Below are 70261 nucleotides of genomic sequence, written 5' to 3'. Positions count from 1 at the left end.
CACCGAGGTGAGACAGATTATAGAGAGTTTATGGCAGTCTCCTCATCATTTCAAAACAGAGAGCGGCCAAAACAGGTTTGAGGCAGTGTTAGAAGATTGCAAAAGATTGAGACAAAAGGCATAAATACACTCTTTTTTCTTTTAAAAAAAAAAAAAAAAAGGAAAAGAGTTGTTGATGGTGCTGTTATAAAAATTCCCACCATTTCCCCCTCATCAAAATTTCACCCCCCATGCTGGGGATAGCTCCTTTCAGCAGCAGCCCGTGCTCCTCCCTGCAGTGCAGATGGTGGCTTCCAGCAGTTCCATGTCTGAAGTAGCCTGTTACGAAATGCTGAGCACCACCAAGACCCACTTACAGGGAGAAGCATGACCTTGAATGGGGTCTATGTCCACTCAGTTCCTCCTTCAGGCTTCCAAGCAGCAGTTGCTGGGCTCAACTCTTGTTCCATCCAGTCAATGAGTTCTGGTAAACAATGAAGGATGCTCTGGATAAACTGTTGCAGCAGCATAGAACAGCTAAATATTTCTCTGCCTGTAAAATAAGCAAGCAAACAAACAACTGTTTAAGTTGATCAGTAGAAAAGTGGTACATGGCAGAATAAACTCCGAGGCATTAAGAAACCACACAGAGAAACTACTCAGCACAAAATGCTACATGCAGGATTTGATGCTTTGCAATATATAGCCATCATGTGAGCAGGACAGCTGGGTGTAGTGGCAGTGGAGAAGATTTGCATAGTGTAGTATAATATTTGCAGCTGGGTGTGTAGCAAGAGAGATGTTTTAATCTTCATCTCAAAATGACAGGCCAAATCACTTTCTGCCACTTCATTATGGTCACATTGTCTCTGCTGTTGCTGTTGTTGGTCCAGCAGTCAGCATTTCTACCAGCAACATGGGTCTAGTTGTCTTGATTTTTGGAAGTGCTTTGTCCCACTTACCTTGCTGAACAGACTTGGACACCTCGAGCAGATTTATAATGGCAGAAATATTCCAACCAGTCAGGCAGTGAGGGCAAACACCCTGCATGCCACTGGGCAGCCAGCAGCTAAGGAGCCAGCGAAGAACTGCCCAGTGAGCCTCAAGTGCCTCCTCTGCTCAGTCAAGGATCACAGCCAGGCTTGCAGGCAGGGAAATGGCTCTCGAGCCACTGGCAGCTCCCTGGTTCCTTCCTGACGGTGCTGGGCAGAATCCAAACATGCAGTTTCATGGGTCAGATTCTTTCCTTTATTTTTAGCTCTAAGTTTCATTTTGTGCCCATTCTGGAGCACAGTAGGCTGTGCTTTTGCAGGGGATTACTGCACAGCTCAGATGCTCAAAGTCACCTCCTTCAGCCTGGTGCTTCTGAACACCCTTGCGGCAGGGCAAAGCCCCTGGCAGCAATGCGTGGCTTGTCAGGTCGCGTTGCTCGCACAAAGCAGCCAGTGCTTCCATCCACCACCACCAGACTTCCCCTGGTGAGAGCTGTGCTGCTCCAACACTGCACACAGGCACAGCATCCTTCCTCATGCCAGAGCCAGCAGTGCCTGCCCATTGTTTGTGTAGCCTTACTCTTGCCATCCTCACCCTCTTTTTGCAGGGTTCTGGGTTTTGAAATAGGCCAATTGCAATGCAGAAATATTTCTTGCTGAGTAGATCGGTTCATTTTCAGGCTAAGATGTTGGTCTTCATTGAGGAAAGCAGCTATAATGCCCAGAAGAGAGATCAAGAAGGCAGGCAGTTGCCATGCTGCAACCCCCAACTCCTTGGGTGGTCACAGCAGGGAACAGAAGCATTTGTGCAAGTCCTGATAGTGCTGCCCAAGGGCATACACAGAGGGAAACGGCAAGACTCAGACTCCTCTGTAGCCACGTGTGACAATGCAACAGAGGCAGGGCCTACAACATGGGATCTGCTTTTCTGCCAGGCAATGCCAGGGGAGGTACATTACATACATGAAGTGTGTGCATTCATCCATTTGCATATTTACATGGGTCTCAGGGGTAGATGTTTTCTGAGAGGAGAAGCTGTCAATGTCGTGAGGTTTTTCAGGTTGCTCCCTCCACCCTTGGAAGGAGCATAGGTCTCCTCTGGGTTCCATCCCATAGGAGGAGGCTTTAATCCTCAGCTGGGCAAGTCAGATCTATGCTTTTGAGCTGCCATACTGCATCTTCTTCAGGAATCTCCATGCTAGTGCCAGAATGGGGTGAGAGAGGTGCCTACTACAAGGCTCCCCACAATCGGGCAAGCAAGCAAAGTAGCAATAGCTGCAATAGCACCTTCCTTTTGAAAACAGAAAAAAAGCCAGTGAGTAACTTCAACTAATCCTTCCCTTGACGCGTATGTTGTTTGTGTACATGCATGCATGGCTGGCTCTCCACGTGCACACCCCAGAATGTTAAACAACCTCGAAAATGAAGAAAACAGGATAGAAAACCAGTCCCTTAAGGAGCAATGGAAACTGGTAGATGGGTTTTAGATGAGAATGTTTTTACTCAAGAAAGGCAGCTCTGCAAAGGACTTTCTAACTCATCATTGGGGCCAAGGACTTCCTTGTAAAAGGCTGCTGGGCTTGTTACAACATATTCCAGGTGTGTAAGCGATGCCCTGCCTTGTGCCTTTTGCAGTGCAGAGCCCCAGGCCTCGAAGCAAGCAGGGAGGAGGAGAAGGGAGGGAGAGGTGCATGTGTTCAGATTAAATGAAGCAGAAAGAGAAAGCTGGAACCTGCTGTGCCTGGGGCACCACTAATTGAACAGGTTGAACCTGATAGCAGCACAAGGGAGTCAGCAGGAGTGATCTTCCCGCTCCGGCCAGTGGTGCAGAGCTGGGCATGGGTCAAGGAGCGGCACTTGAAAAGCTCAGGTGATGGGAGAAGGGGTACAGGGCAAGGAGGTAGCTTATTTGGGACTGGAAGAGGGAGACATCAAAAGAAAAAAATAAGTCTTCATTAGCATGACAAAGGGAGGCAAAGAAGACAGAGAGCAAGCATATTCTTACTCCACTTGCTCCTGAGATCCCTAGCTATTACCCAGGACTCGGTGAGTGACCCCCTTGCTGGGATCAGTTTTGCCTCAATAGGGACCTGGGGCTGTAGAGATACACAATAAATAAGTGCAGAGACACCCAGCTGTCCTATTCTTAGGGGCCCTGAGGGCTCCTCCCTGGCCCCATCCTCCACAGATCCCAGCTAACGCAGTATCTACACCCCTTTCTGCTCCAGCAGTGCCCCAATTGCAAGGAAGTTGTTCAGAAGCTGGGGCAGAGGGAATGCCGTATTCTTCTTCCTAGTATTAAATTAAATAAATGCCACCAGAAATCAAAAATACCTATTTTCAGGTTTTTTGGGTTTTTTTTTTTCAGGGTGGCCTCACTAGACAGCTGCCGGGGGCTTGCCAGCTATTTGTTCTAGAGAAACTTCAGGTACAGGCTGATAACATTTTCCTCTCAGCTCTGATCTGAAGTCAGCCAAAGGGGTTGGCAAGACCCCTGTGGGACAGAGGGCTCCTGGAGGGGTAGGCCTCTTGGCAGAGGAGAGGGAAGGTGAGGAGCATCCAGGCAGCCCCCCAGGGAGGGCGGCAGCAGCAGGACTTTCAAATGCCTGCATAGCTCCAGTGCTCTCAGCTGTCCTGGGCACACCATGAAGGCCTGCACCTGCTTTTTGAATAGCAGCAACTCATTGGGAAGCTGGAAGACATGAGAAGAAGTGGTCAGAAATGCAGGAGCTTTGCAATTCAACAGCAATTCTCCATCACTGCTTGAGGGTGCCAGACAAGGGCTTGTCTTCCTTTGCAGAGGTGGTGGATGGCAAATGGAGGAAACATTCCCAGTTTCATTAGTGATGTCCAGAAAATTAGAGCAGCAGTAGCTCTGACCTCTGCCATCTCCCAATCTCTGGGATTGCTATTTCAACCCTCAGAGGCTGCAGGAGCTGTCACCCATTGCAATTGCCCACAGCTACTAGCCTGTGGTGCTTCACTTGCTCATCATTTTGCTACCTCCTGCCCTGCAAGAGAGCAACATCCCCACTCTCTCATCTGCAAGGTGCTCCCTGTCATCCTGACCTGTATTAAAACCAGTGGTGATGCAGCACTGCAGAGGACTGTGCTTGCACTGCTGTGATGACCTTGCATCCACTCCTACTTTCTGCTCCTGTCTCAGCCTCATTAGGAAAGAGAAAAGGTGGGAGTAAGAAATAGCTCCCAAACTTTACAGTGCTTGCAGGGCCTTGAAGGTAACGCCTCTTTGATTTTTCCTTTTTCTTTCTCATTTTTTCCCTGCTTCTCCCTCTCTGTGATCTCTGCATCATAACCAAGTGAAAAATAGCCTGAGGGGAGAAAACATTGCATTCAAGAGACAAACCTTTGCTACTAATGACTCTGGCAAAAATAGGGGACGTGGTAACTCAGTGTCCTTTCTGGACCTTGTTCCCAGCCACTTGGTTAGCTCTGCATGTCTCCACCACCTTGGGTTTCCACTGGTGGCCCCATGGCAGAAGTGATCCAGCGTGGTCCTCAGGACAAGATCCATGAACACTCCTCCGTCCCCTGCTGCTTAAAGTAGGGCTGTTTGGGTGCCTCCTGAGGTACAAAGAACAGTTTGTGGGTGATTTGTCAAGATCTGGGCTGAAAAGCTGCATTGAGCTTGTGGTGTTTTCATGAGTAAGCTCTTAAGGGCAGGAACTCTGCCTGCCTGGGTGTTTGCTCACTGGACAGAACTGTGACTCCACGGTGCTAATTCAGACCTGTAGTCATTACTGCAAAATAAATTGCAAATAGTCATCAACATGCCAAAACAAAAACATTCTCATCATTTAATTATCACCAGTCTTCAGCAGCTTTATCTTGGAGTGAGTGGCTGCTTTGTTGGTGCTCTGCTTTTGCACTATGCCTTGCCTTCCGTGACTGGAGTGGGCAAGTCTTTGCTGTGCAAATGTGAAAGTCTGTTTTTCACTCAAGGTCCTACTGAGTAACTTTGAACCAGCATCTTGCAGGCTCCCCATCCCCGGAGATAAAGGCTACAGCAAGACAAATAGCATCTAGAAAGGCCCGGTAGCCATCATTACCTTGCAAGGAAAAAAGGCTCAGTACATATAGCTACAAGCATTAGATCCAAAGAAAAACAAGAATTGGGAACCTTTAGGACAAGCAGGCTTAGAAAGAGTGCCATAACTCAATGCAAGGCTTGAAGTGAGATGCTGGCATCTCCCTGGAACAAGGGACGCAGTTTTGTACACCGTACATGGTTCCCCCAAGAAGCACAGTACTGCAGGGAGGCCTTGCAGGTTTAGGAGCAGGGTGGTTACCTGCAGGCTGCAGAGCCTCCCTAGCACAAACCAGGCACCAGCTTGTGACGTCGGAAAAGTCTTCAGGTATAACTGGGGAGCCACAAGTGCAAGATGTTGGAGTCCTCACCCCATACCCTGTGGTCACAGCTGGGTTTCTGAGGGGCTCTGAGCAACATTTGGATAAAGTCCCCAGAGCAGGAGACCTGCCACTCTGTGCAAATGTATTTCCAGCTGGGAACGTTGCACAGTCCTCACCAAACACCAAGATAAGACAGCTGGGAGCACACAAGGAGGTCCAGCTTTGCTCACAAATCCCTCCCACTACACCCCACTTATCGGGGCAGCTGAAGGCTCAGCCCTTGACCTCTTGCAAGCAGATGGGTGGAAAGGCATCCCTGTGGGCTTGCATGGCCCCAGCAGGAGCAGGGTGGGCATTCGCCTGGCCCATACTCCAATCTCTGCCGCTTTGAAGAAGCACGTGTAATCTTTATGAGGTCTTGGAGATAGAAGCACTCTGGGTACATGCTGAACCACACTGGCCAGCTGCTTCCCTCTCCCTCTGCTTTCCTCCAAATCCCTCCCCACTGACTCACCCTGAGCTACAGTTGTTGCCATTGCAGTGAAAGTTCCCTGGACCATTACCTGCCAACAGAGAGCCACATAATCACAAGGTCCTGGAGTCCTTTCTGAGGCAATTGGGAAGGAGGAGACAAAGGGAGGAGAGTGGAGGGACAGCATCAGCAGCTGAAAGGGTGGCAGGACAAACAGGCAAGAAAAGCCAATGCTCGAGTGTCTCATGCTTGGCTTTATCCTGCCACCACCCTAATGCTTTGGGCCTCTAAGAAATGCCCTGCTCTGCTGCAGGGCTTGTTGGGGAAATATGGACCAGAGGGGCCATCAGAGCTGGTGCCAAAGTCCAGGTGAGCGTGTAATTACCAAAGTCCTGTCGCTGCCTGTTCAAAAAGAGATGTAAAACATACACAGAGTGCATTGTGGAGGGCAAAATGAAGACTGTAAGGGAAAATGGAGGGCTCTTGACACTTGAGCTACCTGACCATGTTGGGCTTTCAGTCTAAGATAGATACTGCAGTGACTCCAAAGGCATTTCCCAGCAGAATTCACTTTGGGCAGCACAAAAGGTTTGGGCTTGCCAAAATCAGGCCAAGACAGGGGTGCTAGGGATTGGTGTGGTGCAGGCGGGCTCCACCGATCTGCCAGCCATGCCCTCTGCCTCCATTGAGATGGAAGAGATAGGGCTGTGGCTCGTCCGAACGCCTGAGTACACCAGGGATGCAGATGTACATGCAGGCTCTTGCAGGCTCAGGCTTCCTGATGGGGATCTGCTCTCCTCTTCGATTTTTAATGAGAACTTCTTGTAATCACCTCTGTGAAATACAGGGTGGGGAGATGTTACTTATTAACATTCATTGTCTCCAGGGAAAGTGGAACAGAGGATCAGATGGGCTGCAGCATGCCATAGTGGCAGAGGTACACGCACCCACACATGTATGTACACACACACACGCACATGCTCACCCTCTGGCTTCTGGTGTGAGACATCATCACCAAATCGCATCTGCCACCATGTCCTTGGGTGTCTGCTGATGCTAGAGGATCTTTGCAGCAGTCTACAAAGCAGGAATGATAGCAGAGGTGCAAAAGTCCTTTCTGGTGATTAATACATCATGTGTACAAAGAAGGTTTGTGGTGAACAGAGGCTGGAGCCGGGATTAATTGCATACCTTGAAGTGGAGAGATTTATGTAAGGAAACAGACTTGGCGGGCTGCCCTGCTCCAGGCTGTATTTACCTGCCTGGCCTCCACACCTGTCGTGCTGCAGCAGCAAAATATTATTTAATAACATTTGAAGGGAGATCTTAATACCTGTGCACCCTCCTCGCCTCACCCCACTTCCCCGGGTGCCGTGGTGAAGCTTTGCCTTGCTTTTCCGGCCTCTTTGGCAGATGAGTCAGCCCACTCCTCCCCAGCACTCACTTGCAAGGAGCAGCTCTATGGCCCCCTTGAAGCACCCACAGTCTAGGGAAGAATGGGTTGGCCAGAGAAGATGAAACAGGATAATGTTGGAGGCTGTCCCCTGAACTGATGCTGACTTAAGTCACTCCCACAAAATCCACAAGCAAAGTGAGCCTTCTGCCCTCCTGAGCATAAAAATACTGAGTGGATGCATAAGCATTGCATGCATGCAGGACTGCATGTATAAATAAAAGTATATATGAACAAAACAGTTCAAAATATTCATAATGTCCATTCAAATATGAGACAAATACTTGGTGAAACCCTGTTCAGAAATGCTCAAGCATAAGGCTGTTTCTTGAAAGGGATTTGGCTATTAATTGCAGTTTGTTTGGTAATTTGCATACTTATCAGCAAGGGAAAGACCAAAAAAAGGCCCCATGGACCTCTAATGAGAGCATGTACAGCCTTATTTCTTACCAACAAAGCCTCTTGCTGATTATAAGCAAATGAGGGACTGCTAAGAACTGTTGGAAAGAAGTGCATCCCACCTGCCAGAGCATGATCTTTCCCACCAGAGCTTCCCTCCTGGGATTATAAGCTCTGGGTTGGTCCCTACTGGAAGTTCTGGCTGTTTTCCACACTTCCCCAGCCAACTTGTTACCCACTGAGTGCTTGCTCTGAACCAACAGTCCTGCCTGCCTGAGAAATGCAAACCCCAGCAATGAGCCACTACCACGCAGGCAGGCAGGTGAGCAAACCCTCTCACTCAGAGGTGTAAATTTTGGCCTTGAACAACTTCAAATAGAAAATGTCCTACATTAACATGGAACACAGCACCAAAACAATGAGTGTTCAGTGCAGGTGTAGTTCAAACAGTCTCGTCAGATTTCCCTCCTCATCCTGCTGCAGCAGGCCAAGCTGCAGCACCTGGGAGCCCTGTGCACACTGCTGAGGCAGGGCAGTGGCCCCATTTTAGCCAGAAACCTGAAAAAAATCATGAGAGGCTTGCTTTCAGAAAGATACTTTACGTCTGTCCCAACAGCACACAAAGTGTGCCGTGCTGCACTGGGGCAAGCTGCGCTGACATTTGCAAGGACATCAGTCTGGGTTCAGCTGCGCAACCCCAAGCGCTTGGCACAGGCAGAAATGGGAGCACATTCTCTTTCCATTCCTCTTCAGTGGCAGAGATGAATGATGCCAGCTGAAGCCACTAAATGGCATTATAATAAACCATGTAAGAAACCATTGCCATAATTTCCTTAAAAGCAAGGACTATCATCCTGCATTGGTACAGCACTAGCAGAGACAGAATCGCCTGATAGTACTCAGACAGGAGGAAAAACAGTGAGAGGTCGAGTGAAACTCTGTCCCCTATGATAATTGCCTCATAGTTTTACACTTCCTCATCTTCAAACAAATCTTATGTCCTGCACAAGGCAGAAGAGCTGAAGGCTTTTGGCAACACCATTGCCACTAACCCCGACTGTCCCAATTCTGGTTTCCTCCTGCATTATTGAAGAAAACACTGGGGTTTGGGATTTTTTTTTAACCCCTGCAGAACAAACTTCAAAGGAGCAATTGAGAACTCGCCATTTCAATATGAAAAGATGAGGAGACCTGTTCTCCAGGGCCCCTACATACAAAATCTGCCTCATTTCACCAGATAATCTCAGCAGGGGGTTCCAGAGGGGGGTGGACAGCCGGAGGAGGGAGTGGAGGGGACAAGGTTCCCCAAGGTTAATCGCAAATTCCCTGCCGTGTTCATCGCAGCAGTGCCTGATTGATGGGCACTATTAATCACTGCCCAGAGAGGCTGGAGGTAAGGGAGGGGCACTGGGGGTGGAGGGGGTTGTGTGCTGTGGGGAGGATGCCAGGACAGGAGCACTGACACCCAGCCACCATGGACGGGATACATACAGTTTCCACATCTGTTCGGCCACAGAGAATGTGTATGATAGAGCTTCTTTGAATGCAGAGAAGTGTATCTGTCCCTACACTCACTGTGTGGATATACATGCCCTCCTGCAATGCAAAGGACAGAAGCCCAAGCAGAGAGAAGGTCTCTCCAGCCCTTTGAAATTCCCTGTGGCTTTTGGTGCAGTATCAGAATTTGGTATTCTGGCAAGGAGGAGTGCTCAGGGCAATAATGGAGATTTCATCTTCTTTATGGACAAAAATCTATCTGAGGTTCTTACAGGAACAATGAAGGCAGTAAAAGCCACCCAAGTGAGGACAGATGAGGAGCTTTTGTGGGCGAGTGAGTCCATTTAGAGACAGGATACATTTAGATAGAGTGAATTTTCTATCATTCCTGACAATTTATTATACTTTTTCTTTAATTCTGGTCCTAACTGATGCTCACGTTTCTGAGCGGGCTGAGGCTCTGCCTAATGTAATGAAATTTCCACCAGTGCTAACCACCTAACAGCAAATAATATCGAGGGCTTGCAGCAGGGCTTGACGCACTGCAATGTAACGCGTTATATCACAAAAGCAAGCTGTGAGGTGTGCAGAGGTATGAACCATGCTCAGGTAGCTGTGCCAGGAGGCTTGGGATGATTTAATTGTCCCACAGCAATTGCTTCTGACATGGGCTACAAGACAGTTTATGTTGCTAAATGATCTGACATTTTTCAATTGTCTTTGGCATTCCACTTCCTGATGTTTCCCTGGCCTTGGCCACAGAAGTTATAGACTCAAGAATGCTTGCAGTCCTTCTCTTAAGCCTCTTGTCCAAAGCAACAAGAATGAAAATGTAGTTTCTAACAGAAATATCCTGCAAGTTCACTTTTTTATATTGTTTCACATGAGACGGCTGTGTGACATTTTCAGGTTTTGTTCTTTCAGTGACAAAGGCAGTAGTATTTGAATCCCATATGACTACTAGGACATGAAAAACATGTTTTCCAGCTTTTGCTGGACACATTTAGTGCCACCTAAAGATGAAGGCCTGATGGCCGGTGCATGAGGTTTGCAGGCTTTTTTGGTCTGATCTGTGTAGTAGATCAGGTACAGTGACCATCAGCAATAAAGCATGGTCCATTTCTGATCCTACCTCAGATGCGTTACTACAGAAGCGATGCAAAGGTCATGGAAAGCTACAGCAACCTGGACTTCAGTGAACTTTGGGCTGAATATGTGTCATTTCAGAGATGATTTCTTGGATGGGGGAAGTGCATCAGCCTCCATGAGTGCTCAGATATATAGAGCATGAAGCAATTCATCTGTGGTGATCACCTAAATCTGGCTACGACTGGATGTGTCTACTCACCACAGACCCACCTTCAGCCATCAGGAGAGCTGAGCATCACCCAGGGGCAGTTGATCTCATGTCAAATAGTCATCCTTCAGCAAGCAGAATGAATTGCTCTCAGAAAATACCTCTGTCTTTGTGGATTATTAAAGTAGATGACTAGTCAAATGACTAATTTGAAGTAGAGACCACACTCTTCAGTGGCTAAAGGGAGCTATTTGGGCTGGATCTTTATCCTCCCCCCTTGCACCTAAGACTGCCTCTTTCACCGGAGGCTGTGGACTTTCAAATGGAGTTTCTGCAACATTCACTGACAGAGAATTCACCAGTAAATGTGGTTTTCTTTGATTTTACAATATTCCTTCCATAATTAAGGCTGTAAGGATTGTGGACATGGTTGTTTTGTAAGAATAGCCATCTCTGATCCCCAGGTAGGTCTCTAGTTCAGGAATTATGCTGGATTAATTTAACCAATGACAGTTATCTCCTCCCAGCAGCACATCTTCCTTTCTCTATGCTCTTGTCCAGGACCGCATTGAGTTCTTTCACAAAGAGGATGTTTTAGCATAACAGATTTTTCCCAGAGAGTTAATCATAAATAGCTCCCTTACTTCAAGGCACTATTTTAATCTGAATTACATCCTCTGTGTAGGACAGCATTAAAAAAAGATAAGCAATATAGGTCCTTGTTAAACTGCCCACTTGCAGTGTGTCTGAGCACTTCCAGCCTGATCCACAGCTCACAAGGCTCTATGGAAAAACTCAGGTCTCCATTGGGAAACTGCGTTTAGGCTGGCTCACCAGCTTGAGCAGCCTGGGTGAACCAATGCCTTTTACCATCACTGCCTTGCTTTTATTTCTGAATCTTACTCCTGCCTTACGAAATCTGCCTGTTGAACTGCATCATCTGGGATGAGGGTGGGCTGGGCGTCTTGGAGTGGGCGGCTTCTTTGTGTGATGGGAGGCATGGTCCTTGAGCCTGGAAACATCTCTAAGTCGGAGTTGTTTTGCCATCCTGGGTGCATGTTTCAACGGCAACATTATTGTAAAATAGCTTTGTGTTTACTTTGTGTACAGAAAAGATAAAATCAGCATTTATATGCAAACATGAACCAACAAGGAATTTCAAAATATTACCATTTCACTCCTCTGAGAAGGAGAGCCAGGATTATTGTGTAACCAGAAACATCTGAAAGCAGGGGATTTTCTGGGCCTAAATTAAATTTAGGTTATAAGAGGCTAATTTAGGATCTGACAGTATCACCATGGGCAGCGAACACAGGTTCTAAAACACACAGAGACGAGGACTTTGGGGTAGAGAGTTCTTCTCCAGTTTGGACAACCTGAGGCGCTACATGGATCTAAGCTCTCCCTTTACAAATAAAGATGGTGAAGAGAAATGAGCCAGATGATCAGCTGGGATGAGCCAGTCAACCCCACTCAGATGTCCCCGTTTGCCCTCTGGGGACAGGTCATGTGCCCAGCTCTGTCTTTCCAGGGCAGCCAGCATACGCAGCTGGAGCACAGCTCAGCAGAGGCATGGCCACTTGAATGTCAAGGCCTGAGAGCATCAAATATGCAGAATAAGGGCTTTTACTGGGATTTCATAGCTGGAACACTGTATCTTGCCACTGCGCATTTGTGATTGTTCAAGGACACATGCAGGGCTTAGAGGGCTTGGAAATACAGGGTTCAAAGCAGACAGCTGCTTGTAGTTTTCTAAAATAAAATACCCACCATAAAAACTCTAGGGCACAGATGTTATACATCTCTTTGAGATCTTGATGTCTCTTAAGTACCCTGGAGAAAAAGGCTGACTGTTTAATGCAGAGCTTTAAGCCTAAGAGTGCAGCCAGAACAGCAGTGAGTGTGGCCCTGCCTTTGGCTGATTAAACCCATGTGCCTTTCACTCCTCCAGCAGAGCTAAACCAGACCCAGAGTATCATTTCTAAATACCTTCACTAGCTTTAAAAATTATGTGCAAGGAGAGCCCAACATGATGTTTGCTTAAACTCTGTTCCAGGAGAAAAATAACCCCATGAGAAACACTTGTGAACAAGACAACCTCCTTTGCCACGTCTAGTGTTATGCTATTACTGCTGAGGGTAGGTTCAGCTTTCCATAGGCAAACTCACCCTTGCCTGGTAAGTGGGAAAGCAAGGCACCCTGCTGTGCCTCACTGTCTGCCTGCAGGGCAGCAAGGGGTTGGCAGGATAGGGTGTGTTTCTCAGGTGACCTGAGAAGGAAAAAGGAGTGTTGCCACTGTTTGTGGTGCTCACTGAAGGGACTCATTGCACTGCCAGCCCTTATAGCCAGCAAAGGTGAAGCCTCTATGCAGAGCCAAAGCCTCAGCAGGTGAATGAGGTCCTCCAAAGCGAGAAGAGACTAATAACAGGAACCAGAGAGAGACAAATGCTGGAGGAGAAAAGCCAGAAGGGAAGAGAGCAGCCCACAGGCATAGCATGACAAGCTGTTGGTAGGCTCTTGCTGTGCTCAGACCAGAAAATGTGTGTGTGTGGGGGGGGGGGGATTCCCCCAGCAAACATCCTCGTCACAGGCTGTGGTTTGAAAAACGAAGTGTGGCCAGCAGGCTGAAGGAGGTGATTCTGCCTCTCTGTTCCTCTCTTGTGAAACCCCACCTGGAGTATTATGTCCAGTTCTGGAATTTCCAACATAAGAAGGATATGGAGCTGTTGGAAGGGGTCCAGAGAAGGGCTACAAGGATGATCAGAGGGCTGGAACACCCCCCACATGAGGACAGGCTGAGAAGTTTAGGGTTGTTCAGCCTGGAGAAGAGAAGACTCCGAGGAGACTTTATAGGGACCTTCCAGTACCTGAATGGGGCTACAGGAAAGCCGGGGAGGGACTGTTTACAAAGGTTTGTAGTGATAGGACCAGGGGCAATGAGTATAAACTGGAGAGGGGCAGATTTAGACTAGACATAAGGAGGAATTTCTTCACCATGAGAGTTGTGAGGCACTGGAACAAGTTGCCCAGGGAAGTTGTGGATGTCCTATCCCTGGAGGTGTTCAAGACCAGGTGGGATGGGGCCTTTGGGAAGCCTGGTCTGGTGGGAGGTGTCCCTGCCCATTGCAGGGGAGTTGGAACTGGATGGTCTTTAAGGTGTCTTCCAACCCAAGCTAATCTATGATTCTATGATTCTATTATTTGCTCCTTAAAGGCCTACACACCCACGCCTGTGTGCCTTCAGCCACCCAAACCTGAACCTGGTTCTGTCTCCACATGCAGAGCCATCTGCTATGGGCATTTATATAAGGTGGAAAAGGGGATGTGCTCTCTTTTGTAGCCAAATCTGCAAAAGCTCTTTGCATCCCTTGGCTCATTGCAAGAGGCTGAGCAGGTTGATCAGCCCCCTGGCACATGTCACCCCATAATAACATCCCCAATGCTTATGTCCCCTGTGCCACCCATGCCTCACCAGGGCAAGTGGAGGTGCCAAAGTGTGAATCTGCCCCAGGGCCATCCCTTCCTCGCAGGCACATTCCTTCCTACCTGCCACCTTCCCTTCCCTCCAGGGTTTATTTACCCTGGGGTGCAAAAGTAAATGGGGATAAGGAGGTAGAAAAGGTCACCTGGGTGCTGGCTGCAAAATGGGACATCGTGCCTCCAGGGTAGGGGTGGAAATGCTCAGAGAAACAGGGGCAATTTGGTGCAGTCTGGATGAAGGGGGGGAAAGAGGAGGAGGAGGAACAAACAGGGGGAGGGAATGACATCAAAACCCAAAAGGCAACAAAGCCGCTCCCAGCTGGGGCCCAGGTCAGGACTGTCCCTTTATTTAGATAGATAGAACCAGGCACAATGCAGGGTGGCTGGGGGCCAGCCTGCCCCTGTCCCTCCAGCCCTTCAAAGCCCTTCTTCCCCTCTCTTTCACCCCCCAGCCTCTCACTTTCTTCCTTTTTTTTTCATTTTCTTTCTTTCCTTCACTCTCCTGCTCCACCTCCCACTTCCAGCTCTTTCTGCAGTGGTGAATGCACTGAGAAAGAAAGTGGGGTGATATATGAGGCAAAGTTAAGTTTAAGTGGTGGTGGGGAGGGGAATACCAAAAGCAGCAGCAGAGAAAAACAGGGTCAGAGGAGACCTAAGAGGAGACCCCATCCATACACATAAGCCATGACATCTGTGTTTAGGCATGTTTTTTAGGTCCCTGGTTCAAGCTGCACGCTGCAAAACCTAAGGCAGGGCTGTATCCTGGGCAGATCCCTGCCCTCTGAGACACTTTAGGAGCATAAAGCTGGAGGATTAAGGCTACCTCCATGGCTGGTGGAGTTTGGGAACAAGCTCTCCCATGCATCCACACCTCTACAGATGTTCCCAGCTGCTCTCACAGGGTTTGCTGGGGGCTATTTCTTGCTGCGGGGGCAGCTGCAGACTGGCGCATTGCCCCTTACATGCCCATGCTCATTCCTGGTGTCAATCTCCTTGACATTTCTAGCCCATCAGTAGAGAAGGAGGTCTAAAGTCGTACTTCCTCAAGTCAAGACACAATGCCAGCAAACAAAACCAAAACCCTACCACACATGTTATTTCTTCCAGTTTGCCCTTTTTCAGCTGGCTGCACAACTTTTTCCAAGATGGACTTACTAGCACTTTGTTAAGATAAAGGCAGAGCCAGGATTTCTCTGTTAGCCCAGGTGTCATCACTGTACTTTGATGCTATAATTCATAGGTGCTTACAAATTTCCAGAAAACTGTAATTTAAAAACAAGTTGACCCAAAGTAGAGTCTTTGCTTCAGCAAATGGTCTGTTGTACATTTGCCCATGCAGAACTTTGGACATTTCAATAAAAAGTTTAACATTTTGGAATTAAAAGTCATTCCATCAAACAGCTCCCCAAATGGATCATTTTTTAATCCAAATGCTGCACTTCTAAAATGCTTCTTTCGTGGCATCTGCTTTTTTACTGAAGAAGAAAAGCTATATGAAAAAAAAAAAGTTCAATTCAGACAAGAAATTATCAGGGGAAAGAAAGCAGCAACAAATTCTCCACTTAGTTTATTTTCAACAAATAACTTAATCAGCTCTGGCAAACTAACAGCCTCCATAATGCTCAGCTCAGAACTTAGTTGGAAGTACATTACTTGCTTTGTTGCGCTTTAACAAGCAATGTGAATTATTATAATTCTCCAACAGAAGTCTCAGCTCACTTATTTTATTTAAATAGAATGAAACAAATCTAAATGGGCAAAATTATTACCACAAATAAATTAACAAAAGAAATTTACTTTGCACTTATCTTAACTTTTCTAGCTTATAGCAATTTGCTAGAAAAGAGCTATTCAGCTGTTTAGATTTCCTGTGTTCAAGCGGGCGTGCATTGTGACCCACTACCCAGCTATGCAGAAGCTCACTCCAGAGCCAAGGCTAATCCAGCCATGCAGCGTGGCTTTTCATTGGGATTGAGTAGCCTATGCTAAGCTCTACAGTGGCTGAAGAGAGCACCCGCAAGACCTTGTTATCAAATCCTGTACAAGGATGCAGGGTTGCAATGATGCATCGACACTGTGATGATGATGCTTCATTGGGTCAGGGTCGACGGTGGTGAGAAGTTGGGATGGGAAGGTGGTAGCATAGTACAGGTGGCTATTTGGTTCACTTGCAAGGAATGGTCCCCAGTTCTGTGTCCCCAAACGCAGCAGAAGCAAACAACTTGCAGGCAGCCTGCTCCACCTCCCACCTCAGCCTGTGCCCTCAGCAGCCTCAGAAGTCCTCATCCTCTGCTCTTTGTCCAGCTCCAGGTGATTTCTGCCACACACACACCAAGTGCAGCCCCTGATCTATACCCTAGATCCCACCAGATGTCCTGTCCATGTAGCTCAGCCCCAATAGGCTGTGGGATGTGCCTTGCTTTCTCCAGTGGGTTTTGCTGCACAGAGGGAGTTGGTTATGATTTCTGTTGGACCTGAAAGAGTGCTCAGAGGTCCCTTTAACAAGTCGTGTACCTCTCTTTCATGGCAAGACTTGCCTGCCGGCAACAATTAACTCTCTTCAGCATCATAAATGAAGTCAAATTCAGCTTATACCACGTCTAAAACTTGGCTTAGGTACTAGTTTTTCTGCCAGTACATTGCTGTTTTCAACTCCAGTCAACACTGGTTTGAAGTTATTACTGTCTGGTGGTTGGGGTTTTTCTGGTGGTGTATGCGTCCTAAATGAGCTTTGTGATCTCCTCACTTCAAAAGCCTCTCTGCTTTTACCTCTTTTTACTGGCTGTCCTCTAGCAAGACCAAAGAGCATAAACTATCTCAGTAACATCCCAGGTTCATGCAGCATGCCAGGATGCAGCCTGCAGTACAATCATCTGGGCTGCAGGAGATGGGATTTGGGGGAATCAGGCAAGAAGACAGAGCAAAATCATGGCAAGGCACACAGGGACCTGGTCCCCATCCTTGCCTCCATTCAAATAAAACCCAAATACAGTGCACTCTGCAAACTCCAAGCTCTTAAAGCACATTTCACCCTCTCCATTGCCCAGTGTGCTCTGGTGCCAGGTGTCTCTTTGGTGAGGAAAAGCAGTGACAGAGACTGGCTGGCTGATGCAGAACCCCCATTGCCAGGTCAGCGCATGCAGGTACTTCAACAAGAGGGGTAACCACTTCCATTAACACCAATTGGCTTCCCCTTGATATGAGCTAGTCCATGCTAAAGGCAGGCTGGTACCAGCTATGTGAGATCCAGTAGTCTGTGAGGAGGTCTTTGCAGATATTGTGCTGGTAAGAGGATGATGCTATTTACTAATATATCTAACGTAGATTTTTATTTACCTAGTGGTTTTCACCTGGTCTTTCATTGCATAGCTCTGCTAAATTGACTCTGGCTCCTTTGTGGCGCCTTAAAGGAATTGCATGTGTGAAATTCGGAAACAGAGAAAGGGAAAACATGTTACAGTATTTCAACACTTCCCTCTAGTATTTAATATCCTCACAAAATTCATCTTTAAAAAAAAGATAATCTTGAAGTGCTTCACTCAAAGGAAAGGTATTTGCTGTGTTATAAAAACGTCAACATTTCACTTACAAATTGGTCATTCTTTTGGCAGTGACTTTAACAGAAAACTCCCCTTGGGGCTATCATGCCTCTGTTGGTTTTTCTTTCCCTTTAAAAAAAACAAACACAAACAACTTAAAAAGCAAGCACAATTTACTGGGTCTGGTGACTAACTATTGTACTGCAGGCTTTAAGTGGTAGGGCTGAGGCCAGGAGATGAAAGGAGATCAAGAGTGGAGAGAACTGAGGCTTCTCCAGCAGCAAGGTGGATGCTTGTAGGTCAAACTTGAAGTATTGCCCTGGTCCTGGCAGCCAAATAATTGTCTTACCAGAAGTTTCTCTTGTTCTGCTGTTTATACCTCTGATCTTACTAACATCTACCCATAAACAGAAGCATTTATAGCGTTGGGGGGGTCAAACCCTAATACGTACAGTTGTCTCTCTGTGTTTATTGCTCTAATTTAATGCACTATGCCTTCTACTGCTGACCGCTTTCTTGCACGTTTCTTCTTTTCATTTCCATGTTCCTCTTCATGTCTGTTTATTTCTCCTCCTTTGTAAAACAACAATGTAGTAAGTAAGTAGTAAGTAGGCAGGTAATAAATGATTGTCTTGTCTTGGGTTTTTTCTGCTTATTGTGTGTGGATGCTGGTGTTGGAGTCTACCAGCTGGTTGGGGTTTCTCTGAGGTTCTTCCTCCTGCCTCACCCGTATGCAGCACAGCCATACTAGGACTTGTGGGGGTCACTTCACTTATTCTTTTGCCACCTTCCTGTGCCCTGGGACAGAAGAGAGGAGACAGCAGGAGGAAGTGGGCAGGGAACACGCTGATGAAAATGAAAATTTATTCATCCTGATCTGAACAATGATCTCTGGCTGATTGTAGGCTCTCAAAAACAGAGGAGAAACTCCACTTAAAATACAGTGGAAATTCCACTCTCTGTTGGTTTTGCCACACTTTCCCTAAACTAAGGATGCTGACACTCCCCTTCGATTTTCCCCTTTTGATGATGGTGACAGCAGAGGTGCAAAGCAGCCTCTCTCACTGGGAAGTGCCTTAGCTATGCCACTTCTCCTTTTCTTGTACTAGCTTTAGCCTCTTCCTCAGTAGGTCTTTATTATGGGAAAATAATAGGTAGAAAAAATTCCTTGGGTATAATAAAAAGACTGATCATTGGTAAGTGTAAAACTTCTCCATGTCCTTAGACTGAGCTACAGGAGCATCTGCTCCTGTGTTCCAAACAGCAAGCCCCAGAGACCGTCTTGAAAAGACCTGTGGTGAGGTCCCAAGGGATGCTCTGAAAGCACCTGGCAGAGCTCCTCTGTTCATGTGTGCCAGGGTGTACACAGAGCTCAAAAGGAGCCAGGGGTTCATAGGCTCCCCAGGATTTTAAGTCATTTGTTACACTGCCTGATAGCCTCTTAAGGATTAATCACAACATTAACTTGTGATAACAGCTGATGCTGCTTTAATATTGTTAGTACCGTTACTCCCAGATACACCTTTGGATAATGCTTCATTGATGGTAGTTTCTGGGAAGAAAACTGAACACTTGCTGGCTGATGCCCAAACTGAGGAAAGCGAGGCCAGCTCTACTTGCTGTTGACTATGCAAAGGGCTGCCCTTCTCTCTTAACTATGCACACTCCCAGGCTCCTGGCCCATATCCAATCCAGATAAGAAATGACTGAAAATTGTTACTGTTAGCCTGCTGTTCTGTGACCTGCATGAAAAGAGTGAAATGACCTCACGACTAGTCTTAGCAAACAGCCGTCTGCCCACAAACCATGGCAGGCAAAAAGCCTTCGTATGCACACCAAAGGCTGGTAAGACAAGTATGTTCCTGGCAGCTTCTCCCTGTGGACAGGATAGGGGTGCAGAAGCACGCTAATACACAGAAACTCATCTCACTGCCTGCTGTACCTGGTCTGTAACAAGACCTTTACGAGGTATTAATGTAAAAGTGAGTTGTAAACTGAAACCGACCGTTGGCCATTCTCTGCAGGAGGATCTGTGGTAAAGCTGGTAGTTGCTGGTGATACTATGTGGTGGTAGGAACAGGAGAAAGTCCTCCTCTGTTGGACTCTTATCTCTTAGTGTGCTTTGAGGCAGGGATCTCCTGGAGACCTTGCAGTGCGGGGGCTCTGCTGCAGCCACCTTCCTTGCAAAGAAGGACCAGCAATGCCACTCTGCTGTGGAGATGCTGCAGGGTACCCTCATGTCTGCTTCCTAGTGCTTCTTCCTCATGCTGCGGGAGCCTTCAAGCAGGATGTATAGCCGCTTCCTACAAAATTACTTTTTTGGTAACATGAAAAGAAATTTGGAAGCAGTGTAGCCTGGGAGCTGACCCTGGGGTTGCCCATGGGGGGTGACAGTATCATTTAAATGCTGCAGTGCAATAACCCTGGAATCACAGAATGATAGAATGGTTTGGGTCGCATGGACCATAAATATCATCCAGTTCCAATCCCGCTGCCATGGGCAGGGACACCTCCCACTAAATCAGGCTGCTTAAGGCTCCATCCAACCTAGCCTTGAACAATTCCAGGGATGGGGCAGCCACAACTTCCCTGGGCAGCCTCATGCATGGCTCACTGTTTCCACCATATGATAGGTTTTATGTGCTTTGGGTAAGAAGAAAAGCTTCAGCCTGAGCAACTTAAAATGCCAAAGGATGAGAATATGGCTGAAAACTGAAGGGTTCTTTCAGTCCAGGGAGAGGGGCAGCTAATCCTAACACCATCCTGCTACTAACGTTTCTGCTTCCTTAGACGTGTCTGTAACTTGTGAAATGCTGCACAGGAAAATGAAAACTCATCAGTGGATGTAGATACAAGAGATTTACAGAGGTCTGCTTTGTAGCTGCACATTGACAAGCTTGTTCCTCCTGGCACCCTTGCCTTGCTGCGGCTTTTTTTTTTTCTTTTTTTTTTCTTTTTTTTTTTTTCTTTTTTTTTTCCTTTTTGTTTTTTAATACTCAGAATTCCTTAGCATATTTCTTCTACCTGAATGTGACTCTCTGGCAGCCCCGTACTCAGGGCTGGGTTTGTGTCTTCCTGAGAACCTGAAGTTTCCATTCTAGGCACTGAATTTCTACCTATACATCTAAAGAGAAATGATGTGCTCATCGGAGGCATTCCCCATGCCTGCCAGAAGCAGTTTGGGTAGCAGTTTAGGCAGGCATCCAGGTTTCTTGGAAGCTCCTACAGCAGCCCCTGGCTGGTGGCAGCTAACGTGGACACTGAAAGACCCACTGTCATGTGAAGTGGCTACTCCAGGCAGTAGAAGCACCTGCCTGAGAAGGCAGACCTGGTGTTACCCTCTGACTCTCATGGTCAGAGGGCTTTCATTTCCAAGTCAGCACTCTGGCACTGTTTTGCATAAGTGGAGTAGAGAGGTCTAGGTGTGAGCTTTTATAGTCAGGAATCTTCTCAGCTTGGGCCAAGCAGTCTTCAGGTTGCTGCATTTGAAGAGAAAATGAGTGAGCTGGGCTAGCTGAAGGTACCTGCTGTTTATGCAGCTGCCACAAAGAACCTGCCTTGCAGCCTCCCTAATGCTAGCTTAAAAGGGCAGAATGATTCAATATCATTCTCTCCAGCGTAGCTTCCTTAGCAGCGTGATCTGAGAACCTGCTAGTCACTTGTGGTCACCAAGGTTGGGAAAAGAAGTCCCTCTGTCCATCTTGCATTTCTAAACCAGGCATCCTTCTCCCTGTACATCCTTTCCTTTCAAGTGTTTGAAGACTCATGACCACCTTGGTTTTTTTCTAAGTAAATTGTACATTCCTGATTTCTACCGTAACACTGGCTGACAGCATTAAGGTAACTTGTGATGCTGACTAAGCTCTTCCCCCCTTCCCCTGAATATTAATATTGCTTAAGTGAAAACTGTTCACAACTAATTTCTTGCCAATACAGGTGTAGTTGATGCCGCTTTGATGTTGCTGCAGTGGTATCTTGGGTGATCTGGTGAACCTAGTAATGATGATGGGAGTTACTTGACTGAGAGCTAAATATTGCTTTTAGAAAAACAAAAATGATCAGTGCTCCTAAGGAAGGAAAACACCCAGCCAAGCAGCAGTAAAACTCTCTAAACAAATGCATTCTGCCATAACTGGACACTTACACAGATAAAAGGAGCAGTCCTAGTTTTTCTAAATTGCCTGGAAAAGATTGAACTGCTAGTTTAGGCCAAGAATAGTATGTGTGAATCTGCAAGGATTTATGCCTGATGGAATTTTTGGAGGTTATCTGTGAAGATGAAGATCCTAAGCCCCCATGGGGAAAAGGTACCGTGTCATACCATGTCATTCCCCCACACCACCAGCCATATCTGCTGCAGTGAAGCGTAGCAGATCACTTGACACCCAGGTCAGCTCACAGCTCTCACTCCTACATGTGGGGCTGTCAAAGAGCCATATAGGGCAAAACCTTTGCAAGGAATTTACCGAGCAGTTCAATTCCCAGGGCCTTTCAAAGGCCATGTTTATTAGACCAACTTTGATTAGGGAATGAACCTGAAGCATGATAGCTATTGCTCTTGTTTGCAGGCTCCTAAATGCTACTTGCTGCTAGAACCTGCATTTTCCCATGGTTTTTTTTTTGGTCTTCAAATGGAATTATGTATGTGGAATACTCTTACAGATATACATTTCAGAGCACCCACTGCAATTACTGAATTGGAGACTGCTGAATGATCATACACCTGAAAACTTCTGCCTTCCCATTACTAACACAGCAAACAGATTATACACATAGTCCCTGCAAAGGTCAATTTTAATAACCCTTTCTGCTTTATGTTCACTCAGCATATTCCATAGGCCAGCTGATTCTGCTCCATTTGACTAGTAACAATCACTACAGCTATGTAAGGGGACTAACAGCCTCCTCTGTGGCTTTTCATGCCTTTACTGTGTTTTGTCTCATAGCAATCTGCCTTACCTCTGGCTCACCTCCACTGAAGCAGGTCTTCAACGTTAGCCCAAAAGTAGTAGATGGAGCTCAGGAGTCTCTGACAAGAGTTTCTAAGAAGCAATTCATGTTTGCTTATTACATTTAGATAATGTATACATACACTCCGCTGAAGTTAAGAGTAGGACACTTGGTTATGTGTGAGTTCTAAATGTCAACACTATTCTTGGAGATGCAGCTCCCCTGCATGAAGGCACCCCAATCTAACTCCTGAGAGTAGCTGCCAGGACAAACAAACTTCAGATACTTGTTCCTCTCCTTACCTTCTCGTGAATCTCCCACCACTGTGAGCAATGGCAGCACAGCCTGCAGCAGCTTTTCAGCTTTTTGCATGCCCTGGATAGGACAGCACTGAACCTGCCTTGCTTCCTACACACATCTGCATGTCCCCATATGTCGTTTCTGTGGTACTTGCAGCTGAGTTCATAAAAACTTCAATGAGGTTAAAAAAACAAGAGTGCAGTGTGCTGCTCCTTCTCCCCTTCTGCACATATAAACCTGGTCCAGAACTCCTGCTCTGCTGTAACCCTCATTACTCCCCCTCTCCTACTCTCTCAGGCAGAAGTTACCTTAAGCATTTCTGTCAAATACATGCATCTTACAGGCCTGAGGCCATTTATAAATAGATTTTTATTTATAAAGTAAATTTACATAAAATATGATACTCTTAAAAACTGCATATGTACAACTTAAGAAATCCTAGCAAGTGCATACAAAAATGCCTTCAATACCTCTTTTTTTCCTTTTTTTTTTTAAAAAAAAAAAACTTCAGTTTTCAGAGAAGTGGACCTTCACACCAGGCAAACTTGGACACCACGTTAAGACACAACATAGATGTACAGTCTTTTACTAAAGTGTTCAGAGAGACAAAAACAACCCACTTTTTAATCTAAACTGTGTACGTTCCCAAAACATTCTAGCCGGCAGTGTTCAAGAACAAGGGAATAGGACTTGCTAAAAATAGACCCATCTCCTCACCCCTTTTCTCTAAGGTTTCTCATACAAAAATAAGTCTTCATACACCAGTGTTCCCACAGGCAGTTCAAGTTACATATAAAATAGATTCTGACACGATAAAAAACCCCCGCTCTCCAGAAACAAGGAAGCATCAAGTGGTTTTAATTTCCCTTTTTTTCCCCCCCACCCCTCCAAAGCAACACCAGGAGGCAGCGGTGGGGAAGCTGGGTCGCTCGGGCCTCCTCTTCGTCGGCGGTTGCAGGTGGATAAGCTTCTCCGGAGCGGGTAGGGGAGCCCCGACAGTCATTTACACCCTCGCACTTTCCACAGCCCAAATCCGACGGGCGTACCCGGCGAAGTGCAGCCGGGGGGAGCGTCTGCCGGCGATGAAGGAGCCGAGGCACCGCGGGCTGCGGAGAACGAACGAGGGAGCCGAGGCACCGCGGGCTGCGGAGAACGAACGAGGGAGCCGAGGCACCGCGGGCTGCGGGGAGACGCGCCAAGAGCCGCCCCGGGGGAAGGGGGAGGCGGCACCCGGTCCCGTCCCCTCCGGCCGCCCCTCACCTCCCGCCGGGTCAGTAGGTCCCGAGCCAGCTCGTGAAGTCCAGCAGCTCCCGCTCCTCGGGGCTGAGCGCCGCGTCGTAGCCGCTCTCCTCGGAGGAGCAAGGCGAGCCGGGCGCCGAGGAGCCCAAGGAGGGCGAAGCGGAGCAGTAGCCGCCGCCTCCCTCCCCGCAGCCGTCGGGGAAGGCGGCGGCCGCGTCGTGCTCGTCCAGCAGCCGCTGCAGGGCGCGGATGTACTCGACGGCGGAGCGCAACGTCTCCACTTTGCTCATCTTCTTGCTGGCGGCGCCGTGCGGGACGTGCTGCCGGAGCGCGGCGAAGCCCAGGTTCACCAGCCGCACGCGGTTGCGCTCCCGCTCGTTGCGGCGCGCCACGGCGGCCGCCGCCCCGCTGCCCGCCAGGGCCGACAGGGACAGGCGGCGCTTGCAGCGCAGCAGCTCGGGGGAGGCGGGACGACGGCGGCCGCGGGGGGCGGCGGGGGGCGGCGGCGCGGCCCCCGCGTTCATCGCCGGGCGGAAAAACTTGAAATATAAAAAAACCCCAAACCCAGTTGGAATAAGAAATGAAGACCCTCGACGTACGGGGGAGAAAAAGGAGGCAGCGCGCGGCGGGGGGGGGAAGGGGGATGCCGGTGTTTATTCCCCCTCCCCTCCTTTCCCGCCGCCGCTCCGCGCCTCTACGGCAGCCGCCGCCGACGGGCGGCCCTTATCAACGCGCCGCGAGCCCCCGCCGCCCGCACGCGCCGCGCCACGCGCGCACACACGCCCCCGCCCCCGCGCACTCCCCGCCACGCGCGCCCGCCGCACCCCCCTCCCCCCCGCCCCTCCCGCGAGCGCGCCCCCGCCCCCCCGCGCGCGCCCGGCGCGTGGCTCCGCCGGACCCGTCCAGGGCTCCCCTCGCGCCCTCCTTTCCCTCGCTTTTGCAGCTTTTCCGTTTAATTCCGCTTCTATTGTTATATTTTTAATATTTTTGTTTACTACTTCTTCCTATTATTATTATTATTATTATTATTATTATTATTATTATTATTCAGGAGGGCTCCCCTCGCACCCCGCCTTCCCCCACACACCGCCCCGCGCACGCACCCGCAGCCAGGACTCCCTGCTGCCCTTGGTGCAGTGCCAGCCCCAGCTCCTGTCCCAAATGCAACATTTCCCCCCCCAAACCGGGCACCTCGTGGGTGCCGTGGTCCCAGGATCGCAGGGTGTGGAGAATGAGTCTTACGAGGAGCGGCTGAAGGAGCTGGGGTTGTTCAGCCTGGAGGAAAAAGAGACCTTATCACTGTCCCCAACTGCCTGAAAGGAGGTTGTAGAGAGGGGGGTGCTGGTCTCTTGGCCCAAGTGACAGGACAAGAAGGAATAGCCTTAAGCTGCACCAGGGAAGGTTCAGACTAGACATTAGGAAAAATTTCTTCACCAAAAGGGTTACCAGGCACGGGCACAGACTGCCCAGGGAGGTGATTGAGTCACCATCCCTGGAGGTATTTAAAAGGCAGGTAGATGAAGTGCTTAGGGATATGATTTAGTAGCGAACGGGTAGGGGTAGGGTTAGGCTTGATGATCTCAAAGGTCTTTGTCAGCCTAGGGGTTCTACGATTCTAGGTCAGCTGGATGCTGGCTGGTGTTCGTTTTGCAAAGCCAAGGGATGCACTGGGACCCCGCTTTGTTAAGACATGCAAATAAAAAGAAATAAAAATTCGTAGCAGATACGTGAGTCACTCTACAAAGGCCATTTTCTGCAGGCCAGCTTTGCAGGCTTAAATGAGGCATGGAGAGAAGAGAAATGCAAAGTTTTTGCAGCTTGGGGGTTGCTCCCAGGCTTCTCTTTGCCATGGCAAGCAGTCCTGTTTGGCTGTTCATCAAGCAAGCCTTGCTTCCAGCTCCGGGGAGGAAGAGCAGCAGGGTAAGGTGTTTTTGCATAGCTGAATTTAATGGGTAGACAAAGGAGATGCTTCTTGGTATCCGGGGAACTTGTGAAAAATAACTTGCACGGTGTTTTGCTAAATAAGCAGGGTGGATGGAGGAGGTGTTACGTTAACCCACTGCCCAGGGGCTGCAGTCTGCTCTTCACTTCAGCACAGCTTGCAGGATGTGCTGTCCTCGGGGCTTTGCTCCTGGCCAGGCTTTAAAAAACCAACAACTGCCGACCGAAAAAACTGCGTGCTGCTAAAATATCTCTGACAGACCCTTTCACTGGCTTCAGTGGGGTCGGCTCAGGCCCTTTCTGGCTTGTCCCTTGTGCCAGCCACTGAGCTGGTGCTCTTGCAGCCGCTGGGTGTGACTGTCTGCTGGAGGTAGGAGGATGCTCATCCACCCCAGCAGCAGCTCTTAACTGGGGTAAGAGGAGTGCTAATTGTCTTCTACAGGGTCTCTCTCTACCCAGAGTGTGCAGGCAGGAGGGCATGGGGTAGTTCAGTTATGGACCCACTTTTTTTTGGCAGGGAACATAACCCCTTCCCAGGAAGATGTTCAAAGCCCAGCTCTCTAGCAGCAGCCTGGTGACATGGATGTGTGTGTACCCACAGCAGAGCTGTCACCACACAGGCAGGTGCCAACGAGGCTCTGCAGCAAGGTATGAGTTTTATAGCGAGAATCTATATCCCCCTAGACACCCTAGATTGCTCTGGTGCTGCTCCTAAGGTGTGTCTAAGCTAAAAACAGTAATAAAAAGAGCCATCCAAGATTTCTAGATGTGACACAGAGGGGACTTTTTTCAATATGTGAGGGGTATTTAGAGTGTGGCAAAGCTCCAACACATTGGAAGGGGAAGGTTTTTCACAGGAATCTGTTGCAGTGGCAGTGGGTTAAAGGAGCGAGCCCTGCTGCAGTGTCACAGGCAGCCAGGTTGGAATTCCTGGAAGTGACAAGAAGGAGCCTGTGAGTGCTTCGTATGTCTGGAACTCCTGATCATGAACACATCGGGCTTAGTACCCAAATTTGGTAGCTTTTGAGATGTTCTTGACTGTGCCATAGACCTGCCACGCAGCTCGTCTGAAGGGTTTGGCTCAAGAGGAGCAGCATATGGTGTGCAGTGCAGGCAGGAACGTATTGCCTGGTGGGTTCCTGCAAAGTGCAGGAGAGCTGCTTGCATGTATAAACATGCTTGTGTGTGAGTGGTCACAGGATAGCTTGCTCAGCTCAAGCCACTTAATGTTGGCACTTGTCTTTAGAATCTACAAAGCTTGCTTGGATAGCACAGGGGTTTTACCTTGCCCTTACTAGCAGTAGTGGCTTAGACAGAAAGGCCATTACTGCAGTGGAGTAATATCAGTGTTCTTTTATAACTCCGTCTTTAATTTCTGACGCAAGCCTTTCTTGCAGGAAAGAGGAAGCTGCTGTCTTTGAAGCTGTTCAGGAGAAAACCTTATGTATCAAAGAGCCACGGTCAAGAGTAATAACTGGATTTTTATTTTACAAAAATAACTACCGGGATTTTTTTTTCATTAATGCACTGTTCAAACACCCGTAAATCCAGTCTCAAGGGACAACATGCAGATTCTAGCCCCAGTGGGCCCATGTGCTGCTCGGCAACAAACTTGACTTGCCAAATTGGCTTCAGGGCTGCCGATGGCAATGTGCATTTCCAGCCAGATGTGGCTGTTGGGTCTGGGCACAGCACAAAGCAATTGCTTTCTTAAAATACAGCTGCTTTTCCAATTGTCTGAAGGTAGGTACACCTCATACTCTCAGAATTGTAATCTTATTTGAAATCTCTTTATAAAGTTAATGACTATTTAAGACCCAGTAGAACAAGACATCATTAAACACTGTCTGTGTTCACAATCAACTTCCTGATTATAATCAGGGGAGAGAAAGCATCCAGCAGTGTGCTACCCATCCCCAGAGGGTGGGGAGAAGAAATTCTCCTCTCCTGGCACAGATAAGGCAAAAGTGATGTACACACGGTTGGTGTGGACACCTCGCAGTCCTGTGTGTCTTCAGCCAGTGTGGTGTAAGGTGGGTGAACTCTGCTCAGAGAGAGAGGGTGACACTGTGGTGAAGGGCCTCCAAGCCCTGATGCTGCATGTTATTTCTTGTGTCTGCCAGAGGTGAGGGCAAAATGCTGTCACCTGATCTGGCGTGTGTGTCGGTGGAAGCACAGCAGTCAAAGTGCTGGGTCAGTCCCGACGTGACCTATGCATTACCGGCAGCTGATATGAGCTTCTGGGTTTTTTTGTGTCGAAACTTTCTGGACCTCAGTAAAAAGAATAGAAGTCCCATTGTGATAAGGCTCGAGAAAGCAAATGCTATAAATAAATGGTAAGGGGCAGTCAAGTAGCCCCATTCTCCCAGTAGAGTAGGTGAACCCCTCCTTGCCAGGCTGGGCTCCACTTGTGCTGGTTTTGTGGGACCAGGGCTAGAGTGGTATCGTTAGGTCTATCACTAGCACAGCTGGCTTCAGGCCCTTTATGGTCTGCAGTTAGATATCATGTGGAAAATAGTTTAAGTATGGGGGTGTACTTTAGAGGTATGAGTACTATTGTTTCACTTTTGGGGCAGGGACAAAGTTTATTTGAGTTTATTCTTTCAGGGGAACTCCCCGTCTTCAGCTTATGCTCTTTCCACATGTAATCTTTCTTGTACTTGATGAACTTCTTTTAATAACTCTTCTGACGTGTTTTTGCTCACCTACAGTTCATTTCAAAATGCTTGGAAATCACAGGAGGGTTTCTGAGACACATTTTAGAACTAATAATAAATAAAAAAGTCCTTTGGTAATTTTATGATTTGCTTCCATTTTTTTTTCTTCCAAAAGCAGCCTCCCACCAGCCTTGTTTCCATTCACTGTGCGGTTGTATGGTGCACCTGAAGCTTGGCAAAACCCAGCACCTCCCCCTTTTGTCCTCCCCTTCCTTTCTTGAAAAGAGACAGCCCTGGGTTTAAAAGCTGAGTTCTAGCTTTGTGCGTATGTGCTATATGAGTGCTATGCAGTGCATCCTTGTGATACACCCAGGAAGGCAGGCTCGGGCTGTGAGGTCTCCCTGGCTTCCTGTCGTTCATATGGCTTCAGTGTGGTTTGATATGGGCATGTTTTATTTACAAGCAAGCTCTGTGGGGAAACCAGCGATGTTATGGGCTGTAGGTGAGGGACAAAATGGGCTGAGCCACTAATGATTGTAAATCTTGCACATTTGGAGCTATTTTCTACCATGGAGGAGAAGTATTTTCTCTAATGATGGTGCAAAGATAGCAGGGAGCTGGCACGGATGCATTTTGCCTAGGTGATGGGTATAATTTTGCCTTCTGGGGCAACCTCCTCTCCCCTGCATCCAGCCTATCTGTTCATGGGAGCCCAAGTAGTAGCACCCCAAAGCCAAAGGGGAGGTTTCCCTTACCTGCCTCTTGGCTGGGGTTCAAGCAGCTGGGGCTATGGTGCCACTGTTGTGTCTTTGGTAGCTGGACTGATAGAGCAAGAGCCAGAAAAGTGGATGGTGAGAAAGCACTAGCATGCATTCAGCCTCTTCTCTTCTGTTTATGGTTAGTCTCCCAAGTTCATCAACACATCAAATCCCCTAGTTCTTTTAGGACCACCATCTGAAAGTGTGGGCAGCATTTCCCTCCAGCTCAGAAGAGGGTTGGAGACTTTAACCTCTGCAAAAAAATATGATCTGGCTTTGTTCCCTTTTTTAAAACAATCTTTTCCTTCTGGATAAGGTGGCACATCATTTTGACACCTATGCAGCTGGCAGTATGTATTTTCACAGCCTAACAGAAGGCTGCAAGCTGCCACAAGGCTAGAGGAAGTGGGCACCTGGGCTTCCAGGAGTATTTTCAGCCTCATTACACTCTTTCTGTGCTCCAGTCAATAACCAGAGATAAGGGAGGAAGCCACAGATGGGAGCTGTGGTCACCTGTGGATTTCGTACTGTGTTTGAGAGTGATAAGTTGTACTTTTGCAAAGGCAACCAATTGATAAAACCTGGCAGGAGGCTGAGTCTTGCCGGAAAAGGCATGCTGCCGTCCAGGCCATGCACCAGCTGTGAGTGCCTCCAGCACTGCCTCTCTTCCCGCTGGGAATGGGCTGAGGGGACACTACTTCTTACCAGGACTACCTGGGCAGAGACATGTTGAGGCAGGTGTATAACAATGACAGGGCACCCAGAGGCCATTTAATCCTGGAGAAAATGAAGTGTTGTGAAGACCCCCTTTTGATGGTGATAGGTACAGTGAGCATGGGTACTCCACTGGTGCTTACTTCAGTAATCCTCTTGCACGTGCTGAATGTGCCTCCCTCAGAGCCCTCTTAATGCCCGAAGTCTACTAATGCTCCTACTATTTATTTTAGAAATTCACGTATGTTCTGCCCCAAACAAAACCTTCCAAGCCATACCAATATAGGATAGAGGATAAAACGAAGGAAAGAGGAACAGCAGAAAATGCCTCCACCCCCAAATCCAGCACAGCGACAGAGCAGGTAATTGTCAAGGGAGAAGGCATGAATGCATAGCACTGAGTACAGGAGGTGGGAGAAGCATCTGAGGACATGGACAAACTACCCAGGAACAGGAATTCACAGACAAACCAAAGGAAACATCTGTTTAAACCCAGGTGTTTAAAGTTACAGACCTGCTTTGAGAGCTTGATAAGGCAGGGAAGGTGCCTGTGTTTATGGCTGGAGACATAAGGTGGTAAAGCATCTTTTATGGAGACACTGGGAGCACTTACAAGGGGTGTAGATGATGATTTTGTGATGTCTCAGGTGGTCCTGCAGTGAGACAGAAGAGACATTTAGGGAACCTGGAAGGGAGCTGCCTGTTTCCTTCAAAATGCTTACTCGAATCATCCAGGTCTTTGGGAAGGTTTTCTGCTGGCCTGTGGGGACCTCTAGTGTGAGATCTGCCTTTGCACAGGTCTTCGGTAGCGAGTTTAGAGTTGGGGAAGGAAACTGGAGTCTAGGTGAAAATGAATCATAGAATCACTAGGTTGGAAAGGACCCACTGGGTCATCGAGTCCAACCATTCCTAACAATCCCTAAACCATGCCCCTCAGCACCTCATCTATACGTCCCTTAACCACCTCCAGAGAAGGTGACTCAGCCACCTTCCGGGGCAGCCTGTTCCAGTGAAATGAAAGTGAAAATGAAGTGAAAATGAAGAGGGGCTACATATTTTTTTTCATGTCCCTTGTTGTGAAACGAATTCCAGGAGTCCTCAGGGCGTGCACTATGGCTGCACCGTGGCTTTTAATTCACCATTGCTCTTGATTGGGCTTCTGTAGCTGGTTTTACACACAGAGCAGTGCTTCACACCTTCTTGCAACCCTACCATATTTAACCTGTAACTCCACCTGTGGACCAATCCTGCTGCCTTTATACCCATTCCCCCTTGGTGACCACTGACGTTGAAAATGCGGGTGGAAACACAACTGTCTGTCATGTGGCACCAGAAGAAATGACAGATGCTAACAACAGCATTTAGATACAGTCCTAACTCTACTGCAGTGTTTTACAAAGCACTTTACCCACCTGGCACATGATCAGGACCATGCAGGCATGGTCACCTTGCAGCTGAACTCCTCTCCCTAGGGTCTTGGTGCTGCTGCGGGTTGTGTCCGGCTCCTGCTGCTGGACATGTGGGGCTGAGCATTGGCTGCTTCCCTGGCCTGTTGCGCTCGCTCTCTCTCTCTCTCTCTAGTCCTCTCCCTCCTGCTCTGCTTCCCTGCTGTCTGTTGGTCTTCCTCAGGTGGATTCCAGCTGGTAGCTGCAGTAGGAAGCTCTCTGTGTGCACATGGGTACATGAGTGTCTCCCACTGGGCACAAGAGAAGGGACCTATGAGCCGTGGGGGACACCTTTTTTAGGAAATGGCTGTTGCAGCACTCATTTGTGTCCCTAGAGTTTGCAACCATGATGTTTTGCAGGAAAACCTGCAAGAATGCTCTTGACGTAATCAGAAAATCATGACATGCTTTTTCCTCTGCACATTACTTTGTGCAACTCACTTTCTCTTGCTTCTCTTTGCTCTGCAGAACACGTCTTCCTTCCTTTTTTCACTCCTCTCCTCTTTCCTCTTTGTAATTTTCCTGTAGCTACAGTTACTGACGTGAGATGCTTCTACCTTTTTCTTCCATTTCTTTGCCACTTGAGGAGAGCACAGCTATTTTCCATTATTCTCTTTCACCTGTTTTCCTCTGGTCCAGCTCCAAAACTAGGGATGATTAAGGCACTCAATAATTCAGTTTCCTTTTGGCTAGATTATTTTTGAAGCTTCTTTGCAATTTACTTTCAGGAAATATGCATCCAGCAGGCATATTCTGGTTTTGAAGAGCAGAAACCACTTGAGTCTTCTGTATCCATGGGGTCTTCAATGCTAGGAGAGAGGAAAGGAGAGAGTAAAAGCATCTATGATGTGAGGGTCTTCTGAGCAGGGGGTTGTATTTACATATAGCTGTTTTCCTGAATAAAATACTGCCAAAGGGATTTCTTTCCCTTGTCTGCAAATCAAAGTTTTAATAGTCTCAGTCAAAGGTTATTGCCGTGTGATGTTTTTTAAATGAGAAGGGAAGACTCTTTTGCAGATCTGTTTGAGAATTTTGACGTTTTCTTAAAACAATAGGTTATTTTTTCTAAATAACATTTTCTTAAACTTTTTCCCAAGAGACTATTTATGCAGACTAAAACAAATAGTTAGTGACAAGTTCACTAAGCAAAACCACATCCCAGTGTAAAGCGAAAACCAGAATATTTTGATACCGGATCTTAATTGAACAGTTTCAAAACTTTTTAAGGATCTTTGCTCCAAAGTCTGTGAAAGTCTGTTTTTCTGTCTGCCTTTTCTCCTTTCCCAGCTGCCTGCATGTCAGAGCTGATGTCAGCCAACTGAGCGCCCAGGCAGATGGTTGCTGCTCTAAAGAGGATTTAATAATCAGACAGGAAGAGGTGCATTGGCACGTGGTGGGGACTACACTTCCCGAGATGCTCTGCTGTGGCCTTGCCTCCCTTTGGTAGAAACCCAGGCTTTATCAAGAGCTGGAGGGACCAACTGCCAGCTCTCAGTGGGGACAAGCAGCCATGAGGTGCAGGATAAGGACCACCAAGTGCCAGCTACTGGCCACCAGCCTCTGTGTCATGGTGAGCAGGCGGGTTTGGGGGATCTCTGCAGAATCGGGGTGAACTGTTGCCTTTTCTGTCTCTGGTTGGAAAGGGACAGGTTTTTCCACGTTCTGTTTTTCACGGGTGGAGGGCAAGCAAAGCCAACTGGCTGAGTTATCGTTGTGCCCTGGGCAGTTATCACTGGCCACCAGCATCTCTCCCCCTCCACTGATAGAACTCTGGTTTCTCAAGGATGTCACTTCGTTGCAGGTCTTTCACTATCTAGTTGCTGCCTGAAAAGAGAAAGGAAAGGTTTCTGCTAGCAGAATGGGTGTTTTTCAGCAAAAAAGATATTTGTTCCTGTCTCCTTGGAGCAAAAGAGGGAGGATGGACTTGCTGCAGTCGTATTTGTTGCTGGGAGGGTGGTCAGCTGCAGGTAGTATCAGTGTAATAAGTAGTATCGGTGGAATAAGAATTCCATTATTGCTCTCAGGAGGATTTTAGACTGGTGTTTCTCAGAAATCTGACCTAACCAGTGTTGCACGTAGCATTTTGCTGGGCGTGGATCGAGATATGCAGTAATGCACAGCATGAAGGATCAGTAGGTGCCACAAATTAGGTTATTTATAAGCAGGAAATGCTACGGTTTGGGTGTATTTAGTCTCCAAAGTTATAACTCTCCAAACATAGCCATTAGTCTGCTCTGAAATAAAATGTCATACAGTGGGGATTATGTTGACACCAGACTGTCACATTTGACACAGGGACAGCTGTCTTGTGTTTCCATATTTAAAGGCACAAAATGACAAAACCTTATCTTAGAAGTTAGGAGTGGCCTCACATCTTGTAATTTCCAGGTTCATTACGGTAGAATTTGAGCTATTTTTAACTGTCTCACTGTTAGAGTCTCTATCCCCACTCTGCCACCACTCATGCTGCAAGGAGCCCTAGAGCCAGGTGCCATCAGAAATATTCCTTCCCCATCACCTGGACTTGCTCTGGGCAACATGGAGGGTAACACACTGCTAGTCACGCTGTGCCTTAGGCATACCAGTGCTCTCAGGGATGGGACAGAAACACAGACAGCCCAACTGCATGTTGCAGAGACAGAAACCAGCACAGATTGCTTAGAGTAGTACAAGACTTAGGTCTTTGCACTCTACAAAAGTGAAGTATAGCCAACAGTAGGCAACGGGACTAGCATTGCAAAGAGCGAAGCACAGAACATCCTCCCTGCCCAAAACCACTACTGAAGTTGGCAGGCCTCATAAATGCACATGCGTACTCTGCAGTGTGGGGTGGGAGTGTGCAGCAAATGCATCGGTCCTCTGGATTTTCTTCACGTGTCTGGAAGTTTCACCCATGCACAGTGGCCAAGGGACTGCAGGCTGCGTGGTGTCACACGCACTCATTAAGCAAGAAAAAAGCAGAGCTATATTATGGTTGTCCGGCATTTGTCCTTTTATGTGCATTTTGTGGTACATGCAATAGTCTTTGGATGATCAGACTGTCTGCATCTGCATGGAGCTCAGGAGTACTCAGATATACCTCAAAGCTTTGTGTGCACGCAGAAGCGCTGCTGCCTTGTTAATCCCTTCCTAAAAACCTTCTTTTCCAGCTACTGGGGCTGTCCATTGCCACGCTGAGCACAGTCACCCACTATGGGCTCCATTTCACCCTCTTCAGTGACATCTCCCTGGAGAGCAACTCCTACAGGGTCATCCACTACACAGGTACGTTCTGGTCACAACCCAGTGAGACCTTTGGTGAACCCAGGAGCTGCAAAATCCTCCAGAGCAGTTGAAGGAAATGCGGAGGCATTGTAGAAGGAGGCAGAGGCTGGCTTTTGGAGGATGCAGTAAGGTTAACACAGTCCCACAGACCCTTTTTTTTCTGTAGTGGACCTGCACACCTGGCACTGATGAGTGCTGTAGGAGCCCAGAGCTAAGGTACAGTCCTCCCGCTTTCCTACTCGGATCAGGGATTATATAGATTGACACTTGCAAGCTCCCTTTCTAGCCATCCCTCTCCAGCAATGCTTCCACTTGCTTTGCTTGCAAGCGTTAACTGTTTGCGCAGTTAGCCCTGAGTGAGGGTTGCAAAGCCATTTGCAGTGCTGTGGTCCATGAGCCCTGTTGCAGGGTATTGGCTGTGACTCTGCCTTAGCCAGGAGGAAACTGGAGGACGCATGCTGCAAAAGATTAGCAGTGCACAACGTCCAGATAGGGGCTCTGGGACATCTGCTGCATGTCAGCACCCCCATTTAGGGTGATCCTTATCTGGCTGCTGAAACAATTGACAGCTTGTGGTTTGTTGGGTGCTTTTTAGGGTGCTTCGCTCAGCTTGAGCTGTGGGAACGACTTAGAGGTTTACAGCTCTGCCAGACAAGCAAAACACATGCAGTTGGGGGGTAAAGTATAAATTACAAAGCATATTGAGTTCTGCAACATGGTCCTCTTGGACTGTCTTCCAAAATGCACTTTTAGGCCCCTCTCTGAGCGAAAGCACCAGACCAGGCCTCTGTTAGCCCTGAAGTCTTGGTGTCTGACTGCATCTCCCATGTCTGATTTCCTTCCAGCTTTCTACTTTGGCATCTGCCTCAGCATGACCCTGATCCTCGCAGCCCTGCTGAGCTCTGCTGCCACAGTGCGGGAATCACAGTGCCTCATCGCCATGGTGCGTATCAGCAGGGACTGCCTGAGAGCAGCTTTTTGTAACTTTGGGCTGATACCCTTCAAATGGGGTGCTGGGAGCTGTTTTGCCTTGTACCTGGGAGCATCCATACCTGGGGAAGGACATCCTTTTGCTCCACCCTGTGCTGTAAGGGGACATTTTTTAAAAGGCATGACCCTGCAGATCTGCTCCAACTGAGGACTGCATCCTTCTGCACCCCATTTCTTTTGCCAAGGAGCTGCGTATGCAGCTTTCAGAGTGAGGTCAAAGGGAGGAGTTTATCTATCAAAGCAAATGCAGTGATGATGATTCCCAGCATATATTTTTCTCACCCAGCCAACATGTGGTTTGTGTGGGGAAACCTTAGCAGTGCAATTTTGAGTCCCACGTTGTTCCTCTGACTTGTAACAGCAAAGTTAGCTCCCCTCCTTTCCCCCTGGATGCAAATATCCACCACACTGGCATACAGGGTGTATAAAGCATGGAAGCAAGCATGGGGGCTTTGGGCTGTACCCTGAGTTTCAGCCTGCAAGGAGAAGATGGAGAGCACGCCACGAGAGCTGAAATGCAAACTTGCTCTCTCCATCATCCACACTGAAGTGCCTGTTTGGGCCCTGACCATGCTAGCATTAGTAAACTGGACTGTGAGCTCTGCTCCATTTAAAAACACAGTCTGCACAGAGGGCTTAGTCTTAATGGAGCATCTAACAGCCTCAGGGCTGGAGGGATGAGTGGAAAAGTGCTGTTCTCTACGTATTTGCCTGTGTCGTAGGAAGGACAGGAGTAACAGCGACAGGTAGGTTGCTGCTCATGAAGTCCGACTTAATATAAAATAATTGCATTACTGTCATACCTAAACTAGCTTTCAAGAGATTTATCTGATTTATGTAATTGGAGAAAATTACACTGATGATGGAAATGAGAAGCAGACACCTTTAAAACTTAGTGAAGAGCAGCCACTGAAATTAAAGTTTTCTCATTCTCAACACACAGTCTTCCTCTGTCTGAAATGCTCAAAGGGAGCTGAGTGACACAGTTCCCAAGAATACTGCTAGCAGAGTACATATAATTCCCCTCTCTTCTGCTTAAGTATACTTTAGTGTGTGCCTGCAATTAGCACATCATTTAAAACAACAGATGGGGTACTATAGGCTAGGGCAGATTGTCAGGACTGCCTGAAAATACAATTGAATTTTGCTGTAATGTTTATTTGGTTGCATTACTCAGTGTGCAGCATGGTTTGGGACATGCCACTACGTAAAAGAGGTTGTTCAAATTATAGCTGTTTCCTGAATGGATAGTTGAAGAAAAACATATGCAGTGAACTCCAGCATCACTATTCTCCTTCGAAGACCACCTGATACTGCTCCCCTTTCCCATTGCTGTGGGAATGAGGATGAGCAGGTCCTTTCCTGTGTCCCCCTGGGGCTCCCCCAGGCCGGTTTGGTGTACCGCAGCCAAGCTCTGGCCACCAAGGAAACCCCCCCTGCTGGCAGAAACCCCCAACTACCTTTATACTTTTCTCTGTGGCTCCGAGGGCATCTTGTTTCCTTTGCTTTAGCACTCAGAGTGCGGGTCCTCTAAGGAAGGTTACTGTCTTCGTTTTGTCCCTCTGGTGGTACCATTGCACTGAAGACACGCTCTCATTTCTGTGCGGGAAGAACAGTGTGAGGTTCTTTCCCCGCGGCTGTGACAATGAGGCATCTACCCCACTCTGCTCCTAGCACGGGATAACGGGACTTCCCTTGGTTGCCTTTAAACTACGTTTCCATCGTCTTCGACAGCGTGAGGGCCCCTCAGGACGTGTGAAGGTGCAGCGCAGGGTGCAAGGGGGGAAAGGGCAGCTCGCATGGAGCGAGGCTTCCTCGGCACCGGCCGCGCTGCGCCGCTGGGGGGCGCCGCGGGCCCGCCGGGCTCCAGATCCCCTCTCCGAGCTCCCAGCTCCCAGCTCCCTTCTCCACGCCCCGAGCTCCCGGCTCCCAGCTCCCCTTTCCCAGCTCCGAGCGCCCGGCTCCCAGCCCCTTGATCCCAGCTCCCAACTCCCCTCTCCCCGCTCTGAGGTCCCCCGTTCCCCGGTCCCAGCCCCGCACTCCCAGCTCCCATTTCCCCTCCCCCCCTTCCCAGCTCCCTCCTTCCCAGCTCTCGGCTCCCCCCTCCTCGCCGGGCCGCATTGCACCCAGCTCTTCAGAAATTAATGGGGGACCTGGGAAAGACCGAAGAGCTGGTCACCAGCAGCCTGATTCTCCGCTCCTTGTTCAAGTCGCTCGTCAACATCTTAAACCATATAGGGCAGCTTTGCTTATTCCTCTAAACAGTCCCTCCCGCCCCCCCCCGTTCTGTGTTTTACAGCAAGGGCCAGCCCACCGCTTGTTTTCCCGCAGTTCCGACCCCTTAGCAAGGCTCACATTTTATCTCTGATCAGCAAGCAAGAAAAGCGGGCAGGGAGATGTGAGTGCAGGCAGGAGCGGGGTTCAGCCCTGTGGGGTTCTGCAGCTTGCTGGTTGTGCTGCGCCCTGCCCGGCGGGGCTTTAGCTGGCACAAGTGTTCAGCTGCCCGGCCTTGTAGTTTTCTTCTGCTTGTTAATAGAAAGGATTTTTCACCTCCCTCTGCTATTGATTTTAAAGGACTTCTGTCCTGCAAAGCATGAGTCTTGTTTAGAAGACCATTTAATTTACTCTTTAATCAAAGACGGAAGACAACAGAGTGTTGATGCCTGACATCTGTGGCTGTGTAGGAAACCAAGGCACTCTCAAGAGATAACTGCATCGATGTAGCTAATCCACCACAATGCCACTTGGTTAACCCTGGGGAAATGCTAACCAGGGTGTAGACCGGTGTTAGAAACCAGAACAGCCCATATTCGTCAGAGTGCATGTAACTCCAGAACTTGTCTTGTAGCTGCATTAGCAGCATCACTAGACCAGACATACCATTGTACATCCACCAATGCATGGGAGGAATTTGGTTTCTGGTGAGTAACTTAAGGATGAAAGAACTTAAGGATGAAAAAATATGTTCTAAAATCCTGGACTATTATCCCCAAAGCCCCTCTTAAATGAAAAGAGCAGTAACAGGTTTATTGACTGTCTTCCGGTTCTGGCAGACTCTGCTTTTTGGTGATCCATAGTCCCTCATGCATTCATTCCTGAATGTAAACATCCTGCATTTCTCATGGCTCCTGAAGGCCATGTCACTAGAAGAAGGAAGGAAAACTGTGGTTTTGGTACTGTTTCTACAAAGCAAAGACTCCGACTCTGGTGGAGTTTAAGGCACCATATGCTGAGGTTCGGTCCCATGGAGAGAAGGGACAAAAAAAAAAAAAAAAAAAAAGCAGGAAGCAACGTGCCAACTAGAATATCCCTGCTGAAATTCTTATACCTGAACTTTCCAGCCTAAAAAACACTTGTCTCGAGCAAAATTTGTTCTCAGGATGGAGCACTGGTTCCAAGCACTGGTTCCAAACGATTTCTGCAGGCAAAAAACCTCAGCTCAACATAGCCCACTTTTTCACCGACAGTGATGCGCCAGTAGGGCCAGCACATAGCACAGGCTACTTGCTTTCTGTTCCCAGGAGTATCATTTTAGATGAGTGTGTAGAAGGTCCTTAATTACACTGCAGCACACTTAAGCATCTTCCTTTCGCAATGAATATGTCTCCTGTGCTCTCCCTCGTGGTGCATCACTCCTGTGCAAGGCATCTGTGCACCCTCTCCGGGGAGCAGGTGCAGGCAGAGCTGATGTGCTCAGCTGCAGCCGAGGACAGATTCCTCCTTTGAACTGAGATCACTGACTCATGTTTTCTATGTGGAAAGGCAAAAACGTTGCGTGCTTCTAGATGAACTGGGTCAGGGAGGAAGAGATGCAACTTAATGGATGCAATCTGAAATTAGGTTCCCCACCCCTTGGCTGTGAAGTCTGACAAGCAGCTGGCCATTGCAATGGCCACAGCAGCAAAAAAACACAGCCGGAGCTGAGCAGGGAACAGTTTGGCTCCCTCACTAGGTGTGCAGGGGTTTGGTTGAGCTGCCAAACCCAGTCTGAGCTAAAGCATCCCTTACTCATCCAAAGTAGACTCCTTTAACCAATGTGAAAACATCAGAAAGGTGAATTAAAAGGTACACTTTCCAACACACGAGACACTGTTCCTGCAGATTTTGCTGAGTATTGCAAAGATAAATTGTTCCTTGCAGCAGGGATGGAAACAAGGTCACTCATGAAAGAGTAACTGATGTCTGTGACAACCCTCCAAGGGGCTGATGTGGCTGCCTCCCACAAAAGGAGCAGGCAGCAGCCCACAGCCAGCTCCGAGGAGTTCCAAGGATCTGGGAGATACTGAACCAGCCTCGATCCTTCAGTGTTTTGTATGCAAACTATACATTGCCTTTTTGTTTGTTTGTTTGTTTTCTCCAAATGTCTTCTAATGTAATTAGAAAGTTGTTCTTCCAAAAGCCTTTTGGCTGGGAAGGGAAAAAGCAGCCTATAATTCATTTATAAGTTGTTCTCAGGGCTGTGTAATTGCTCCACACTGACTGGATGGAGGGGGAGCTTGCCGAGGGACCATGCCTCGGTACTCCCAGAGAAGCTAGACAGAAATAAAGGAAGAACTGATGCTGTAGGTGAAGGACTGAGATGTAGGGTGGAGCTCAGGAAGAGAAGATGAGAAGGGTTTTAATCTGCTGGGGGTTCTGGCCCCAGAGAGATGTCATAAGTGCTGAATCTGGTGGGGGAAGAAAGGGAGAGCAATGGGGGGGGGGGGGGGCGATATTTACGTGGTACCACTGGCATACTGTTGTTCTCAATCTACATGTTTCTCACTCTATATGCGGAAGAGCTTTCACATTGCTATCAGTGCTGTTTTTTCATCTTCCGTAAATTTATCTTTTTTTCTTGTCTTTGAGCTTGATTTTGGTGAAAAAGTTGGCTTTGTCATGCTGTTTGTTTGTGGGGGGAAGTTGTTGGAGGAGGTGCAAAATGCAGGGTCTAGTCTTAGTGAGGAGCAACCTGAAATGCCCATGTAACCTCTCTTTCTTCCCCATCCAGTTTATGCTGTACCTGCAGAGAATAAACCACCCAGCCCAGCTGTGTTTGGGCTCAGTCATGCTGTATTTTGGTCTGTGTTATCTCGCCCTGCATGCTCTTCCCCATCTTTGACCCTTGTTACGTCAGTGTTTCATCAGACTTTCCTCTTCCTTAGGGTCCCATTTCTCCCATTATCCCATTTCAGCTTCTGGCAAGGCAGCAAGTGATCTCACCACCAATAGGGCCAGGCAGCTGCCAAAAACATAAAAGAAAAGGAGAGATCAGACATACATAATTTAAGCTTTTTCGTAAGAGCCATACCATGGTTTTCCCTGGTGTCTGATATAAAGCCTGAAACAAGGTAGCCCCAAAAGAGTGGGGAAATGCCAATGGCAGCTTTGCTCCCTGAGCAAGACCCCAAGCAGGACATCATCCTGCCGCAAGCAGAGAAACACAGCAGGCAGCAAATGGACAAGAACCAGCAAAAGGCCATTTACTGGCATGTTCTTGTTCATTTCCAGAATTTAAAGTACCACATTTTCCTCTCTTACTGCACATGAAAAAATTGGGCTTTTATTTTTATTAAACCCTGTTTTTCAACCAGAAGTTTTTTGAAGAGCAGAATTGGTAGCAGCAACAAGCTTCTTCCTCTCCTTAAGCTTGAATTTGGTAAACTTTCATGAAAAATTTAATCTTTTTAAAGTTATTTCAGCTATGTCACACTGCCAAAACATACCAAAAAAAAAAAAAAAATAGAAACCAAAAGAAGCTGCAGTGACTTGGGTAATTTTCCCCTGCTACATAACTTTTTGTTGGAAGAGGGATCGTTTCACAGAAAAACTTCTAAGGGCAATAATTTTCCACTGGTGCTTATTCATCATCTTTTGCCATTCCAAGACTAAGCTGTGGATTCATATTTGATGAGCCCATTTGGCCTTCAAACACTATACAGGCACCTTTTTTCTTTTTTACTTTTCTTTTTTTAATATGAACAAAATACTTCAGTCCAGCTGTCACAACAGGCAAGCACTGTTTACATTAGGGTGGGTTTTTTTTTTTGGATCAGGTTTGTTCAAATAAAGAGACGACTCATCTTAATTCCAACTCTGCCAGCCTAGGGAAGTAGACATAAGTTAAGCCACCTCCTGCGTCATTGTTGTTATTGTTTAGACATTTCAGGGTCAGTTGCTGGCGTTGATTACACCTCTGTCATCCTTTTGTCTAACTAGGATGATGCTGGTTTCAGGAACGTGACTTGCCCCCTTGCTGATAGGGTAAAGTCCAGCTCCTTTTCCAGAGTTGGCTGCTCTCCCTCCCAGTTACTTGTGTCTTTATGAAATACTCGTGTGGGGTTTCCCCTCTTTAAAACTGATAACTAAGTTTAAAATGAGGGGAACTGAATCCTGTGAGTAAGGAGATGCCGTTCTGAGCCACAGTCCCACAGCAGTGAAGGACACATACTGATGGTTTTCTCCTCCTTTTTCCCTCCCAGGGTGAATTTGGGCAGAATAGGTTAACTGCTGCAGGGGAGGCTAGGTGATTTTTTGGTCAACCCCTTCAAATGGCCACAGTGCAATTGGAGGGCTCCTGATGGACAATCACATTATTATCCATCTAATGGACAATCACATTATTATCCATCTAATTTCCTTTAAGTAACTAGCATTATGAGGGATGTTTAAAGAAGGTGATGTTTAGCTCTAACTTTAACTAAACCTGCTCAAATGAGCATATTAAATATGTCCTGATGGTGTTTTCAAATGGATATTTCCCCTCCCCATGCTGTAACTGATGGTATTTTTCCTCTTTATCCTTAGGGATTTTTCTGTTTTGCTCTGGCCTTTTGTGGATTGATCCCAGCTGCCTTCTGGAGATACATGCACAGCATGGAGGTAAGCATTGGCTGCTAGGAAATACTACCAGCATCTCGTCAGATTGAGGTTTTTGGTTTTTTTTTAGGAATGATTTCTCCCATAAAAGGGACATCTGGTGGTAATTAAGCCATCCATGCTGAGGTCTATCAGATGCATGCTCTGTCGCATCCGTTGTAAGAATGGGGCTGCCTTTATTAGCTGCCTCTCCAACTGGGTCATCTGAAGGGAGAAGCCATGGAAACCCTCACAAAGGGCAAACGCTTTGTCCTGAAGGCAAAACAAAATGCAAGTCTCATTTTAAATAGCTTTGGGTTTTTTTTTTCAGGGGAGTTATATTTTGTTTTAATTGAGATGCTTGACTGAAAAGTAATTTAAAGGTGATTTTTAATTAAGATGCTTATTGAAAAGTAATTTCCAACCAGCTCCAATTCCTGCTAACGTCAGTTAGGACCCTTTATTCAAGAGCAGTGGCAGGTTGTGACTTTTCAGGTTGTCTCTGGCAATGGCCAGGAGAAACACCCAGGAGTTGCGTTTGTCAACCAGCTGCAGTGGTACAGTGAAAACACTGGTGTGAAAAACGGTAGTTTGGGTGGCTGTCACACTGGGCCAGAAAGAGAATATCGTATGAATTCTAATCTACCAGAAAACTGGGATTTGAGTCGTTAGCCTAGAGCTTGCTGGTGGTGTGGTAGGTGGTGTTGGAGATGTAAGGTGCTGGGGAAATCAAGCCAAGGCATGCAGAGTTGCTAGGAGGCAGCCCTTCACTTTGCAGTGGGTACTCTTAACCGGAGGCTAGGATGCCACTGGGGCTGGATAGCAGGCTGCTTTGGAAAGCAGAAATTGAACTTAATATTTAGCAGTCTAGAGTAGTTAGACCTTGTTTTAACCCTTTCCTAATCTGACATAATTTACTTTTTGTGTACTTATTCCTCTTCTCATTCAGAGGAATTTTTTGCTTCATTCCCCTTCCTGCACCCTCACAGGGAAAAGAAAAACCCACAAACCATTTTAAGAGACTTAGGTGTGAAAAAAATCATGACTTCTTTGTTTTTAAAGCAGAACACAGATTTTTTAGGCTAATATCCAAATTATCTAGCAGTAATGCAGAGAAGTGTTTGGAATTTTGACAGACATTTCATGTAATGGGTTGGTCCCTTTCTCCATTTTGCTCCCCTCTAGCCCCAGGCATGTGCCACAACCTACAGTGCTTTGGCCAGAAATGACGATATGGGTGACATGAAACATCGCAATGGATTAGGGTCATGTTGATGCTGCATGCTCATCTCTTTAGGATTACAGAGGTTGTGGGGGATTGAAGATCAGCATGTCAGGAAAAGAGCATCAGAAAGGATTTAGTTCTGTGCTGGTGGAGTACTCCATCAAAATCCTTGAGACTCGATCTATACTAGTACTGCAGCGATTGCAGTTCTTGGGGATAAGAAGCCCTGTCCCAAAACATTTCAGTGTCCTGTGCAAAAACTAAAATCCATTCCTTTTGGAAGTCTAAAACGCAAAGCCAAGGTTAAGGGAAGGGGCAAGGTCCTGCTTTGCTGGAGAGTTTGTCCAGAGTTAACCAGTGGCCACAGCAGTTGAAAATCCTTTAAAATATGCAGATGGCTATGCAGATCGTACCAAAGGTACCCACGGTCAGACAGGCAGGTCTGCTGTTGGCTGAGGTAGGAGACTAAAAACCCAGGAAGCACAAAGCAGTGTTTTTTTCAGATACATCATCTTGCGACTCAGGTGCCTGCTGGTGGCACCCACTGGTGCCTCTACCATTAATGATCTCGTTTGGTTTTTTGTCCATGAATTTGTCCAGCTGCTTTGGAAACATTAGGGTGAGTGCTGATGGCACAGGAACATCTTTTATCTCTATACTGACCTGGCTGAAGCAGATTCTGTCAGAGCTGAGACATTCACAGAATCACAGGATCACGGAATCACTAGATTGGAAAAGACCTCCAGGATCATTGAGTCCCACCATTCCTATCAGCCACTAAACCATACCCCTGAGCATCTCATCCACCCATGTTTTAAATACCTCCAGGGATGGTGACTCAACCACCCCCTGGGCAGCCTCTGCCAGTGCCCGATGACCCTTTCTCTGAGAAATTTTTTCCTGATGTCCAGCCTGAACCTCTCCTGGTGGAGCTTGAGGCCATTCCCCCTTGTCTTGTCCCCTGACACTTGGGAGAAGCGGCCAGCTCCCTCCTCTCCACAACCTCCTTTCAGGTAGTTGTAGAGAACAGTAAGGTCTCCCGTCAGCCTCCTCTTCTCCAGGTTAAACAACCCCAGCTCTCTCAGCCACTTCACGAAAGACTTGTTCTCCAGCCCCCTCACCAGCTTCATTGCTCTTTTCTGGACACACTCCAGAGCCTCAACATCCTTCTTGTGGTGAGGGGCCCAGAACTGAACACAGTATTCAAGGTGTGGTCTCACCAGTGCCGAGTACAGAGGGAGAATAACCTCCGTGGACCTGCTGGTCATGCTGTTTCTGATACAAGCCAAGATGCCATTGGCCTTCTTGGCCACCTGGGCACACTGCTGGCTCATGTTCAGTCGGCTGTCAACCAACACCCCCAGGTCCTTCTCCTCTAGGCAGCTTTCTAGCCAGACTTCTCCTAGTCTGTAGCACTGCACAGGGTGGTTGTGCCCCAAGTGCAGGACCCGGCATTTGGCCTTGTTGAACCTCATGCCATTGGTCTCAGCCCAGTGGTCCAGCCTGTTCAGATCCTTTTGCAGAGCCTCCCTACCCTCCAGCAGATTGACACTTCCTCCCAGCTTAGTGTCATCTGCAAACTTACTTACGGTGCATTCAATCTCCTCATCCAGGTCATTGATAAAGACATTGAACAGGGCTGGACCCAGTACTGAGCCCTGGAGGACACCATTTGTGACCGGCCTCCAGCTGGAGTTAAACTCCATTTACTACCACTCTTTGGGCCCGGCCATTCATGAAAGAGAATCTTTCCACAGCCTCTGCAGATATTTTCCCTGATTTAAGGCAATGCTATCAGAATTTGTTATTTTCACACTAAAAATTTAATATGGAAATAATTTTGTTTTCATGACCAACACAGAAGAGAGGCTTTGAGCACAGTTTTCTTCTACTTCTGCAGAAGTTTGTACTGAGAAATTGAAACAAAAGCTCTGTTAGTAAAGGAGAAATGGCACCAGAAAGTGTGTGGTTGGTCTTGTGAAATTGCATTATCTGAATAGACCATGTAGTTTTACCTTTTGATCCACAAACATGAAGTAGGATGCAAAAAGGCAGCAGGAAAGAAATTGTATATCGATTTAATACAGGATATGTCATTCAGAAAAATATTTTGCTGAAAATATTTAATGAGAAATTACTTTCTCTGTATATCTCTTCATCACTACATCTGTTTTTATTTCAAATTGTTTTCCTGTCTTTTTGGCTTTGAGTGCCCTGGCATAAATGCATTCATGTGTTATGGTTAACTTTAGTAGTTGGCTGGGTTTCTTTAAGTAAAACAGTTTCCACGAGGAAAAGTGGGGGGGTTGTGAAATGTTTACTTTCTCTGTAAAAAAAACCAGCAGTGTATCTAACAACAGAAAAATTACAATACTGTTAGAGATCATCTTGGGTTTTTTTGCTTCCTAAAATGTAAAGAGAAACAGAGGCTATAAATGAAGAAAGATTTAGTTATGAGTGTCATTTACAAAACATGAAAATGCAGTTTCACTTTAAAGGAAGGTAACCTGTCTCACCAGTGAGAAAAATGCAGATGCGAGAGAAAAATGCAGACATGACTGCCCCTCCAGGACAAAAAGACAGGTCATCTAGTGACACAGAAAACCAAATGGAACAGGGCTAAGGCTCCTGAAGTCTCATTACCGAGCAGTTTATTTGTCTGACTTTCTCAAAGTAAAGAGCAAAATTAAAGCAGATGTCCTCCCCCAGCCTACTGTGTATCAGTACTGTCAGAAATAGTTAATTGCAGTAATATGAGGGCGGAAAAACAAACTCGGCCAAATTTACAGGTGTCTTGTAAGCCTGAAGGGATGTACACAGCTACCAAAAAAGGAATAGAATTTGGAGATGTAAAACTGAATGTGGATGAATTACACATTACACGTGCTAGAAGCCGTGCCTCTGAGAGCACCGAGAGCTATACTGCTCCTGTGTTCATAGCTAAAACAAAAATTTGCATTTTTCCCATGGAAAATGCTTTGGCTTGCTAGTGAAAAGCCAGAGAGAAAATCAGCCTGTTCTGTTTGGAAATGCCAGCTGGCAGCTGGCACTTGTAGATCCCATCCTCTCCTTCCCCATGGGTGAGGTGCAGAATGCGGGCAGCACTGGAAGTGGAGCCTTCCCCTCCCACTGCAAACCAGGACGTGAGAGGTCACTCCTGTGCCAAACCACAGCAGATGCTTTCAGTGGTTTACTCCTTTTGATTAAAAGATAATAATAATTTTAAAAATTCTAAGTTTTCTTCATAAAGAAGCCTATTCCTCCAGAAAATCATCTAAAATGGAAAAGCCCAATTTACAGCTGAAAAATTGTTTTGATGGTTACTGTCAAGAGGTGGTAGATAGAAATGTTTGAACATGATGAAAGCAAGATGCATTTTTTGCTTTTGTGACTCCTTTAGAGACCTATTTACACTACTTCTTAAGGAGAATCTATGCAGGACAGCAGGAAAAGGAAGAGTTATTTGTAAACATTCTGTATACTCAGACATGGGCACTGTAAACAAAATGTGAATCTTATAACTTCTTTCCTGTTGTTTTCTGCTTTTGTGACCTTCTGTAGCTCCTGAGTGAATTCTCTCAGTGTCCTAGTTTCAAGTTACCCGCATCCCAGATAGGCTCAGTGTCACCTGTCTTTATTCTTAAAATAACTAGATATGCAAAAATTATAAATCTGAGGTTTATCATGCTTTAGTATAGAACACTTATCCTTCTGTGCAGCATTGCAATTATTCCTGCTCTATTGACCCATCCATGGCCAACGAATGGGTTTTGTGAGGTCTGCACCTCTTCCATGCTATATTCTCAGGCTGTGTTAAAGTACTTTTACCTCCATCTGTGTTAAAGTACTTTTAATGAGTACCTAATAAGCTACTCATTCCCAAAATTAGTTTGCTTGGTAGGTTCTGCAAAGAAATGGTGAACAAAATGAGGAAGAACAAGAAAGCAAGTGTAACATCCCAGATCCCCTCCCTGTCTTGCCAGCATGTATAGTGTAGCTTTTCTATTAGGGTCTGCCCCCAGTTTACAAAGAAACACTTTGGCTCTTAGGCAACAGCGCCAACAGAAAAAGTGCTACAGTCACTTGCAGAGATGTGAAAACTTTTCTGGGCAGTTCAGCTGCTCAAAGGAAAATCTGAAATGAAAATATCTGTAATCTGAAGGTTGTTGAAGGACCTTTTCTCCTGCTAGCTATAGTGATGAGTTATTCATGCTTCAGTATTTTTCTAGCTTGGTCCTGAGCCCCATGCTCTTGTGCTGTGCCCATCACTCCTCCTTAACAACTGTTGCATCATGCTCTCAAGCCCACGGCTCCAGAAACACCCCAGCCCACCTTCCAAGGCCCTGTGAAACTCTGGTGTGCTTTTCTGCCTGGCCCAAATTGCCTGAGAGAGGTGATCCCTTTCCATGTCCAACCTAGGAGACAAGGGTCTCCACAAAAGTGAGAAGAATGTTTGGTTTCCCTCTCTGTAGGCCATCTGACCAAAACGTGGTCTTGGTGGGGAAGTGCCACAAGCCTGTCTGAGGATCAACACCAGTGGTGCAAAGTGAATTAGAAAATGACATATGAGAGAGGGCAGGGAGGATGATCTCTATACAAGCACCTTTGATGCAGCAGCTGTGGTAACCACAGAAATGCTGAGGGTTTTTTTATTGTTTTTCAGCCACATTAGGAAGTCCTGATTCTTGAAGTCTTTGTTTTCCAAAGTAATTTTTATGGCAGTTCCTTTACCACAAACAGCTTCCTGTTCAGGTGAGATCGTTTAGTCATACCCAGCCATCCCAATGCAGCTGGCACCCGCGATGCAGAGAAGGACATAGGAGACATATGCCACATCTAGCACAGCTAGTGCGGAAGGCTGCTGCCTGCTGCCGCCTCTTCTTCCTATTTCTCCCCAGCATTCCCTCCTCTCCTCACCCATTAACTGCTGCTTTAAAAACTTACTTGCAGAGGCTGGAGGAAATGATAGTCTCTCAAGCTGCAGTATAAAAGACTTTTGGCACCCTTGCTAGCCACCACAAAAATAGGTTGGAAGCTTCTTTCTGGGCCCTGCTGTGAAAGAGGCTGGAGGAGTTTCAGTGTCACATCTTCTTCTGTTCCTCTTCCAGCAGCCCTGTGATGCTGGCCCCGTAAATTGGTCAGGATTGCAGGGGGAATTGGCCAAAATAAAATTGCTGCAACATGAAAGGAGTTTAGCAGCAGAACAAGCTTTGCAATCACAGAGATTCATTTGTAGGTAAATGTTAGCTTAAAAGCGATTAAATTATGGTGTCCCAAGTCAGGGGAAAATTTGAAACTAAATGCTGGTGCAAATAGTTGCCCATACTTCTGGCATAAAGGCGCAATTCCCCACGTCCTTTGCATAACAGGTCACTTGGTTTGCACTAGCAGCAATGATATGGCAATCTCTTAATTTTTACATGTTCTCTCAAGTTGCTGGGTGATTTTGGAAAGAGGTATGACCAGTGGCTTTTGGCTCCACATGCACAGAAAGCATTAGCCTCTCTGCGCTACACTGCATGTACTCAGAGAATAAGCATGAGGAGTAAGCTTTTTATGGGATGGGGAACACAAAGCACCTATGCAAACTTTGGTTCTCCTGCAGTCTTGCTCTGCTTGAAACTTTCTTCAGATGAACCTGTTTGTTGTCCCCTCCTCACAATGGGAAGGAGAAACTAAGTCTTTTATGCTTTGTTAGTTAGTAAGCAAGGTGGTATCTCCCAAGGTGGAGATTTTCTAACAGGGCCTGGGATTTGAAGCTGGGATTAAAAGTTACAGCTCTTAAATAATGAATATTTCTACACTCAGGGCTCGTTCTTGAACAGAGTAGCTTCCCTGATTCCTTCCCTGTGTATATATGCGGTGTTGGTCTTCTTCCTGCAACTCTTCCTCCTGACCAGCACCTTTGCAATGCCAGATACAGCATTGCCTGGATTCCCAGGAGGTGAATCCTGTGGGTTTTATGATTTATTACTGTGCTGATGCTGAACCCACACAGCCCCATTTCTGCCACTTGCCATGGCAGAGCGTTAGCTGGTGCTCCCATCTCCAGCAGCATCAGCTGTGGTACCCGAGGCTGCTCAGATGGCTGCTGTCACTGTTGCACATCCAACCTTACCGTGGCTGTGGGATGCTCACTGCAGAAAAGCAGCCACCACCAGCACACAGCTGAGAGTGGTGTCCTGGATCTGGCTCTACTGTTGATATAACTGTTTTAAGCTAAAATTGTTTTCCTTGTCTTTCAATATTTTGTGTTGGAAGCAGTCTTGCCTGGCTGTGGTTTCAAGTACTACAGGCAAGAGAGTGGGAGTGGCTGAGATAACTCGACCACGATATTGGAACATTCATAAATTGCTGTGTTGTGTGTCTGAGAGAAGGGAGCACAAAGGGTCAGTGTGGGCCCTTGGCAGCATGTTGAGTTTGCAGTTCTATTATAAAATCGACTTCAATGCTTAGAGTTTGTTTAAAAAACCCAAGTAAACAAAAAAAAAAAGGAAACAAGAGGACCTTGATACACTGAAGCTGGTGTTGCTTACAAGGTGATGCAGCCCCAGATCTGGAGGATTTAGGGAAAAATCTTGTTGCTGTTGACTACCTGCTTGCCTAGGTTTTCTGCCCTTCCCTGTAAAGCATCTGGTGCTCTGTCATGCTGCTGTCATGAGTGATGCTGCTGGCTGCATCCGAGTAGCACAGAGGTGGTCTTGGAGGTTTATCGTAGAATCATAGAATGGTTTGGATTGGAAGAGACCTTAAAGATCATCTAGTTTCAACACCCCTGCCATGGGCAGGGACATCCCACTAGATCAGGCTGCCCAAGGCACCATCCAACCTGGCCTTGAATGCCCTCAGAGTTAGGGCATCCGCAACTTTCCTGGGCAACTTGTGCCAATGCCTCACCACCCTCATCATGAAGAATTTCTTCCTAATGCCTAGTCTAAATCTTCACCCCTCCAATTTAAAGCCATTCCCCCTAGTCCTGTCACTACATGCTTTTGTAAACATTCCCTCCTCAGCTTTCTTGTAGGCCCCCTTCAGGTACTGGAAGGTTGCTGTAAGGTCTCCTCGGAGCCTTCTCTTCTTCAGGCTGAACAACCCCAACTCTCTCAGCCTGTTCTCATATGGGAGGTGCTCCAGCCCTCTGATTATCATTGTAGCCCTCCTCTGGACCCGTTCCAGTAGCTCCATATCCTTCTTATGTTGAGGATTCCAGAACTGAACTCAGTACTCCAGGTGGGGTCTCACAAGAGAGGAATAGAGGGGCAGAATCACCTCACTCAACCTGCTGGCCACGCTTCTTTTGATGCAGCTCAGGATACAGTTGGCCTTTTGGGCTGCAAGAGCACATTGCCAGCTCATGTCAAGCTTCTCATCAGCCAGCACCCCCAAGTTCTCTGCAGGGCAGCTCTCAATCACATCGTCCCCCATCCTATATTGAAACCACGGATTGCCTTGACCCAGGTGAAGGACCCTGCCCTTGTCCTTGTTGAACCTCATGAACCACTTCTCCAGACTGTCCAGGTCCCTCTGGATGTCGTCTCATCCTTCTGGTGTGAAAACTGCACCACTTGGCTTCGTGTCATCTGCAAACTTGCTGAGGATGCACTCAATCTCACTGTCTATATCATTGATGAAGGTATTAAACAGCACTGGTCCAGTACCGGTGTGGATTGTTGAGGGATACCACTTGTCACGGATCTCCATCTGGAGGTCAAGCCATTGACCACTACTCTCTGAATGCGAGCATCCAACCAATTCCTTATGCACTGAACAGTCCACCCATCAAACCCATATCTCTCCAATTTAGAGAGAAGGACTTTGTGGGGTTCATGTCAAAGGCTTTATGGAAATCCAGATAGATACATCCATTACTTTTCTCACATCCACTGATGTAGTTACCCCATCACAGAAGGCCACCAGTTTTGTCAGGCAGGACTTGCCCTTGGTGCAGCTATGCTGGCTGCCTCTAATCGCTTCTGTCGTCCATTTGCTTTAGCGCAGATTTAGGAGGATCTGTTCCGTGATCTTTCCAGCTACAGAGGTGAACTTATAACTTGGTTGAGAATGAGGCTGTCATGTCTCTCTGCCCATTGGCTGAGCAGGTTGTATAGCACTCATACAGCTAAACTTCTGCTGTTGTTTTAGGGCACGGACACAGGAAATGTGTTGGACAAGGATCTGATGGAAGTGCTGGGATCAGAAACAGCTTTGTAAGGCCTTGCTTTTCCTGAATTTTTTGTTCCTTGATGGTTTTTGTTCTCTCCTTCTATATATTTGCTCAGCGATGGACCATAAGATGGTCAGGAGTTGCCTGGTCCTCTTCGAATGCTGTAAAGCGGGGGAAAGTGCGTGAGTTACTAAACAAAGATTATATACATATGTGTGTATGTATCTGTATATAATACATACATTTATATATACCGGAAAGAAAAGCTGAAAACCATTTAGTTAAGAGCCTCATCTGGATCTTGCTTTTCTTGCATCGGTGATCCCAGAGACTAATAGCAGCCAGAACAGCATTTTCTTAAGTTGTGCAGTTTTCCACAGGGGGCCTTGATGACTGCTTTGGTTCGCAGCACTGGTTGGATTTCTACAGCTAGGATTGATGGGCTTCAGCAGTGCTGGAGGGAAGGGGAGCTTACATGCTGTTAAGGAAATATAAAGCTGCAGCAAGTTGTAAGGATGGTGCTAGACACAGCAATGAAGTCTTGGTCAAGCATGGCATGGGGGAGCCCGTCTTGCCTTGTGCTCGGTCCACATGATGGAAGTTGCTCTGCAACCTGGCTAAAGCATCCAGAGAAGTTTTCCCCCTCTGTTTCACTGCAGTTGCATCATTGCTTTATCCAAACCCAAGCAGCTGTATCTGCCATCTCTTCCCCTCCTCACATGCCGTGAACATGTGCATTTCTGCGTGCCATGAGGAAAGGGAAGACAGAAACAGTGAAATGCAGAAGTGGTTTTCTTACTGGACCAAGGAGGGATTTCAAGTGAGTCAACCACTTCATTCCAGTTTTGCATCTTAACTGACTAACTAGCAGTTTATAGCTAAGTGAGAGAGTCTGCAGTAGCTGCTGTTGAAGTGATATTTCTCAATGATGCCAGTGAATACATCCCTCTTGGTGATGCTGAAAGAACATGAAGTGCTGAGGTTGCAGTTTCTTCTGAGACTGCACCATGTGTGCTCAGTTTGGTACCTCAAAGGCACTAAGAGCCACAGGAGAGGAAGATTATCCTTCTGCTTGCTTTCCTCCTCTGCCATGTCAAGAGCATTCCTTGATGAGCAGGAAGAAGAGTGGTGTGTTTGTCTTTGAGACAACCCTAACATTTACTTTTGCTGTGTTCTTCTTGAGCTGCAGCACTTCAGAGAGATTTTTGGCCAGCAACTGTTGTAAAGATGGCTCACTGTGTGTAGGTCTCAGACTGTTCTTCTTAGTATGGATCTGGATTAGTTACCCCACATACCTTGAAGCGACTAGCCCAGTTTGCCTAGGCACAGGTATTCATTGGCAGCAGGAGGCGGATTCATTGACTCCTCTGGCTTGCAAAGGCATCAGGAACTGAAGGGTGACCTCCTCATTTGATCTTTCTGCTCCAAATCCAGTTACAGGTACAAATTATCCCTGATACATAAACCAAGTAAAAAATGTCAGTTTTCTCCTTGAAGGAGGTAAGACTGATATTAGCTTTAGTTTCTTGTAGCCAAGGGCAAGAACACTAATGGCTTAGAGTAAATGCCTTCCTACGGTCATAAATTCCACTTCTTGGAGGATAAAGGATTTAAAGGATGATAAACAATCTCAAAATTCATTCTTTCTTTTAAGTGAAAAATGCTACTCTGTTGAGTCAGCTGGCGTCAGCCACATCAGTCTCAGTGGTGATTTTCCATTTGTTGTATCCAACAACCCATCAATATAATCCCTAAATGAATGTTTCATTAAGGAATGCAGACAGAAATGGGAGGCAGCAATTATTTGGCTAATTTAGAGCTGGAACATTTCACCCAGCATCTTCCAGGAAAAAAATTACTGTAAGGTGTGACCTCCATATCACTTAACCTGGAGACATTTCATAAGCCAAAGCCCAGCGGATGCTTCATCTTCATGCTCTCAGTGTTTTTTACTGAGGAGCATCACAAGTGCAGATTCCTTGCGAAGGAGAGCTTCACCCAGAAATACTGCTCCAGCAGTGAATCGCAGCGTGTTACTAGGTACATGAAAATTCACCTGACCGTGATGATCCTAATGTGGGGGGGGGGAGTGTAAGACCTTCCAAAAAGAAGCACAGACAGACTTTCTCTTCTCCAGCTGTATGGGTCCATTATGTGCTAAATACTGTTTGAGTTAAGGGATGGAACATAGCTGCAGTTTTCTTAAAGTGTGTTATTAACACTATCAGCATAACCCCTCAAACTCAAAACGCATCCTCTGACTTAACTGTGAGAGAAAGCACGCTGATTATTTTTTCCCCGATACTTGTGTAAGAAATAGAAAAAATTATTTTCAGTTGACTGAAAGTTGCCAGTCAGTGTAGTGTGCACTGGGAATCTGTTCAGAATGGCACAAAGCAGTGCTGCAGCCTTGCTCTTCACTATGTTAGGTCCCAGATCAAAGAATGGGATGAACTTGTGTCTGCTGGATAGTGTCGCGAATAAAGAAAGGTCATAAAACTACATGGTTGACTTTGTCTCATCCTTTTAGATTTTATTTTTTATATCTCTAGGCATGCATAAGTTAGCGTTCAGGGCTGCATAGACAATGGTATGCATGACCAGTGCTTCAGAGTTTGGCTGCAGCTCCAAGTATAAATGTAACCCCATGCCAGGCAGAAATATTACTGAGATGATGGTTTGTTAGTGCTATCATTTTTGCTCTTGTATATCTCCTTGTTAAACCAGACCTCTCATATACTCTGTAGCGGAGCATCCTCCACAGAAGTAAACAGTCAATGATAAATATTGAGATTTAGTACTTTATACCTACCTCTGAAATATTTAGAACAAGAAAGCTCTCTGCAATAATCTTTGAAAACAGACTGACACATTGTATGAAGACAGCAACTTTCCCATTCAAAATCAGGTGATCCTAGAAAAAAATATCAGAAAGATGATGTGGAGGAACTACGGTCACTTCACCCTTTAAAAATGGCTTTGTAGTTTGAGATTGCCTTACTAGGACCTGGATAGAGTATTCAGATAATAGCTGGATGTAAGTCCTGGATATAATTGCTAGATAGAAGTGCTGAGAATGACTAATCAGCAAATTGTACTCTTAGGCTTGCCCAGACACACATTCTAAAAGGAAATTATTGCTATAAAACATTTCACACTTAGTCCTTTGTGCTTTCAGTCCTTTGAGGCTGCTTGATGGAAAGAAAAAAAACAGTAAATAACTGAGAAGCCAGCTTACTAACAGACTCAGAAACAGTATGCAATTGAAGTCTTCAGTAGTTTTTAGGTACCTGGAGATTACATTCATCATCACCACCATCACTGTAGTCGAGGTGGCTGTGAAATGATGATTGCTCATGGTTTCTTCCCTTGCTGTTTCCAACAGTTGGAATAATTTTCTGTGATAGTTTTGTTATGGCAGTCTTGTTCCTTCAGTTCTTTCCTAGCCTCAGTCTCAATATTCAATGTCATTGCATGGTACCTAAAATGAAAAGTAAGGTGCAGATGTGCACCACTGCGTAAGGCAGGACCTCTCTTGGTCAAATCGATCCTCTCATAGTTTCATGCAGCTGGCAGGAGCTTGCCAATTTGGTGGCTGTGGCAGGCTATAGGCAGCAGCCAGCAGCTGCCAACAACTGGGCAGCACACCTGCCCTCCTGCCAGGTTGCTTAGTGTAGGGTGACCACATGAGAAGCTGCTGAGGTGGACATCAACCTCAGCTGAACAATGAGCATTGACTTCCCTGCATAGTTAATAGTATTCTGATGCTGTGGTCTTTGCAGATGAAACATCAGTGGACAAAGTGCCTTCTTACCTTGAATTAAGTTGAATATACTTGTAAACATAAGCAGCCAGACCCAGCCCAAAACTCAGTGCAGTCGAAGGAGCATTTTTGTGAGTTTTTATGAGGTTTTTGGAAATGTGTCCAGGCAAGGCAGGGGGCTTAAGACTACCTGTCCCAGCATTTACTGGCCCAGTGTTTAGTAGATCTTTAATGTTCAACTTCTGGATTGCTTTTAACCCTTGAACCCTTTCTTGAACCTAGCAACTTGTTTGAAAACCCTCCCTAGCCTTTTTTTTTTTTTTGTAAGCAATTGAAATTTTTTTGAAGATAAACAAAGCATCCTAATCCGAACGATAAATGTGAAATGCAAAAATTGCACATGCAGCACCATCACCTCATCGAGATCCATATGTATGTTTTCACAACACAAAACAGTTTTTATTCCTGCGTCTTAGACTGGGGTTCGGGTATTCAAAAGGTAATAATCTCTTGGGATAAGAAGCTGGCTGCTCTGTTGTTCCTTCCTTCCTCAGCAACACCAGGCCACAAGAGGAGTTCAAAAGATTATTTTTTTTTAATTATTCTTAGTCCAATTTTTCAGTGGAAATGGATTCTTTTTTACTGAATCCATTTATTGAATTGCCACTGCTAGAAAGCTATTTCATGGCCTACAAGAAATTTGAAAAGCTTGGATGTTTTCCTTTTTATTATTAAGGTTTGCTCAGGGGAAGGATGGTGCACAGATCTGCTACAGATCTTGTCTTACTGCTGTATCCAACCTGCTCGATGAACTCTGATACACGGGGGTGACAAATCGGGCATCTTCCCTCCTCATCTGTGTGGGGCAGCTCAGTATCATGAACCTTGCTAGGGAGGTTTTTTTCCTTGTCTCAGAATATCTGTGCTGTCCTTCATTTGACTTCTCTTGTTAAAGTGAGATTGCTCCTGCCTCACCTACTGATTGCGATAGGCAATGAAGCGTCCTGGGGAGACAGTAGCTTTACTGCAAATAAACGCAGAGAAACCTCCAAGCCCTTCCACTTATATCCTATGTTGATAGCCATGGAAAATCTTCCAAAGTGAGCCTTTAAACTCTACTCCTGCTGGCAAAGAGCTGAGTTGGACACAAGCAATCTTCTCAACCTCCCTCTTTCCCTTCCTCTGGTTATCAGCCTCCATTAGTTGGTGCATTTTGGACAGCCAAGCAGAGTAAAGCAATATGGCAGTGGTGTCTTTAGTCACCTCAAATGACCCCAGTTTCATCTCCAAGCACATAGCACGGGTTTTTTTTTTCCCTAGAGTGATTTCCAAGCATAACCCCACAAGACTGAGCTGAGAAGTCTTGCTGAGAGACAGTTCTGTTCCAGGAGTGCTTGTCCCTTCCCATGCAGCCACCCACTATATCTGTCTTGCCGATCAACTTTCCCTCCTGAAAGCCAAGCCATTCTGGTCAGACCAATACTGGTAAGGAAGCGAGGGAAAACAAAAGGAAGAAAGAAGGTTTTGACTCCAGGCACTGAAGGCAGTTGTCATATTTTTTCCCTTTGAAACCTGAGCTGGAGTTGGCTGAGATCTCTCAAGCTGCGAGTTCTCACACATTTGGTAAATATTTAGGATCTGATTCATCACTGAATCACTCTGTTATATTTTTGGTTCTGTTTGGAGGAACTTCTCACTCACCCTTTTCATAGTATCTCATGGTCATGTGTGCCTGTCCTCAGTCACCCATCAGGACAGGGAGACGGTGTCATCCCTGCCTGGCAGAGGGACTTGGAGGTACACTGATCACAGGTACCAGAACTCTTCTCTGATGCTAAATCTAGAACCAGTCAAAAAGCTCCAGCCATCAGCTGCTGAGACCCTGGTGTGATGCCAAAGGGTCCATGCATAGCAGAAGGCAGTACATGTGCAGCACCACAGCCTCTTTCATGGGACTCGCCATGCTCTGTGTGCCCCTGGGTGGGTCATACACCAGCTCCTGCTGCTGAATGGTGGTCATTTATAATAGCTGCACCATTTGTCTCACTATTTCTGGGACACCTTCAGGGAAACATGAGAGGAGCATCTTTCCCTCCAGAAACAACCACAGACAGTGTTTTCCACATACAGATCTCTGCTTTCATCACAGGTGGAAGACAGCATGATGGATGTGTATGATCTTGTGTACGAGGAGGTGAGGAGAAATGTCTCCAGCTTCAGGAGGCACGAGCTGACAGCCATCCACGAAGCAGTAAGTTGTCTTTCAGTCTTAGCAGAAAACCTTGCACTGGGGTATCTTCCTGGTAGTTTTGGCAGGCTGAGGTTGGTGTCCATGCTCTGCCTCATGGATGCTGCAGCGCTGTTTTCCTTCAGGAACCAAGTCCTCCAGCCTGTTGTGAAGTCTGCTCCTCCCTTCCTACTCTTCATTTCCCAAGTTTGACCGTAGAGATTATCAACAAGAGGAAAGGGCCACCCACCTGAGCATTGCTTTGGTGCAAGGTCTTCAAAGCTTCCACTTTGTAGCTGGTGTATATATATATATAGTCTGTCTCCACAGGCGCTCTGCCTCTCCCTATCTGTGGTATGAGAAAGTGGATATACACCTCCTTGGTGTCCCTGATCAGGTAGAGAGAGAGGAGGTACTCCACATTGTCCAGCAAAAGTATTTGGACTTGGTTATTTCTGTTAAACTTTGAGGCTATAGCTGAAGAGTACTGGAGGCTACATGGCCTCTTCCAATGCTGGAGACTGCTAGGAAGCTCCTAAAACCCACCATGCAGGATGATATTGGCACAAGGCACTTCTCTGTAGCTCAGTAGGTGAACAAGGGTGTTTGCCCAGAGCACAGGGAGAATGCTTGTCTCAAAGCCACAGGAGATGAATGAGGATGTCCCCTGTTGTGAGAAACTCCAGAGTCCCTACTGAGTAAAGGAGATGCCATCTTCTTGCACAACAGGGCCTGTTCGGGTAGCGAATTCATGTCACACAGCAGGGCTGGATGGGAAGGCCAGTTCCGCTTGCTTGTTTCCAGACACCTCCCATGCAGCTCCCTTCATCCTTCTGTGTTTTCTCAAATCATCATAACAGTACTTTCCAAAGCTGCTTTCATCCATGCTTCTCAAAATGCAGAAAGGTCTCATTGTAACCACAGTGGTGGCCCTCAGAGCTATGACCAGGCATGGTAGTGCTTGGTTTACAGGATTGTGGAACAGCACACCCAGAGTCACACTTGGCAAAGAGAATCAGGCACAATACCTAGATTCAGTTGTTTATTTTGCCAACTTTAATTGATGAAGAAACAAGCCCTCCGCTGTTTTTGGTTTTTTTCCCTCCAACTAAAGCCCTGAGCAGGCCAGTTCACCCTGGCTATAGGAAACCAGCTCCACAGAGGGTGTTGCTTGATACCTCCTAGCCCATAAGAAGCACTGGAAAAATGAGTCTGTGCATCCCTGGGTTTTCCAGAGCAGCCACTGTGAAAGCTGGTGTGACCATAGGGTGAGAGCTTGAAGCCAGCCCCAGGCAGCACTCCTCAAAGAGCATGGGCAAGTTTGGGGCCAGATCCATCCACCTTCTCTGAGTTTAACCTCCACTTCTGCAGTTGTCGACTGCATACCTAATACGCTTTGCTCCTTGCAGCCCTGGCTGTACAGCCCTGCATAGGACAGCAGGACATGGGACCAGCACCTCCTGCTGCAGCAGCTGGTGGCAAGGGGAAAGCCCCGGCAGGCAGCTGGAGGACTTCTCCTTCTCTTTCAGTTCCTGTGCTGTGGGAAGCACTCTCCATTTGGGGGCACAACCAACGTCGAGCACAACATGTGTCCACCTGGCCAGGCACACAATATGGGACAGGTAATAGAAAGGTTTCTTCCACCCCTCAGTGGGATTGTACTTCTACTCACTAGTTAAAACCTCAGTGATGTTTAAGTGATAATGTGTTTCACACTGTGGGTTGCTGTTCGTTGAGGTTTGGTTGTTTGGGGTTTTGTTGTTTCAGTAAGGAGGCATCTCACCCATTGGAGGAGCTTGGGTGGATCAGAAGGTCTCAGACCTGCAGATGAAGTTTCCTTTGGAGCTCTAGAGAGCCTTCAAAATGCTTGATTTTGCCACTTGTTTCTTTGCTTCACCTTCTTCCTCATCTCCTGCACATGCAGAGAGTGTGATATATCATGGGCATGTATCTGACCTCAAAAATACTTCTGGACTTTTCCATGTGACATTAGTTTCTGAAGCTTAAAAAGTGTCTTGCTAACAGCAAATGTGGAATTTGCTGTAATTCCATTTCCCCGGGGCATTAAACAGGTATTAAGACAAGAAACTCATGAAGCAAGATAATGATGCCCAGCAGTAGCTTCATCAAATAGGTTTCATCCCTCTCTTTGCAGTATGTCAGTAAGGCTGATGGAGTGGTCACCAGTATTAGACTGCCTCTGCACTGAAGCTGCAACATAGACTTCATACTCTGAGCAAATCTATTGTATGATTATTTTTCTTCCACTGGCGTAGCCAAATCAGCTGAAGCAGCTAAAGCCACCAGCATCAATATATATAGTCCTTAGGGAAAACAAAAGTATGTTGCTACAGCTATGTAAAAACATTATTGTTAGGCAAAGAAGTCAAGTGCTAACAGGATGCCATAATTCACAAGTCATGCGTCAAGCCTGTGGGGCAGTGTTGCAAAGCACTGCCTCTGGGAGCATTACACCTCGAAGCAGGGTCCAACTCTGCTCAAAGACTGGGACAGGAGAGCAGAGCAAAATCAGGGACTGTAGGGGTGACTCTGTTCTACCCGCTGGTAATGGTTTGCGTTTCCTCTGATTGTGAGCCAGGAGATGCGGAGGGGACGATGCATTTTGCAACCCAAGAAACTGCAGAGTTTGGTAGCTGCACTACCTTCACTCCTGGTTTTGAGAACTCTTACCTCACTCTGCAAATCACTTCATCAAGGGCATGCTCTTGCACGTTCAAAATGTCTCTCTTGGCTAACACCTCCTGGATTTTCATGGGGCCACTGGCATGCTTAAGGCTAATGTATATTAATGCTTGTGACACCTAAAAAAATGAGCTGTTCATTAGTATCTTTGGAGAATGTATTTAGTATTATGGTGTGCTCTGCTTTTCCATAATTTCATTTCCCTCTTTCCATTTTCCAGTAGGTGGAAATAAAAAAGCTTTTCCATGATAACACCTGTGCAAACATACATCCCTCACAGTCTGAGACACATCATACCAAGAAAATCGTAGGTGTATTGTAGTAATAGAAAATATACTGCAGGTGTTTGTCTTCCCAAGTTGCAGCAAGCAGCAGAAAAAAGGAGAGCTGCCAATAGAGCAACCCAGCCATGCAGTTCAGCATCTTCCTCTTGCTTCTGTTTCTATTTGGGTCATGGCAGTGCTGTTTGGGGGATGAAATTCCCCACTGGGCTTGTGCTGTGCTGCAAGGGGTGTCTCTCTCCTTCCAGGACTGCCTGCAAGAGATCCAGGACTTCCTGAAGAAGCATATGGACTTTGTTTCCGTGCTCCTGTGTGTCACCATCGGCTTCACGGTAGCTGTGTCTGTTCTTTCTCATTTTGGCCCTGAAAGGCAGGCTCCAGCAAAGGAAGCATATTCTAAATTAGCTCCCCGAAGCTAGGATTTCAGATTAGTTTGGAGACTGGCAGCAGAGAAATAAGCAGTGGTTTACTCTACCATGGAAATTAGGAAAGGGACAGGATATGTCTTGGCCAGGCTGATGGACAGAGAGGTTTTCTTGCTGGAATAGGCTCACTGCATGATTTTTCTGCCCAAACCAGGCATGGAAGCTCAGAGCGGGAAGCAGTGGGAACAGACTGCAGCAACATTTGCATTTTATCCATCCAGGCTTGCCTGCACGTCTTCTCCTGCAAGAGAGAGGCCGTGTTGCCTGGCGTAGGGCTAGCAGGCCCATTGGGAAGCTGGCAGTAATTGTGGAAAAGGAGATCCAGCAAAAGCTCCATATTTTAGGAAACTTGTTGCCTTTCCTTGCTCAGCGCTTGCTGGCTGCCTCCAGCTCAGCCTAGGAAATCACTTTGTGTGGCCAGACCTAGAAGCTCATGAAAGCTACTGAACACCAGCAGCAGAGCTGGAGAACTGTGCAGAAAGGGAAGGTCTCTTCCTATTAATAACCACTGACAAACCCAGTAAGGTGCGTCTGGGTTTGGGAAACACAGGCTCTAAAGGAGCACCTGTGAAAGGAGTGGAACAGAGCATGTTGTCTGGCCTCCTGGGTGCTGACTTTGAAAGAGGATCTTACAGAGCTGGGGGTAGGACCATCCTCAGAGTATGGTTTGGGTAGGAAGGTCTGTACTGAATTTTTGAGTATTATTTTGGGGGAGAACATAAGAAAAAATGAAATGCTGTGAGAGCAGTGTGTCCTTCAGTGGCTAGGGGTCTCAGCTGCTGCATGTAGGCGGTCTTTTCAGAGCTAGAGAACACTGAAAATTAAAACAAGCCTGCTTGTATGCTCACCCACTGCTTGGCAGAGGTTTATTGCTGTAATAACCTCTTCACAAGGGCCCTACGCATGTGGTGAAGCACACCAGAAAACAATACATGCCAGGACACTAGTTTCTTTACTGTGAAGGGAGGTTGGTCTGCTGTGATGTGTCCACGCTGCTCCCCAGCTGGGGCAAACTTTCCTGACTGAATGTGTGTTTGGAGATTGTTTTACTACTTGTGTCTGCCTTAGCACATTTTGATTTCTCCATCAAAAAAAAAAGTCCAGAGGAACAAACACTTCTGTATTTTATACTGCTAGTAGTATATTAGGAAACTATCAGGCATTTCTTTGGGGCTATAAGTGTAAAGTTGTTTGTGAATATTCAGTATTGCTTTCTACTTTTTCTCAAGTATAGGAGGAACTTCACTACAGCTATATCCAGACAAAAGTAGGAGCATTCTTATTATATGTATCTTTTTTCACAGCTTGATGCTCCTGCCAGATAAGGCGGCTGTCTTTGAGGTGCATGTGAGAGGAAATCTCTCTGCATAGCTCACTATTGTGATGGCAGGATGCACAGGAAGCGTGCAATGAGGGCTATAGCTGCTCTGATGTCACTGTTCCTTGGCCAACAATGCACACATGTTCCCAGATCAAGTTGCTATCAAAGGGACTTGCACGTTAACGCAGACTTTTAGGAAAGTGCATGTTATTGCAGCCCTGGTTATCCTTTCCACTGCAGCCTTCCCTTTGATATGTTGCCTGTGTAAATCCTGATGTGTGACATACCAAGCAGGATATCACAATATGGAGGAAATAAACTGTTGTCCGCACTCACAGCTGTGCATGTGCATGGGGTGGGGGTTAGGTTTTGCTAGCGTTTTTTGTTTGGTTGGGTTTTTACTCCAAGCAGCACATGAGGTTTGTATTTTATGTTTGTTTGCATAGGGGATTGTTTTGTGGCAGGAACTTGAATTCTGAATTTCCTGGTTTCGTCTCATTTCTTGGTATTTTTAGGACTGGTTTTGAGCCGTATAATGTTAATTCCAGTCAGATGCTTTAACCGCATGCTGGGGGGTTGTTTTTTCTCTGATGTTGGAATTGATGTTCACTAATTTACTGAAAACCACTGTCAAGAAAATTGTGACATCCTGGTATATAAATTCAGAAGTGCTAGGTGGACTAACAGGCACCATTTATGATAACTTATTTGCACAACTAGAGTATCATAATCAGTTCAGCACTTGAGTGTGTCTCATTTATTTCCTTTTAGGTTTATGGGATGATCCTGACTTCATTCCTCTGGTTCTCCATCCATTTCAGCAGCAACCTGGACCGGAAAGGCAAATACATCCTGCGAGAAAGGTAGAAACACAGCACTTGGGCAACCTTCCCAGGCAGAGCCAGCTCTTGATGCAGGAAGATGTCTGAAGTCACCTACAAAATCCCTCAGGAAGGCATTGTGTGGGGGCAGGCAGTGAGACACGTCACGTTTTTCCCCTTCCTGCACTACAAGCTGTTGTTCATTTCCAAGCTGGTCAGAGTGGATGATGCTCTGTGGAGGAGCAGTCCCACACTTTTGCCAAAAATGTACAAGGACTGACATACCTGGGCTCAGAGATGCATATTGCCTTGCCAGGGGATGTATGGGCTGCAGCTCCACAGCCTCTTAGGACAAAAACAGAGAGAAAAGCCCAGCAAAAATCACAGCATTGAATCAAACTTCTTTTACACTGGCATCTGAGCAGTTCCCTGTGACAGCCAAAGATGTCAGGTTTCTAGGAAGATGGCTTTGGATTACAGCCAGGGACCGATCCTGTGCTATCAGCAAATACATGGACACCAGGTATGTCATCGCTGATGACAAATGTGCTCTCCTAGCCTGGACACTCGTAATGATTGACTTGGGGTACGTTTCTGATAATGCTCGAGTATGTAGACAGCCAACAATCATCAACTGTTTTCCCCCTGCTTTCAAGGGAAATCTGAAATCAGGAAAAAAAATCAGAAATCAGTGCGTGAAACAAATGACCAGCATAATGACATATCCCTCTGTTATTCTTCCTTGCTCATGTAACACACCGTTCTTTTTTAATTCTTAGGATTTAGTCAGCCTCCAAGACCTTGATGCCACACTGATTTCACAATGGCTTGCTCAACTTCCAGCCTTAGCACTGTGTTTACTTAGCTTCGCTAACCCACTGTACTGCTGTGCAATAGAAAAGGACTTTGATATTACATATACACGCAGGACTGAAGTTTAAATCTATAAGAGAACAGGATTGACCTCCAGCCAGGTCAAACAATACAATGTCCAACTCCACGTCCTCTTTACATTAGTTTATCAATAACAATAAACAGAAATTTAAAAAGTCTCAATCAATTGAAGAAGTCAGCTCTCAGTCTAGCTAGTGTGTTCTGCCCTTGTTGCAAGGAGGCAGAGCCACTTCTGAGCTGAAATTCGTCATTGCAACAGATCTACTGCTGGAAAACGTGCTGCAGACAATGTGGCCATGTGAAATGTCTGTTGAACCAACAACAGCTTTCAGCCTTCTCCTTCCTTGTTGCTTTTAGCCGTGAAAAACAATATGTAGCAATTTTTTATTGACATAAATGTGGAAACCCCTATGCTGATGTTCAGGATGGGTCTTGGCCCTCAGGCAGGGGCTGCTAAATGTACAAGAACAGCAGTACAGCCTACAGCACCTGCTTAGCATTTTAACATGGCTTCAGATATCTTGCATTGGAAAGAATTGCGGCAGTGGTGGTAGGGAAGTGTTATCGCTCCTCATGTGGCTCCCTTGGAACCAGTGGAGCTTCACCATTAACTTCACTGGAAGCAGAGTCAAGTTCAAACTGCTGCAGAGTACTACTCAAGCTACCTCCTGCCAGTCACCAACATGCCTTGGTCTAGCAGGGATTTAGTGATTATATGCACTTGCCAACATATCAATCTACCAAGTGTGAGGAAAGATTCACTTATATGTACATATGTACTATTAAGTATATTGCTTTCTGGAGAGAGACAATCTCGCTTGTGAGCTCCAGCTGCTATTGTCCAGGCCACTGCTATTGTTTTTCCTCAGGACAGCTGGCAGCTCGTGTGACTCATGGTTGCTTCAATAAAGATTAATTTCTTGCAAAAGGCCATCATTCCTTTTCTTTCTCTGCCACACATGTGGCTGCCTGCATTGCTCAGGGGGTTGCGTCATGGAGAGCCCTCAGTAATTCTTTATGTGCTGGGAAGAGATATTCCCCAGGCAGCTGGTGCTTGCCTGCCCCAGCAGCATGCCTTAGCACTCAAGAGGGAGAGGATGGCATTGGTCCTTTTCAGGAAAAGGAGCCACTCATCAGCCTCATTCTACCCTCATCCAGCTGCTGGGGCAGCGGGCATACACCTCATGAGGAGTAATGCAAGCAGCGGCAGAAAAAGGCTTAAGGACACTATTAAGCAATAGAGACCGGAGTATTCACATGAAAGACATCTTTATGGTTTCACTTTTTTAAACACTAGATAGTCAGATCTTGACCATGCTCTATGTTGGCTGGACAACTGGTGGTCTTCTGCAAGGTCAAAAAACATTGGAAACGGAGCCAGTCAGTGGAGTCTATATTATTGGTGTGCGTTACCTGCTTAAGCGTCATCAACTAGTAGAAAAGCCTCTCTTAAAGCTTTGCCACCTGGACTGCTAAAGCTTTCGGTGTTCCTCTTTCTCTGGTCAATTTTTGATGTAAAGCAATGATTATGGACAGGAGTAGCATGCATATGATTAAAAAAAAACCTGGAAGGCTGTAATTTCTCCCTTCTTCAACTCTTGTTCCCTTTGAATCCCTTGTGATCACTGCAACTTCGACAGGATACCCAGGCACCTTTCAAGCACTGGCCATATAGGTGTGTGTAGCTGCTGTTTATACACCTCTGTAATGATTTCTGCTGCTTGCGCAGGGATGAGAATGTGACCTGCACTGAACCATCTCACAAAGACTTAATGTACCTGGAGAGTAACCATTTCTTCTTCCCAACAAGCTGCAAACTGTAAGCATGAGATTTGTTTCCTCAGGTTGCTTGAAGTCCTTTTCCTTCCTCTGATAGCCAGCTGTGGCATTTAGGTAATTTTTGGAGGTACAAAATACTCTAACAAATATAATAAAAAAAACCCCAAACCTCTTGTTCTGCATGCATGCACTGGCCATCTCAGGATCTTTATTCCCATTTCACCTGCTGCTGGAGTTCCCGAAATGTCTTTAATGAGTGGGTGGTAGAGCAGTGCCTCGCCAGGCATGCTCTGCTACCAGAGATCATGTGAGGGCATCCTACCGTTGTTTTCAGAAGCAGGAAAGCAGAAGCCTTTAACTGTTCAGTTTTTAGAAACCTGTTGCAGAAAAGGGCAGTGTCACTATCTTGTTGACAGTCATAGAAATGGCAGCACATAGGGATGGCTGCATGGAAGATACAAGGCTGGCAGATGTCAAGTGGCTTTTTTACACCAGTGCCAACAGAAAATCCCTGTCCTGCAGTCAATTCTTAATTTGCTTCTCACTATGGGGAAATTGCACAGTTCTTGCACAACTGGAGCAGAGCTCCAGGAATCTATTTGTAAGAGCTGCCAAGGTTTACCTAGTACTGAGAAGAGCAAGGGAGAGATTTTGTGAGAATAAGAGCATGGAGCCAAGCAGTGGGGATGCAAAGCCAGTAGCCAGGCTAGGAAACACCTGCAGACCCTCCAAACCTCCCTGGGGCTTGCACAAGTGGAAGCTGGCGGTTAAAAGCATGTCAACACTGAAACTCTGGTAGAAATTATGTAGGCATAGGCAAGAGCAAAAAAAAAAAAAAAAATCAGAGACAGACAAGAGACTAAAGGTGCAAAGTTAAATATTTAATTGTGAATTGGCTCCAATTAATTGTCAATTAAGCTCCAGCAATTATCAATTAGTTCTGCTAAGGTCACCTGGGCAACTATAGTTTGGCCTCTCTGGGTATGTGTTAACTTGTGCTTGAGCCTTACCCTTTTCCTTTTATTTTAGACAAACTCCCAGCTTTATCTGAGGATACAGGAGCAGGGAGCAACTTAAGGCCAGGTGGTTACCTAGGGGGTTGGGGAGCATCAACCCATGCAGCAGCAAGAAGCCTTTTGTGATGCTCTCTATCCTACGCTGCACACACACTGCTCTGCCAGTGTGAGCATAAATTTCCCTTGAGGCTTTATGTGGGGCTCACCAGGTGCCTCTGGGTGGCCCAACCACAGCTTGCTTATAAGTCAGAGGAGCCACTTTTCCAATGTATGTCTCATGCAGAACTGCAGGTGAGAAAAGCACAGCTTTGTACAGCAGCTGAAGATGCAAACTGGGTTTTTCAGTACCCAGAAAAAAAAAATGAGGAGCTCACAGCACTTGAGAAAAGTACAGGTTAAGCAACTCACTGACTCTCTAGAGGGATTCAGTTGTGAGGAGAGCAGGAATCTTTCAGCCTCATAGTGTGCTGGCTTAGCTCCAAAATAGTTTGCTATTTCCTGTTCTATTGACTGCTTGTCTGCCAGTTCCCACTGTCGTCAAAATATAACTTCCTCATGCAACAGCCCCTTGGTTGTGCAGCTCTGGATCATGTCTACAGTGAGCTCCTAAAGGATGTACTGCTGAACAAGTCCTTCCAAAGCCTTACAAGCTGGCAAATGTGGGTGGACCTTTGCAGCACTGGGGTGCTAAGGAAGCCATCTCCTGCCAAGGCAAAGCTGCCTTTCTAGGCTGAAGACTTAAAAAATATTTGTTATTAGTCGATATTGTTAGTCGATAAACATTTTTTTTTAACCAGGTGCAGAAGCAATGCATTTGCAAAAGCAGGCTATAATTCTCCTCTAGAAAAGCAGCCAGAGGTGATAGGTGCTCCATGCAGGAGAACTCTACCAGTGCAGCTGAAGGTAGGTAAGGTCAGAAGCCACTTCAAATATGCGGTCAGATCACGCACACACACTACAACTTTTACATGACACATCATTGTAGTTCTCTCTTTTAGTAAAATGCTGTAGTGAAGTGACAACGGTTTCTTTTTCTTAACCGTGCAGTTCCTCTTCTGGGAAGCAGAGCAACCGTCAGCAAGCACCGCCCCTGCCTGCTGGAAGCTGATGCACCGGGTGGATGGTGGGAGAGAGCACAGGAGCAAGGAGGGTGAGCCCAGAGTGGCCTTGGGGGCTGTTTTGGAAAAACACGGGCAGTGTGTGTTTGGCAGCTTTCAGCCATCGCTGCCAAACTCGTGACTGGCTGCAGGCCTGCCAGGGAGGCTGCTCTGCTCCCCACCATGCCATCCTTCCCAGCCTCAGCACAAATTCAATGCTGTCTTTAGTCACCCATTGGTTTGGGGTTCGTCAAGCAAATTAATGCCTGAAAGCTTGCCAGGAGTCAGCACATCTTGGGAGAAACACTTTATGTGGAGCCTGGAGGTGCCCACCCACAGCTAATACTCTCCTCTCTACCAGGTGCTATTCCTCTATACTTTGGCAAGTGAAAAGGAAAAGTACCAGCATTTTTGCCAGGAAGATGCATATCTGTGCATTGCACAGAGGGCTTGCTGGGTTGTTTCTGTTATCCTAAGGCAAAATCCCCCCTCGCTCCCCTCAGCATCACTAAGTGCTATTGTTTAACCCTCGCACCAGCTTCCTTGAGGACATGCTTACTTTCATTATAGCTCCGTTACATCAGCAATAAGCTACTCCACTCTTTATTCATCTACTAATGAATTATACATCGTTTATACAATAGAAGATCTCTGCATTGATGGGCTGGACTCTTGCTCTCTCACACAGCATCTCACAAGGCGCAGCTAAGCCCAGCTGTGGTTTGGCCTTCTCTGATGCCATGAGAAAAATGAATGTTCACTTTCCAGACTCGCAAGCAGCAAAGAGGGAGCATCTATGTGGGATGGTGGGATGGGGAATCCCGCTTGGGTTTGCTCTCCCTCTGTCGTAACTCTGGTGGGAGCCAATGCTATCCTTCCCCCACCCTCCCCTTCCTTCTCCTCTTTATATAACCTGACCCATCACCACAGATACGTTGACATAAATATTTAAAGATGGCAGAGATACAGACTGCATAGACGAGAAACATTTGTTGGGTTTGTTAGAAGCAGAAATTTCAGACGCAGCTACAGGTCTCTGCTTGCCACATGCCCCCGCCAAGACTGCGAGGAAAACACAACCCCTCCCATGCTGTCACGATGCTTTGGGTGAATTTGCAGAGCGGGCTCAGGGATTTGCAGGCAGAGTGAAGCAGGAGAGAGCAGAGGCACTCATAGTGTTTTTTCCTCTATCATCTGGGTTTGGGTTGTTGGTTTGGTTTTTTGTGAACCTGTTTATTTACGTTAGTACAAAAGCAAATTCAAATGACTGCTCTGGGCCAGGAGGATTTTTTTTTGGGGGGGTGGGGTGGGGCTTTTTTTTTTCCATTTTCGAGTTTACATTTTTTTCTTTCAGTGAAGAAGTCTTGGTAGGTAGGCAGCTTCTTCACAGCCCTGCCTGCAGCTGGCTGCACTGTAAACGACTGTGCATCAGCACAGCACACTGCTGAGCACTGTCCTAAAGAGGGAAGCCATCAGCCCTATTCATAGAGCTTACACTCGATACCAGCATGTGATACCGATACATGAATGGATTAGCGCAAATTAGTTTTACTTATTTATACAGCAGCATTTCATAAAGAGCTGATAAAGCTGCTGAGAGTCTTGGAAACACAGTTTTTGTACTTTATGGACTGTGTGGCAAGTAGTTGGCAAGTAGTACAGCATGACAAATGAATATGCAAAGTCTGAAATCACACGTAATCTCAGGAAACCATATGTGTTATCTTGATGGTGCCACAGTGGTGTTTTTTTTCTTTCTGTACATGAAGGCCAAAGTTTTCACATGTACCCAGCTGAGCTACTTGGAAAAAAAAAAAAAAAAAAAAAAAAGACAAAGTTTGAAATCCCTTTTCATTTGTGTTTTGGAGAGGACTTCGTTGGTATGACCAGATGGATGAACCCAGTTTAGACTGTAACTGAGAGCTACTCAATGCAGGAGATGGTGGGTCTGTGTCCCTGTCCCCGCTGCAA

At 46.7% G+C, this 70261-nt stretch overlaps 2 protein-coding genes and 1 long non-coding RNA gene across 6 annotated transcripts; 1 reads left to right on the top strand and 2 right to left on the bottom strand.

Moving 5' to 3' along the window:
* Positions 1-23085: 23085 nt before the first annotated feature.
* On the bottom strand, positions 23086-24722 carry ASCL2 (achaete-scute family bHLH transcription factor 2). The gene has a single exon (XM_054068150.1). The coding sequence runs from the start codon at positions 24490-24492 to the stop codon at positions 24001-24003; it is 492 nt and encodes a 163-aa protein (XP_053924125.1). The 5' UTR covers positions 24493-24722; the 3' UTR covers positions 23086-24000.
* A 1035-nt stretch (positions 24723-25757) lies between these two features.
* Positions 25758-70047, top strand: TSPAN32 (tetraspanin 32). Of its 4 annotated transcripts, none has more exons than XM_054067690.1 (12): positions 25758-25888; positions 26427-26557; positions 27307-27376; positions 34633-34747; positions 35593-35690; positions 42524-42598; positions 57876-57977; positions 59483-59575; positions 61186-61269; positions 63455-63546; positions 67991-68096; positions 68241-70047. In XM_054067690.1, the coding sequence occupies exons 2-12, from the start codon at positions 26451-26453 to the stop codon at positions 68430-68432; spliced, it is 1134 nt and encodes a 377-aa protein (XP_053923665.1). In that variant the 5' UTR covers positions 25758-25888; positions 26427-26450; the 3' UTR covers positions 68433-70047. The 4 variants fall into 4 exon arrangements, with proteins under 4 accessions (XP_053923665.1, XP_053923667.1, XP_053923666.1 ...); XM_054067691.1 differs by lacking the exon at positions 25758-25888 and adding an exon at positions 32771-33053 and having other exon boundaries at positions 26515-26557; XM_054067692.1 differs by lacking the exons at positions 25758-25888; positions 67991-68096; positions 68241-70047 and adding an exon at positions 64284-66121 and having other exon boundaries at positions 26438-26557.
* Positions 27646-37991, bottom strand: LOC128852267 (uncharacterized). Its single transcript, XR_008450006.1, has 4 exons — positions 37891-37991; positions 37198-37336; positions 31451-32292; positions 27646-30691 (listed from the first exon to the last, which is right to left on the bottom strand). It is a non-coding gene; the product is annotated as an uncharacterized LOC128852267 (long non-coding RNA).
* Positions 70048-70261: the final 214 nt, after the last annotated feature.

This window comes from Cuculus canorus, chromosome 5, assembly GCF_017976375.1.
Source record: "Cuculus canorus isolate bCucCan1 chromosome 5, bCucCan1.pri, whole genome shotgun sequence".
In the NCBI taxonomy this organism is placed as follows: Eukaryota; Metazoa; Chordata; class Aves; order Cuculiformes; family Cuculidae; genus Cuculus; species Cuculus canorus.
Note: the sequence above shows the minus strand (reverse complement) of the source record. Positions and strands in the feature narration are given on the sequence as shown.

Excerpts from the sequence above, each read along its gene's own strand:
- ASCL2 (XM_054068150.1), bottom strand. The coding sequence starts at position 24,492 with ATGAACGCGGGGGCCGCGCCGCCGCCCCCCGCCGCCCCCCGCGGCCGC.
- TSPAN32 (XM_054067690.1), top strand. The coding sequence starts at position 26,451 with ATGTTCAAAGCCCAGCTCTCTAGCAGCAGCCTGGTGACATGGATGTGT. Across the intron at positions 59,576-61,185 it reads AGGCACACAATATGGGACAG|GACTGCCTGCAAGAGATCCA; the intron begins GTAATAGAAAGG and ends CTCTCCTTCCAG. Across the intron at positions 63,547-67,990 it reads AAATACATCCTGCGAGAAAG|GTGCAGAAGCAATGCATTTG; the intron begins GTAGAAACACAG and ends TTTTTTAACCAG.